Source organism: Seriola dumerili, unplaced genomic scaffold, assembly GCF_002260705.1.
Source record: "Seriola dumerili isolate Sdu_G_001 unplaced genomic scaffold, Sdu_1.0 BDQW01000449.1, whole genome shotgun sequence".
Taxonomy (NCBI): domain Eukaryota; kingdom Metazoa; phylum Chordata; class Actinopteri; order Carangiformes; family Carangidae; genus Seriola; species Seriola dumerili.
The window spans coordinates 6,194,389-6,249,199 of NW_019174704.1; the positions used below are offsets into that span (position 1 = coordinate 6,194,389).

General features: G+C 40.3%; 3 protein-coding genes across 3 annotated transcripts; 2 read left to right on the forward strand and 1 right to left on the reverse strand.

Moving 5' to 3' along the window:
- Positions 1-20,357: 20,357 nt before the first annotated feature.
- taf6 (TATA-box binding protein associated factor 6) lies at positions 20,358-26,288 on the reverse strand. Its single transcript, XM_022762566.1, has 15 exons — positions 26,084-26,288; positions 24,171-24,328; positions 23,936-24,022; positions 23,673-23,826; positions 23,515-23,571; positions 23,307-23,426; positions 23,043-23,164; positions 22,803-22,880; positions 22,607-22,708; positions 22,320-22,502; positions 21,955-22,029; positions 21,746-21,871; positions 21,412-21,585; positions 20,996-21,187; positions 20,358-20,908 (listed from the first exon to the last, which is right to left on the reverse strand). The coding sequence occupies exons 2-15, from the start codon at positions 24,324-24,326 to the stop codon at positions 20,618-20,620; spliced, it is 1,917 nt and encodes a 638-aa protein (XP_022618287.1). The 5' UTR covers positions 24,327-24,328; positions 26,084-26,288; the 3' UTR covers positions 20,358-20,617.
- A 268-nt stretch (positions 26,289-26,556) lies between these two features.
- On the forward strand, positions 26,557-31,903 carry mrps31 (mitochondrial ribosomal protein S31). Its single transcript, XM_022762522.1, has 7 exons — positions 26,557-26,719; positions 27,313-27,798; positions 27,917-28,069; positions 28,236-28,379; positions 28,463-28,536; positions 30,251-30,391; positions 30,492-31,903. Exons 1-7 carry the CDS (start codon positions 26,613-26,615, stop codon positions 30,728-30,730), a joined length of 1,344 nt encoding a protein of 447 aa, XP_022618243.1. The 5' UTR covers positions 26,557-26,612; the 3' UTR covers positions 30,731-31,903.
- A 742-nt stretch (positions 31,904-32,645) lies between these two features.
- On the forward strand, positions 32,646-48,887 carry LOC111234491 (forkhead box protein O1-A-like). The gene is made up of 4 exons (XM_022762613.1): positions 32,646-33,461; positions 45,837-46,028; positions 46,165-47,375; positions 47,465-48,887. Exons 1-3 carry the CDS (start codon positions 32,841-32,843, stop codon positions 47,350-47,352), a joined length of 2,001 nt encoding a protein of 666 aa, XP_022618334.1. The 5' UTR covers positions 32,646-32,840; the 3' UTR covers positions 47,353-47,375; positions 47,465-48,887.
- Positions 48,888-54,811: the final 5,924 nt, after the last annotated feature.

The following is a 54,811-nucleotide window of genomic DNA, read 5'->3' on the forward strand; positions in this document are numbered from 1 at the left end:
GAGAGAGATGTTTTTAATAACTCACCTGCAGCTTATTCCCAGAGAAGACGTTGACAAGGCTGTCGTTCAGAGCTGATCTGTACTGGCTCAGCTCATTTGTGCTGTGATCAGCTCTCCTCTGAATGGCTCTCTGTCATATAGCTGCGTGAAGAAAGTCTTGCAGTGACCGGTCCTGCTCATAATGCTGCTGTTCAGCCTGGATAGTGACTCTGCCCACAAAGCAGATCTTTTATGCTCAGCAGTTCCCAATTCTGCTCAGGAGGCTGGGCCTCCAGGTTCTGTACCCAATATCCTCCTTTGCAGAAAAGAGACTGTACTGCTTTGAACTGTGGTGCAGCAGCAGTATTAACTCCAGAAGTATTTGTGGAGGATATGGAGAAGGAAGACATGGAGGAGGAAGGAGGAGCATCTCTAACCGTCCAGTGAATCCAGTTGGTCCTCGTTCTGTGGTCCAGCAGGAGAAATCTCTCCACTGTGTCTAGGCTCCAGTTAGCCTGCTGCAGCAACTCCTGCGACACTTTGAAGGTTGACCAAAATGGTGCTAAGGCTGCTGATCCACTGTAATTTTGGACAGCTCCATATCTCCCTGTCTATGTCTGCCTCTGGTTCAGATTCCTCCTCAGCACTACCTGAGTAAAACTCTTCAAGCAAAGAGCAATTTCTGTATAAGGCCCACTTGCTGGAGCATGGATTCTACCTCTGTACATTCATTCTCTTTCTCTCTCCAGCTCTGGCTTTGGCTCCACTGTACGACTGTCTGTCCGGCTGTCTGTCCAGCCATTTGTCAGATGTCTGGTCCAGCTGTCTGTCCAGGTGGGTCTGTCTTTCCACCACTGTTTCAAGCCTTGATTTGTAAGTGGCCGGACAGCTTAAAAACAACTGAGACAAAGGAATTTTATAATGAAGACTGTGATGAATTAAGTGCCGAGCACATGCAATAAACAGAACTTTTAATACAGTATTTCCAAATCATAGTTGTACAATTGCTTTTTCAGTACACCTAGGAAACCCTATATGTTTGTGTGTTTGTGCTCAGTACCGCTCTCTACTGGTTCCCCCACAATGTTATGCTGTGTCGTTCTCTGGACGCCAGCCCCTTGATGTTGTTTCTGGAAAGAACACAGCCACCACTCATCCTGCTCGTCAAGGGACAACCTCTGCAGCTCATACATACAAACAAGGGATCATGTAGAGCTCGCTTCTCAGGATCATAGACAACAGGATAGAAAAAGTCATTGAAAACTCATCTTACTTGTTGATGATTGTTGATTTGTTTGCAGTTAAACTATTTCCATGTTATTTCTACCATTAATTATTTGATAAAATAAGAACAAAAACATTACAAGAATGATATTGATTCCACTCAGATTTCCACTCAGATATATATATATATATATATATAATACAACCACACACCACACCACACACACACACACACACACACACACACACACACACCACACACACACCACCACACACACACACCATGTTGATGTTTCATTGTTATAGGAACTTTTATGTGGTCACTGGCCGGACCACATTGGTATACTTGTTTTGCTGTCTCAGTCTGAATTGCACGCTAAAATTACATCCATGGCAAAAACTGGAGTATCAAAAAATAGATAGCTGGTTAACAAACAGAGAAAGTTAAAAAGGAAAAAGAGTCAAGAGATAGATGTTGAATTGACAAGTGATCTCTTCCCTGTCAGACTAATAAAAGACAAAACTGACTTTCCACAGCTTTATAGTTCCATTCTGAAATGTTCGTTTATCATTAAAGTGTTTCCATATTGTAACTGGGTCAGGTTTGGGTTTTTTGAGATTTTCAAAGTTGGAAAAGGTTGGGAACCGCTGTTCTAAACACACAAGTTGCATTCAACCTAAACCTACGACTTTGCAGACACGCCAGCATATAAACTGAGGCAACCTTGAATGTCCTGTTGCAGTATGGAGCACAGGCTCTGCAGGCTGCAGGTGCGGTCCTGTGGGTGTTGCTTCAAGCCTTTCAGGTACATCATAGTACGGCTGTGGAATGCTGCTGTCTGCTGCCAGGGCTTCACCTGCATCATCACCTGTTTTTATCCTGTCCAGGGTTCACAGTGCCCCATGGTTCACTGTCTGAAATAATGTTTAAAACATACTGTTAATAAACTGTCACCCTCTTTATTATCCTCTTTATATGTTGGAATATCATCAGTGAATTATTTATTCATCTTTTAAAAATGCTAAATTTCTGTTCAGTTCCAGTTTTCTAAGCCTCCAGAGTTAAATCAAAAATTCAATTAGGTCAATTTCTATTTCAAAGGAAAATAAAAACATGTAACTCACAAAATGTTAACTGTGAAACCGTCTGAACAATAAGAAAGGCAATGCCTCATCTCCCTGACATGCAATGACAGTACCTGTGTAGAGTTCCTGGATCAGAGCACACAGACTGTAGACATCAGCCTCCTCTGTGCAGGGCTGCTGTTTAATGACCTCTGGAGCAGCCCATCTATAAAGGCTGGGGGGCAGGACTATACTCTTGGGGGTTTGGACACATGCACTTTCACTACTGGATGGACACACACACACACCACACACACCACACACACACACACACACACACAACACACAACACACACACACACACACACACACACACACACACACACAAAAAGAGAACATGATTATTATACTCAAATTACAAAATTTTACTAGGGTTTAAGATTCTCTCCGTACTCGACTAATGGGAAATATTAATCAAGTTTGTCTTGTCTGTCTAGTTTCAAGTTTATTTGTCATATACTTCATAACAATGAAAACAATATTACCAGTTATGAAATTCTGGTCTCGGAGCCAACTCAACTACAAATTGAGTAAAATAAGGACAGAGTAAATGATTAAAAATAGTATAACAGTACAGTATTTATAGTAGATAGACTGGAGTACAAAGAAGTGGTGTAATGTATACGGTGGCCCTGAGTGCTCAACACACTGCAACTGAAGAAAACACATGCAAATAGACAAAACAACAAACAACTTCTCTTTTTTTTCAAAGTTATTTTTTTGCCTTTCTTCCAATAGCGACAGCGAGACAGGGAAGTCAGGATGACATGTAGCAGAGGCCTACAGATTGGACTGGATATTCTTAAATTGCAGTGCGTTAAGCTCTAAGAGCCACCATAAATGTAAATAATATAAAGGTATTTACCTAAAAGAAAATGAAATATAACTAAAAAAGAATAATGATAGTGATAGCAACAAAGTGACTAGTGTAAAAAATGCAAACACTAGTGTTTCTTAAAGGTCCAATCATTAGAAACAGAAAAAACTTTACTGATCCTCGCAGGGAAATCATATTGTTACAATTGTTTCCCCACCAACCAGTTCATCTTTTGAACAGGTTCTCGCCATTCAGCGACAGTCCCATTGAAGAACCAACTCTGTTTATTGGCAGTTCTATTCTGAAAAACGTGAAGTTAGTGACACTGGTGACCATAGTCAAATGTGCTCCTGGTGCAAGAGCGGGCGACATTGAATCCCATTTAAGCTGCTGGCTGCAAATAAACATAAATACAGTAAGACTGTTATTCATGTCAGCAGTAATGACACCCAATTACGCCAATCAGAGATCACTAAGATTAATGTGGAGTTGGTGTGTACATATGCAAAGACAATGTCTGACTCCGTAGTTTTCCTGTAGTTGGAGCTGCTCTCATATCTAGAAGTCTGACTGAGTTTATTCGAAAGCCAAAACCATGACAACCCACAGCTGAGACCTGGACGCAGAGTCACAAGAGCCAGGGATAGAACTACCGACCTGGTTAGTGGACAGCTTGCTCTATTTCCTGAGCCACTGCCCCCCACGCCAGTGCAGCGGTGGTGTCAGAGAACTTGATGATAATGTTAAAGCTGTGTGGCCGTGCAGCTGTAGGTAAACAAGGAGAACAGCAAGGGCCAGCACACATCCCTAGGGGGCATTGGTGCTGAGTGTCAGTGTGGAGGACGTGAAACAGCCAATCTGCACACACCTGAGTCTGTCTGTCTGGAAGTCTAGCTGCACAAGCAGAGCTATAGTCAATGAACAGAATCCACATGTGTTTTTCTGGGGAGGATGCAATAATGAGCCTGTTCAAAGCACTTTGTGACAATGTAGGTAGTCGACAATGCCATCGATTTTACAAACCATTCACTTCATTTCATTTAAAGCAATTTTCAAACTTAGATGGAGGAAAGTTAAATTGTACCTCCTCCATTAAGGCTGCATTGAGCCTGATGTAGGCCTAGGCCTGCCTACCTGGGGACCATGAAGCCTAAACAGGTTAGTTTGGCCACTCTGAACTTTGTGAGGACCACACTGTGGGAAGATAAGGCCCTCATCACCAGACTTCCTCCATGGAGGTACTGCAGACCTTCGCAAACCTGCAACATCACTGACAGCAGCCATCTGTCCTGCAGCACTGGGAACTCAGCACGCTGCAGAGTCAGGGAGAAGAAACACACAACACACACACACACCACACACACACACACACACACAACACACACACACACACACACACACACACACACACACAAAGACACAAGACTGAGTCAGTGGACATTTGAGTTCAAACTATACAGCCTTATCACATTAACACTAAGAACACCAAGACGATCTGAAGGACCATTTGAGTTTTTATTATGTAAATAACTTTGTTTAAATAACTTTGTTTAAATAAAAACTGCAGGTCCCTCACTCCATGACTTTTCCTAAATATATGTTTCTGATGTTTTCTGAAGCCTAAAAGGTATTAAAATAAAAAACAAAAGATTTCTTAGCATTCATTCCTCGGACCGCCAAAGAGGTCATATAGACCGCTGTGGCCAGCTGTGGCCATAGGAATTATTACAATATTTCTATTTCATGGTTTTTGCGCATCTTCACTTATTGTTTTCATTTATCATTAGGCCTACATTTTTATATGTGGATCTGGAGAAAGAGCAAGAGTCACTTTCTCAGGACCTTAGCGAGGGGGAAGCTGATGGTTTAGTGATGAGGAAAGTCACAGTCGGCTGGCACATCTGTCAGCATGTCCACTCATGACGCAGCCACTTCGCAAACTTTATTTTGTGAGTACAAACTAGACCTTGATTTTGTAAATAGTCGGCCTATAGGCTATAAACAGTAAGTAACATCTAAAATCACCCTCATTTATAATGAATAAAGAATTATAATACAGCCTAATAAATCTCCACTGTGCTGCCGGCGGCCGTCTAGTCCAGTACACACGCCACACCGGTCTCTGTGAGAGCTTGTAGGCTAGGTCAGATCCAGGTGGTACGATTGCAAAAAAAAAACCTCTGGCTGTTGATAATAAACAATAACAAAAAATAACAATCCAATAACCCTCAGAGCGAAAAGCGACAGTGGGTCTTGACATGAGAGCACACACACCGTCTCCAGATGCAGGTGTGTGCCACAGGTGCGTCAGGCGGTGCTGCGCAATCACTAGTAGTCAGTCATTCTCTAATGTAATCTATCTCCCCCCACCCAACACGACATTATATGAAGAAGTACTAAAAGCCACTGAGACAACCTTTCACAACGTTTTTGGCTTAAAACTGAGCAATGTCTCCCTGTGACACATATGACAACTGCAGGATGATTATGGTATCGCTAAGGCAAAAATAAGTATTAATTTTCTGGGAACTATGAAAATATCAGTACATAATTAATGGTAATCAATCCATCTTTCCCAATGACTGGCCAACATTGTTATTCCTAAAGCCATAACACTAGTGTGGGTGAAAAGCCAATATAAGAGGTTCCCCAGCAGCATGATGGTAAGGTTCATACCATATAACCACAATGTGCAGCCAGGGCCTATTGTTGCTAGGGACTACACTGTCAGCTATCAAACCAAAAAGGTCTCAACAATCTTAAATAAAACAAAACTACACAAATCACATGTATTCTATATGTCTGAATGGGCTATAAAATTACAGGCGTGTCTTTGTTACCCTGTTGTGTAGCAGGTTGTGCAGTGTGCCAACAGTGACGCACTCAAACACCAGACTGGTCCACTGGAGGTCATCAGACAGACTCACTGCCATCAGCTGCAGCAGCTGTGGGTGGAACAGCTTGCTATGTACGGAACACACACACACACACACAAAGCAAAAGATTCATTAACAACTACCGGGGTCAGTGATCATTCATTGAGCAGACAGTGACAATGTGCAGCACTGCAGCAGCAGCAGCTAGAGATGCTGTTTCCTGTTTGCTAGAGCTTAAAGTAACAGTTCAGGTTAATTGACATGAGGTTGTGTGTAAGGAGCCAGTCGCATTGAATATTTTCACCACTTTATCCGCCATCAAACAGCCCTTTTTTGGAACTACACTTTGTCAACCGCTGAACTACCGTATTCCTACTCACAAGCACACCTATGCTTAGCTCTTTCTGACTCAAACAGCTGATCTGTGGAGTGACACAGTGTGCTTTGTTGATAAATGTTAAAACCAAAACCCTAATTCCAAAAGCCTAAAAATAATTTGTAGACTGTATTGAAAAGAGATGCTTTCATGAGGCACAATCCATACATGTCCTTGGTTAGGTCCGAAAGACATCTTATGTTTCAAAATTCTTCAGTAATCTGGTAGTTTAGTCAGTTGTGTTATATGCATACTGTATGTTTAATATCACATATTTAATGTTTAAAAAAGAGACATTAATGTTATTTCTTTAGGGCCACTAGTACCTTCACACACTTACTTTTGCTGTTTCTCTTAGTTTACTACAGAGTGCAGGAAGGGACATTGAGAAAAAGTATTCATCCATGGGAGACTTTCATAGAGTTTTATTTTAGAGCTTGGCCTAAAATATAAATAAACAAAATCATGGCAGTAGGCATGGTTTTCTGAAGACAATACAAGCGAACTTTCTCATCACAAAGTTTATGATTTCATATAAAACAATAGCACAACATTAACAGCTTATCTTTCATTAGACTCCTTGCTTGGTAAATACCCACATCTTTCAAACTCCATATGTTCAGTTTGTAATGCAGTCTTTCTTTTGAAAATATGTTGTCTCTGATCCCAAGCCGAATTACCCCTGATCACTATGATAACACTATGACAACATAAGAGTATGTTTTTTAGATTTGGTCGAGTTCCTCTAGAGCCACAAAGGACATCAACAACTGTTGTCACAGGCGGCACAGAGAACTAGATATCATATGACCTTTTGTGTAAGATTGGTGGAGTATTCCTTTGAATGATTATAATGAGATGCATAAGTTATGACTAAAATTTCTGTTTGGTGGTAACATTCAGATGCCACTACTTTGTATTCAAGTGCATGGTGTGACTCACAGTGGAGGTAGTGGTTTGTGTGGGTGGCTTTTCTGTACCTGTCATATTTTATTCATTCATTCTCTGTCTGGCTTTGCAATAGTACTACCTCTCCTTTCTATTTCAGACCTGCCACTTCCTCCTGATCAGCAGTAACCCCTGCTTTCCACCTTGCAACCACATAACTGTCCCCCACCCACTTCCTCACCTGATCCTAATCCCCTAATCAGCTCCTAGTATATACACTGGCCCATTTCCCCTTATTCCCTACCATATTGTCTATTGTGACTTCCAGCCTTCTTGCCTGTTTTCACCTGCTTTGTCTACCTGTTTCTGACCTCCTGCCTGTTTTTGCATTTTGCCTGGATTATCTGCCTGCCTGTTACCAACCATTACCTATGCCCTGACTTTTTTCCCTTTTACCCCTACCTGCTTATGCTTGTCAAGCCTTAATAAAGGTGAATAGTCTTGAACTTTTAACAGTGCCTTTGAGTCGTGCTTTTGAGTCCTTTTTTGTGAGTACAATCTGGCCAGTATGGTCTCAGCTGACTCTGTTCCAGTTCACAAAGAGCTTGCAACTAGCGCCATTCAGCAATCAGCATGGGTCCATTAACAAGTGGATCCAGCAACTCATTGTCGAAAACACAGCCTCCGCCTGCAGCATCTTCAGTTCCAGCTCCTGCTCCGCTGGTTTCCACCTCCCAATCCTGCCTTACTCTTTCCCAACAGAGAGAGCCATCATGTCTTTACTCACTGGTCAAGCAAGACTCTGAGGAACTGCTGAGTGGGTCTGGGTTATCTGTTCCTCCATCAAGTTGTTAAGCAAACTTCTCATCGGTTCAGTGGCTTGCACTGTTCTCCTAATCAGGGTTCTGTGTCAAGTCATAAAGTGTAAATTAATCCCTGCTAGGAGCAGTAGTCCTCACAACACTGCTTTCATAGTTGACGTTGGCTAAATTACAAAATTCCCACTAGTTTTTTTAAAATCTAAATCTTAATTAATAGGTGGGGCACTGTTAAGAAATCATTCACTGCTGTACAGGCTGCATCATGACTCCTTCATCTTTCCCTTTTTTAAATTTAAAAAGTCTGTATCTTTATAAATCACCATTCTGATCTATTTCTGCTGCCTTTAATATTGTGAAACAGTAAACCTGCTCTCATACACATTTTTCCTCAGGAAAAGTTAGTTAAAAATCTTGAAATACAGACATATCCACTTAAATACAGTATTTCCATTATTTCTTGGAGCAAAAGGTTGATTTCCAGTTTGGGTAGGTGGGGTGGCAATTATAATTCAAAGAAATGGATACAAGTATAAACTGTTGTTCCTTAAGCAACATCCATGCTGCCAAACATACAGTTAACAAAACCACAACCAAAAATGTTACTTTTCCACACACATGCTGTCCTCTCTCACCTACAGTAGTCTTGTTCTATGAGGAGCAGGTCCAGATGGGCTTTGTGACAATCCCGCATTGTCTTCACTGTAACCCTGGAGCCTCTCCAGTTGTAACTGAAACACACGATGGCACACGTTTGGTGATCAATGTAATAAACTATGGATTAAAGAAAATGCTGGTACTTTCATATGCTCCTTTCCAACTCCTGATCACATCATTTTATACCTGATCCCATTTGGCTTATTTTAATCTTATTTAATGTGCAGGTAATAAATATAATAATTCATCCTTGTTTTGACTTTATGTCTTTCTGCTGCGGAGAATAATAATTCCGTCAACAGGAAAACTAATAATAACTTAAGACTGACTGACATATTTTTCAATTAGGTTTTGATAAAAAAAAGGTTTGTGTAATCGCTACCAAACAGTGGCAGCTTAGCCTAGCATCTTTAACACACACAGATTGACAACACACCTGTCTATCATGGCCAGACTGGCCATCGGGGCACCGGAAGAAATCCCACCAATGTACCATCAAAAAAATCTGTCAGGTTGTTACAGGCCCTGTCTATCACTGTCACGGTCCTCTCTATGTGTCTGTGTGCAGTGAGTGTGCTGTGTGAGCATGTGCTGGGGCTGGGTTCACGAAACACACCCCACCCCACTCCATTGCCACAAATAGAATCTAATTCAGTGGATGGCATGGGAGACAGTCAATGAAAAATTCATACATGAATTACAACAGAATAATGCATGAACAGGCACTTAAACACAAACACAACAACTCTTTGTTTTTGTTTTTTAAACCAGAAATGATTGAAAAATTAAAATTTTGTTTTGAATTTCACACTGGCCATCATGGGGTGCTGCAGCCCCCTCAGCTCCCTCTCCCTGCAGTAATGCTTCTCAGGTCTGTGTGATAATATTGAGAGCAACTAGATACTTTATAGCGTAGTTCTAGTGATGGTTGAGTGACTTAATAACAGCCTTACTTGGTCATGGAGGTCAAAGAGCCACAGGTGAAAGAGAGCAGAGGTCCATCATCAGCCTGGGTCAGATCACTCTTTCTTATCAGTGGAATAGATGCTGGCAAAGCCAATGCCTGGCATGGCTTGTTTACACACACCTAGACAAACACACAAAGGAGAACACTCAAGCCTCTAGTTTTGCAATGCGATGCAGTGGTCTGTGCTGTATATTTCATGAAGGCAGCAGATGTGTGGACTGCATAAACATGAAACCAGTGTGTGATAGGGTGACCCAATAAACTATAGATTAAAGAAAATTTGAGAAAATATCTGAAGTACCAGTTCACTTTTTCAATGTTTTTCAATGAAAGCCCTGTAAACTTTTCATATAATATTATTACAGCTGCTTCAAACATATCTGATACTACATACTAGGAATGTTGTATGTTATGGCAAATATAAAAATGATACTCTAATATTTCAATATCACTACATTATGATATTTAAGACAAAATAAAAAATAATGAACAGTGAATGAAAATCATGGGGGAAACCCAACTAACTCAGGTGTAGGTGTGTGTATTACATGACATGACAGACATCGAGGCTTGGATTTAATAACTGGTTGAACCTCCTTTGGCTCCAAAAACCTGAAACCAGCTCTTCCAGTAGTTGCTGATCAGACCTGCTCATGTTTAAGGTCATTTTCCTGCTGCATCAGCAGCTTCTCCTGAGCTTCAGCAGGTGGACAGCTACTCTGACATTATCCTGGAAGAGACCTTCATAAACTTGGGAAAACATTTTCCCCTCGATGGTGTGGAGCTGTCTAGGACCAGAGGCAGCAAAGCCCCAAATCATGATGCTCCCTCCACCTGCTTCACCTTTGGGAGAATGTTTTCATGTTGTTAAGCAGAGCCCTTTTGACACCACACATAGAGCTGCCTGTTCTTCAAACACTTCAACCTTAGTCTCATCAGTCCATCAAACATTTTTCAAGTAGTGTTGTGGACATTCAAGCTGCTCTTTGACAAACTTCAGGTCAGTGATGTTTTTCTTGAGAGCAGCAACTTCCTCTGTGTTTTCCATAGACTCCATGCGCCATGATCTGTGTGGTCGACTCATCAGCTCCAATGATTCCTTTAAGCCTTTAGCTGGTACTCTGGGCTTCTTTCAAAATCAACAGACACACAAAGTTTCTATTAGGGAGCATTCACCGTATCCAGTGTTCTCAACTTAGTGCATTTGTCGCTAGATTTGGAGACTTTTTTTCAAAAAAGAATATAGCAACAAATGTAGCCACTAATTGGTCAAACTTCAACACTTTCCATAGAAGATTCTCCAGTTCTGCCCCCCTCTCTCTCTCTGTCTGCTCTGGTCAGTGAGTGGCAGAGAGGCAGAGCAGCAGTTTGTTACCCACACTAGGCTGTGCACTTTGTGAAAGACCAAATAAGAAAGATATCGTGTCTCTTCTAACTTTCTCTGTGGGTGATAATTTTACAGTAAATACAGCTGAAACCACAGCAGTCTTTAACTGATGTGTTTGGGGATGTTGTCAGATGACGTTGTGGTTATAAAATCAGGATTTCAGCAGCAGCAGAGCAGTAGCTTGAGAGTGACTGCTGGTTAACAAGTAGTCTTTAATGGGCCACGTTTCAGTCACTGTTTCAAACCTTTTCCGTTGTCCGACAACAGAAACAGAGGCCTTTACTTCGGAGCAAGACTTGAGTTTATCAAGGTAACTTCAGGTTTAACCCTGGGTTTTCAGTCCTCTGATTGTGGTTCCCTTCCTTCCCGGGGTAAATCACCATGGTAATTTAAGAATTCCTAACCTGCTCCAGCGCAGTTTACCTTCAGAGCATCAAATCACTGGAAAATGTGAGTCAACATTTCTACGAGATCCTGACAAGGACAAAAGAGTTCACAATAAATTGATAAATAATAACAAGCAGCAGACATTTTTATAAATCAGTGGAATCATTTTGTTGTTTGAGTCCTTCCATGTGTCGCTGCCAGCGTCTTGTCTACAGTCCCAATCAATTTCATTCAAAACCCCACATGGTATGGCAGCAACAGAAGAGTAGACGGCTCCTTCTTCTAAAAATCCACTCACCATATTCCGCTCTAGCTCTCCCAGCTGCCCGATCACCCACCACCCTAATGTCCTTGATGATCTCGGATTCTGCAGCTACTTACGCTCCCTGGCCTTGATGCACACTGGCATTGTCCGGGTCCATCCGGAAAGTCTAGCAGCCAAGGAAAGTGAGCTGGAGACAGGGGCAGTGACCTACATTGGACCCCGACACTGCGGTCACCCTGACGCCACCCTGATGCCACCGGATGATCCAGTGATTTGCACTGGAACCAGGTGCAAGGCTCTGGTATTTAGCTCCAGACAAAGTCCAGCTGGAGGACTTAGTCTGAATTTGATTGTCTGTTTGGCTCATTTCAGCACTGACTGACCACCAGCATTACAGGTGAGTTTTAACAAGCTACAGTAATAGGCTAAAATCTGTTGCCTGTGGTTGGACTGGCCGTGTGTCACCCAGAAAACAGTCAACCAACCTTTTGTTGCTAGAGCTCCAGAGAGAACAGAGAGACTGACCCACTAACATTGCCATCCATTAAGCCATGCCACTGGCACGCCTAAAAAGAGCTCACTGCTTGAAGCATTAAATGATTTTGAACAACTGTGCTACTTAAACATTACTGGGAAAGTAAAAATTTAACTTCATTCTACATATACTGTCACTACTCCCCAACACTGAATGCACACAGAATCAGAAATGACTGTATCCTGTATTCAGTGATATACCTTTCCAAAGCCCAAACAGTGGGCTGCCATGCAGGAAGACCTGCTGTTTATCCTCTTCTTGAACTGCATGTCCATTCCACTAAGAGTAGTAGAAACACACATAAACATATCAGTTGATAAACACATTAGATAAGACAACAAACAATTTGACTGTGAATTGTTAATTCTAATTCTATTTTTTGTTATTATTTCATATATATTAGCTTATGTGGTAATATTTTAGTAGAATAACAAGTTCTTTTAAAGTACACAATATCTATTAAGTTGACAAAATACAATACCAGCCACACAGAATCATTTGGTCCTCTGTTCTAAAACAAATCCTCTTCATCACCTTTAATGTGTCTCAGTGGTCATAAGGGAGGGCATGACCATCTCTATGGCTCTGACCTGAGGTCATTACTGCATAGGGTGCCAAGGGGGGAGGTGTTTGCTTGGTTTTCATTTACACAGTTTCCTTTGCATTTCATTCATATCTATTCTAAAAAGTAATTTTCAACACAGCTAAGCTGAACACTGCCATTTTATCATGAAAAGTTAATTCTCAAACATATTTTTTAGTTCTAAAGCCCTCTTTTCTTGTCTTGACTTTCCAATGTGGAAGTATACATCTGCTTTCTTCTGTACAACATATTTGTATAGATGTATGATGAATACTGCATCTTGTGCACCATACCGTGATCTAAAGCGATCCAGCAAAGATACAGGGTGCAACAGTGTGGAGGTTGAGATGTGGGGCCGGCCACTGTACAGCTTCTTCATGGCTGAGCTCTGACACAGCTTTTGCATGGAGGACAGGCAGCTCTCCAGGAAATCTTGCATCTAATGAAATAGAATCAGTTTGAGTTTCGGGCCACAACAAAACACTGATTCAAATTAGTAGAACACTGAGCAGTCTAATCTTACCTGGATACTGTACCATAGCCCATTATGGGAAATGCAGAGTCCAATGTTTTTGGAGTTTGACCCATTCTAGGAACTGAAAGTCACTTTATCTCAGCCTCTGCTGCTTCAGTTTTGACCATTTTATAAAAAAGCTGATCACCTACTTTACTTTATAGAAGTGTAATAACAAATCACGGGAATATCCCTTTTAGCAGTCAAACTGTATATTCATTTTAAGTTACAGCTGCATCCACTGTTGCAACTTTGCAAATCACACTCCACCAACATCCAGAGAGAGGTGAGCTTACCCGGGCATTGCCTTCCTGCTTCACAACCCTGAGCCAGTCAAAGGGGGTCCTGCCTTCCCCATCATGGAGTCTTAGATCTCCTCCAGCATCCAGCAAGCCACTCACCACTGAAGTGTTGCAGGAGAATACACCTGCATGAACTGGGGTGCTCCAGTCCTCACAGCGACTAGATTAAAGTTGATAATATTAATATGTTGTCATCTGAAATTTATCATTCTCTGTGTTGTAAGACGGTGAATGTAAATACCAGTGGTGGGACTAAGCCATTTGTTTGAAAGTCACATGTAAGTCTCATGTTTTGGGTAGGATGTCCCCGGTCAAATCCAAGTCCTTAATTGTGCATTTTGTGCCCTAAACATTATGCACCCTTCACCAACAACAGAAACAATAAATACTTTTGCAAATTTGTATTCAAAAACTTTTATAACATTTGGAGGTATATTATTCCTGGGACTAAGGTTGAGGTTTGATATCATTTTAAGCTCTTATTGAATGCATTTCTCTGCAGCTTTCAACATTTGCTACAACAGTTAAAATAAAAAATAGAATAAAGTTTTAATTGAGATCTAAATCTTTTTCTGGCAGAGAGGGCAGACGTACTGCAGTTTTGAGTTGCAAAATGTTAGTCTTAATCCATATAAACATGAAAACTAGAATTACTGCCTCGCCGTTGCCTGCCTCTGCAGTCTAGTTAGTTTATATCTACGTTTGTCCAGTCTCATATATGTAGTGAAAACTTTAATAAATAGGTACTAAGTGTATTTTGTCATAATTAGTGTATGGATTCTTGAGTTATGCTCAAAACATGTTTTATGAGGTCACAGTGACCTTGACATTTGACCTTGACCACCAAATTCTAATCAGTTCATCCTCCAAGTGAACATTTGTGCCAAATCTGTCTGTACGTACAGATGCAAAGATGGAATAAGAGACAGACAGAAAAACCAAACACATAATGCCAGCCATGGCTGTCACAGGTGCAGAGGCATAATGGGATTAGCAGCAGATATGGTGTATTGATTAAATATGTACCTGACACATTGAAATAACAGTAACCTACTATTTTTCATGCATGAACTACTTGCTCTACATCTAAATGACATGATTTGACATTAATGAGACAACAGCCAAATGTTTAATTGTGGTCTTTTGACAAATAACTTAAACCATTAACATGAGATACAGCTGTTATAATTTGCCATGGGAGAAATTTTTCATTTAAACCTGAGAGAGAAAAACTCTAGTTATCAAGATGTTTTAATGTTCAAATGTGCAGATGTCGACATCTCTAGGATACACTGGTTCTTAGTAACAAAGTTGCTTTTAATACAAAATCATTCCATCAATATGAACAAGACTTCAGAAGCAAGCCTTTTCACAATGGGCAAGCTATATACAGTAAGTATCTTTGCAGTGAGTGCCAGGCAGAGACTGTGTGTCAGAGACTTACTGGTTGGGGTCAGCTCCATAATGAAGAAGCAGCTCCGTCACCTTCACTTGGCCCAAGAGAGCAGCACAGAACAGTGGACTCTGACCCAGGTGATTCACACAGTTCACATCAACACCTGGAACACATCAGAAAACACTGAGACCATGTTTTTGTTATTGTTCTTCATTTTGAAGTGCAAGTGTTCCTTCACTTAAGGGAGCTATTTGTATGTTTTGGTATTGCTTCATAGTCAACATCAGCATTAACAGCAGAATAAACATTGTGAGTTCATCATCACACTTCATTCCTACTCACTAAGAGCTGTCTGAAGTGGTGGAAAGCAACCCTTTTGTTTTGCTTCTGTTTTCATCACTTCTCTTCTTCTACTTAAGTTAGCATAATAACCAGCTAGCCCCCAGCCCAGTTGGTCTCATCATTTTTCGATAACAGCTCACTGTAGCGTCCAGTCTGCTCTGAGGAAGTACCTGCTCAGAGGACATATTATAACCTCTTGTAACGTTTCCTGAAGCTCTTAGTAAGCCTGGTAAGTGAACAGCTGTTAATGCTACTGTTGGCTATGCTGCAATAGCAAAACTTACAAAAAGTTATTTTAAGCACTTGGTGTCACATTTAAGAAAAGTATAAAATTCATCTTTATTTGCATGATGCCAAACTAGATGTTTTATAGTACAGTTACACTACAATAGTTTACTGTAACTAGTTGCATACCCTTTTTAAGCAGTTTCTCCAACTTGGTAAGATTTCCCTCCAAAGTGTATTTGTGCAGTTGAGTTTGTAGGCCTCCAGTGACACCCATATGGACAGGACAGGGGAATGGCAACGCAGTCATCTTGTCGAATCTGGTCAACCAGCAGAGGGCACTGTCAGTGCAGTGAGGTCAAACTTGTTACCGTCTGTTTGTCTTTATCGGTGCTTTCATACATAACATGTTTGGTACAGCTTGTATATTTTAGACTCCAAGGGAATGTTTGTGCCAACTTTGAAGGGATTCCCTTGCATTCACAAAGTTAAAACGGTGTCTAAACTTACCTCTACCAGCAGTCAGTCACATCAGCAGCAGAGGGAGGAGAGACAGGACAGAGGACAGAAGGAAGGACTGACAGTGACTGATGTCTGACGACAGAGGACAGGAGGAAGGACTGACAGTGATTGATGTCTGAAGACGGGACAGGAGGAAGGACTGACAGTGACTGATGTCTAAGGACAGAGGACAGGAGAAGGGATTGACACTGACTGATATCTGAGGACAGTGGACAGGATACAACTTACACCATCCGCAATGCATGCCATATACTATGCCAATACTTACAATTTGAATGCGGCTTATGTGCGATTTGAAATCCTACTATTCTTTAGTTTACATGATGTCAGTTGATGTTCTGAGACATATAGCCTTTTATTTATTAGACTATTTGCACTGTTTAGCCTATTGAATGGGCTTAGCTATTTTTTTTTCAGTCTGTTAATAATGGGATGGGACAACAGGGCGAGTGGAGGCAGTGAGAAGGAACAAAGGGAAGGAAGATCACATGGGGTGACATGGTTAAGGAGGCCAGCAGAATACACTTCCTCCTTCACAGCATCTACAACGTCCTTCCGAGCCCCACAAACCTTGTCACATGGGGCCTGACTGCAAGCACATAACTTTAGGACATCTTGTCCTCTTGCAGTACAGCACTGACAGAGGGGAGATACTGCTGGAGGGTACAAGGTACTAACAACACTGCCAGCATTTGTGGAGGAAGCTGCATGGAAATGCAGGAAGACTGACAAGACCCCGGGAACGGAGAAAGGGCCCATCAGTCAAATGGAGAGTGATGTGAGGAAAGCAAATACTTACTAATTATTTTGCAAATTACAATTTTAAATATAAAACATTTGATCAGTTTATGAAAACTAATACATTTTTATAGATTGAATTCCCCAACAGTATATAAGGTAGATAATATTAGCCTTACCCCAACCAGCTAACTGCTGCCACCAGGGCAATTCATTGGTAATAATAATAATAATAATAATAATAATAATATATGATAATATAACACAGAGAGGGGTCAGTGAGCATTTTATTTTCTTTTTGTACTTTTTTTACTGCATTTCTCTAAATTTTGAATGCCTCCATTTTTTCATCTTTCTCATTTCATCTGAACTGTTCTGTGAGTTGTTCTGTGTGTCTAAAGTTGATCCAATAAAATGTTACTTTTGTATCATAGTTTTCTTTATAATGAGTATTTTCAAATAACTATCATTATACTGTAATATTGCTCCTCAGCAAAGGATCAGAATATAAGTTACTTAACATTAATGTTAACTCTGGTTTCTCCAATCATTGCTATCAAAAAGATGCTCTATGTAGGGTCACCTGTTGGTAACAGCAACAGTTAACATTATCAAAATATGTAGTGTATCAAATAATATGGTGTAGTGGCATTATAGTGTTTGCTAAAATTCATACAGTCAAAGATCGAGGAATACATGTGACAAAGATAAATTTGAATCCAAATAATTTGGCAAATTAGCAACACTGCTAATAGGATGCTGGCTAGCTAACATTGTGTAACGTCTGGAAAAACCCCAGTAAAATAATAGTAACTCCCGACAATACTCCAATCATATATGTACCATTTACATGGCTTATAATTAATAGGCCTCCTGACTAGTAAAATCAAAACTTACATACAGGTAGCAGTTGTGTAATCTTTTCTTTTAACAGCAAACTGTTGATATTGAAGGTTTTGCTCTGTGCGTTTTTAGAGTCTGCCCCGCGGCTGTCACCGTCCTCTTCGGTCGCTCCCGCTTCTTTCCACCAAACAGATGCTCAGTATGACCTGTATAAAGATGGACGACAAAACAACGCCAAAGAAGTGAGCAGAGTTATCTCATCTGGGTCAGGATCAGATATGATACTAGCCATTGTGGAAGGAGGGTCAGATAGCGGACAAGCTTACTCAGGGCAGGAGGGCTTACAAACTAAAGCTGAATTTTCTAGAGAGCAGGCTGAAGGATATGGCAAGCCGTTTTAACATTTAATGGCTAAATTTGACTATATCAACAACACAATCAAAATGACATTTAGAGATGTCTGTAATTCAATTTTGACTAGTCAATAATATGATATATAATTGTTATTTCTTCAAGAGTGAATGACGAGTCCATCTGTTGTGTTTGTTCTTCAGGGCTTTCTTTATTATGTAGTAATGTATGCTAACTCCACTATATTCCATTAGTTTGTGTGCAGTGTCTGCAGTGAGAAAGTGTAACCACTAATCTTAAATGGCTCTCTAGATATTGTATGCTTCGATAAGAATATAGTGCTGTTGTAAATGCAGATTATTTATCTCAGAATCAGCGACAGGTATATTTGAACAGTTTTGTGTTTTCACTGTTAGCTGGTGGCATGTCTTCTAATCTTATTGTCCTTTCTCTTCAGGTTTCACTGGTCCAGCCTCATTACACAGTTTATAATGAAAGAAATCCTACCATGGTCTCTGTCTCCTCTCTGGCCTCGGCAGCAGCAAACTAACAAAGTGTCTGAGCTGCAGAGAAGATGCTCTTATCCTGAGAAGATCTCCAGCCTGATGGTTACCTAGCTGGTGAAGGAGAAATCCAAAAAACAAGCAGAGAAGCAGGAGTCCAGCTGTGAAGACATGCAGACCACGCTATACTTTACAACGTCAGTGGAAGGTCACATTTAGGTGCAGGCCATGTCGAAGTTTATGCTTTTTCATTTTTAAGAACTTTTCTTATCCCCTTTGCCAGGATTGTTTAAGTGAAGAATAAGTTGTGCTGTGTAGATTCCTCCCTAAAAGATGAAAACTGTATGATCTCCTGATACACATATAAATGTCAGACTGCACCATCTCTGTGTATTTGTCCACTGAAACTTTGTAATGTCTGTTTCAGCCGAGTGCAAACAGAGGACCTGACTGAACGCTGCATTGAAAGAAGCTGGGGACAAGTTGGCAGAGAACACACAGAGCACTCAATGGAAGATTTGATGACAAACTGTATAAAAGGTTCCTCAAATGAAAAGTTAATACATGAAAAATCATCTCTGTTTATTTGTTGGTGTTTTCTTCAATATTTTATGTGGGTAAATTTACATAAAACTCCAAAGAGACCCTTTCAGAAACACTGGGAAAAGTGTGAATCCTCACTCAGTATTTTTCTAATTATTGAGATAATGTATCACTTTTCAAACACTTTGTGACAGTTAGTGGCAGCTCACAGTCAAATAGTTTCAGAACTTATCATCATAAATCAGTAATTTAACTTCAAAATGATGAGTTGACTCAATGTGCATCTTGCTAGGTTAAACTTCTGCAGAGAATCTTCTATCTTTCTAACTTGAAGAGTTACACGATGGAGGCTTGTTCAAGAGCGACAAACATGAAGTGTCTTAGTAAAGTGTTGGGTGACCATTTGCCACTAGTGCAGCTGCAGTGTGGCTTGGCATCAATTCTACAAGTGTCTGAACTCTGCTGGAGGGATGGACATCAGAGACTGTTTCCAGCTGTGTAGTTAAAATATAAGGACAGAGAAAGTAATATTATATAATCTGTAGTGTTTGTTTTGCGACTAGTGTCCCTACTGAAGCTCAGGTCAACTTTAACTAGTTGAATAAGTAAGTATCTCTTTTTCAGTAGTGACAAAGCTGTGACAAGATAATGTCATCGTGCTAAATATAGCAGCACCCTGCTTTCTTAACTGAACTGGTTTGGTGTTTCATTCCTTAAAAAAAACTTAACAAAAAACATCTGAAGTGACACTGTGTTATGCAAGATTATTTTAACTTCAGTGATGTTGGGTTCACCTAAAATTCATAAAATTTGTAGTGGCTAAATTTGATGCAAGTTTTGAAATATCTAGACATCTTCCCTGTGAAAATATAAAACAGGTAATAAACGAGGTCTGAAATGACCAATTTTAATAACATAGCTATGCTTTTGTGTTTCCTAATGATGTCAGACTTGAGCACAATGGTATCCCTATGGTTCCATCACATTATATCTGTCAACATTACACATCCAGGTCATTTGCTGCACTGACTCAATCACAATGTGGATTGCATTGTATGTTCAAATATTTGTCATGTAATAATTTATGAAAGTTTCTGATGAAAAACATTACTAATAACTATGAATATTATAATAAAAAATTATCTCTTAAAAATAGAAACATAAAACAAATAGATAAAGAAGTTCATACAAAATCAGATTTATTTTAGAGTAAAAAAAGAACATGAAATCAATTAGAATATAAGCTGAAACATTACAGATCTCACAGACTGACCTCAAGTTTTCATTGGGCATTAACATATTTACAACATCTGGTCACATTTGCATCAGTCAAGAGTTCAGATATTCCCCTTCATACCACTCCAGAGTTTAACCCTTTACCTTCAGCCCAAACAAACCTCCTTGTGTGTTCAGCTGCACCAACATGGTAAAAATCTCCACTACCTAAACAAGTCTCAGTGTGGCGACTGTGTGCTCGCTCCGGGAGACTCGGACCGTTCCATCTTCATCCCTGCTTCTAGTGGGGTTGAGGAAATTGAGGTTGGTAGCACAGAACTCTTAGGCTCCAAAGAGGAAGAGGCAGAGGAGGGCAGAGATACCACTATGTACTTCTGCAGAGGTCGTGACCCTGTCAGTCCAGGGCCACTGCCAGACTCCAGTTTTACCAAAGGCTGCAAGGTCGAAGTCGCACTGGGAACAGTGCTTGTTACTGGTGAAGCTGACTGGGAAGAGCTGAGGGTGATTACCTAAAGGGAAGACACAACGGGAGATGTAAATTCAAGTTCTGGGGAGTTGTGGATCTTATAGAGAAGGGTTTCAGTAAAGTAAAGTACCTGTTGAGTTGAGGCTGCTCCTGCACTGGTTGCCATGACAATGTACTTCGTAGCCGGAGGAGATGGCTGTGATGGGGTTCCTGGTCGAGGGGACATCAGAGTAAGGGAGCTTGGAACCTTAATGATGCTGGGAGTGCGAGGCCCTGTCGACCCACTTAACCCACTCTGAGAGACTGAAAGAGTGGGACGAGGCTGCAAGAAGAAGTCATCATTGATTATTGAACAGCTGTTTGCTAGTTTACTCACACATCATACTGCAGAGGTCCACATAAACACTGAGCTGTAAGAGTGATGCCTAAATGATACGTAAAATATCAATTACTTCATGGCATCTTTATTCTTTTATTGCTGATTTTTCTAAAATGTCCTCCCAGCTTTCCACTGTTATTTATAATTTCATCATGTATTTAATGTACCTGTGTGATTGTTAATGTGGTTCTGTTGACTTGCTGAGCTTGCAGTGCTGCTTGAGTCCTGGCTTTCATTACATGGGAGCAAAGCATGGGTCCGAGGTAACCATAGTCTGTCCGGTACTGCTCCACATTGTCAGGCTGAGGTCGTATCTTGGCAATAACACTTGCACAGTGTTTCTTTGAAAACAAAACAAAAACACATTTTTTACATATGAAACATGCGAACTGGTCTGATACAAATTAAGAAACAATTACTGATTAATACTTTGTTTTAGTTTACAAATGTATTGTACTGGCTACTTTTAATGCATAATAATTGCCAAACATCATTCATTACCAGTAAGAGGCTTTGAACATGGTCAGCTCCTATCTTATCAATATTGGAGACCACCGGTCCTTCCATCACTGCTTTGATGCGAGCACCCTCTACAGTAAGCCGAGGAAGGATCAACGTCTTAATCACCTACAGAGGACAAAATCAGGATGTTGGTGCCGAACAAAAACCGTGAAAATGATAAAAGGCTCAAAGAAAACAATCACACTCACATCAGGTCCCAATTCAGCAAGTCCAGCGATGCAGCCGTAACGTGTCGTCCACTGGGTTTTTTCATCCAACCAACTCTGAGGAAAACACGCAAGTCTGGTTTAGTACATGGGGTGTTTTTGAAACAGTGGTGTCAAATTCAAGTGTAAAATTTATGGTCCTTGAATTTAATCACCCTAAACATACAGTATCTGTGGTAAAAAAAAAAAAAATTCTCAAAACTATTGGTGAGTGTTTTGACCAGAGAGATATTTGGTCTTTATTTGGCTCATGTCAAATTGGTTGCTTAAACTATGTTTCTATATGTTTTGCTCTATTAACAAAACTTGTCTTTACCTCAATATTTTTGGCCAACTGAATAACCCACCTTAGTAAAAGTCTTGGTAATACGGGACTGGATGTTGTTGGTCGTAGTACTGAAGGTTTTACAACTTTGGGCCATGAGGCGAGCTGCAAAGTCTCGTAAAGCCCAGTGGTTGTCAACATCTGGTCGCAAACACAGCTGCTTACTCACAATACACGTCACCACAGCTGGGATGAGCTCATGCAGCTACAAATACAGACAGAAAAAAAAAATATTAGAATAAAAGTACTTGTTGAAATTTGAACCATCAAAAAGATAAAACAACATTTTTATCTGTTTTCTTCACTCACATATTTCTCCAAATACAAGGTGGGGTTGTCCATCAGAGCTTTGACCATCCGCATTAGATAAATCAGCAGAGCCAAGTTGTTTTGGACCACATTTACACGAACCTTAGAGGAAAGCATAAAGTCAGTACTCTCAGTAGAGATATGACTGGGTGAGTAGTGTTTCAGAACATTAGAAAACATTGGAAAAGATGCTCACTCCTTCAGAAATAAATGTGCTGAATCTTGGAAGCATCTGATACAGCCCAGGATCTGTGGCAATGCTCTGTAGAGCTTCCTGAATGAAACAAGATCCAAAAAATTTATCAAACAAAATTGACATGACAAACAAGGTTAAAACAATAATTTGAAAATTTGGCACAATTCTGTTAATTACTCGAAACTTCCTTTCCTCCTTCCTTTAATAAACAATATATAAAGACAGACAGGCAGAACTTACAGCTCTCTTAGCTTCGCAGGAGCCAACACACGCCTCTGTGATTTCCTTGTAGTAGAGCTGCTGTTCCACAGACAGTTCATGAGTGCTGCGTGGCTTCAACCTTATTAGACCCTTCTCCTTTCCTGAAAGACAAAGACACAAACATGGGATGAAGTGGACAACCATAGTCATAAATGATTTGGGAGTGAGGTAAGAAACAATGCAGAGGCACAGGAGAAGAAAACAGAAAACATGTTTAGTTTTAATATAACACAAGATACTGACCTTTGCCATCAGCAGTAGTTGCCCCCTGACCCTTGCCTTGAATTGTAGCTTCCTCCTCCTGACCAGGTTTGACAACTTTGAGGGGCTCTGTAGATTCAGCCTTTTGTTGCTCTTTTGGTGCTAAAATATAGTAAATAGAATTTATTGTCTGTCTGTCCTTCAGATTTTTTTGTATTTTTAAAGAAGAAAATTTAAAAACAGGGCTCACCTGGTGGTGGATTTTCTGGAATAGAAGGCTGCACCCCCTCAATGCTTAACCAGTGGGCTATGGATCAACAGAAAAGTGTGATGTATGAGCATACAAAACCATACAATCAAAGCACGACAATACAATATCCCGGCTTGTAATACTGATGATCTGGGTACCTTTGAGAGACACGTCTAGTGGAACTCTGGGGAGCGGTGTGTTAATAATGTCACTGAGGTCGACTTCCCTTTCCTCATAGAAATGAAGCTCTCTTCCACCACCACTTGCAAAGCGGAAAGGGATAAACTCTTGCGACTGGAACCCATACAGGGGCTATAACGAGAAGGGTTCACTTTGAAAGTAAGAAAGAAAGACCCACTTCACGCTTTCCTTCAAATAAGTATGTGCTTTAACAAGGCAATAAAAAACAGTTCTCCCTTACCTCCACATTTTTTAGTTTGAGAGCATTATCTATGTCACTGGTGGTTAATTTACGTCTCTTCCCGTGATGCATGAATTTGAGAGCGTCCTATGTAAAAGGGGGAAAAGAAAGACACTGCATTGAATTCAAATATAAAGCTCATGTATGAGATATTATGTAAACTAAGACATTCAAGGATGTTGTTTCAATTTACAGAAGCAAATACAACATTCTGCTTCAATCATACATGATTTACCTGTGCAATTTCTTTTATTCTGTAGCTGACTTCTTCACTTATGGCTACACAGCTTTCCTCTTGTAACTGCCCCACTCCAACAGACTCTGCCATGGCCTTCATGGACTCCGTGGGCAGGACGACCGAACACTGCTTCTGTCGTCTTTCCTCCGCCATGGCTAACAAAGTACACAGGTCTGTGAATATCACCTCTCACATGTACACACAAACGCATTACACTTATTCAGGAGAATTTTTCACTGCAGCCTTAATCTTTTGGTATAACATTTTCTGTTCTACAAAATTTGAATGGTTCAATGTCAATAATAAACATTCAGTGGGTCTGAAGTCACAATCTCAACATACTGATGTATTACTGACACCCCCGATTTCCTTATGTGGAGCGCTGCAACAATAAGTCAATTAGTCGATCAATAGAAAATTAATCGCCAACTACATTGATAATCAAATAATTGTTTAAGACATTGTTTAAGCAAAAGTTTAGTTTTAATTTGCTGTTTGTATCTTCTTAAATTTTTCAGGATTTGGAACTTTCCTTAGTCACACATAATAGTAAACTGAACATCTTTGGATTTTGAACTGCTGGTCAGACAAAACAAGACACCTGAAGATGTCACTTTGTTGTGTGGGAAATTATAATGGGCACTTTTCACCATGTATGTACTGTCATTTTATAGACGATTAATCGATTAACCATAAAAAATTATTGTCAGATTAATCAATATGAAAATAATCAGCCCTAGTTATGTGATGGTCCAGCTGGTATTATCAGTTTATAGTCTATTTCTATAGACATAATTTTGCTGAATGTAAATTTGCAGTGTGTAAATATGGGAAAGAGTATGTCTAATTGCAGCTCATCATTTGGATATTTTTCAACAATATGACACAACCATACATCTGCCTAAAGCAGGGCATTGAAACTAATGCAGGAACCCCAATAAGGAAGCCAATCACATCATAGGAGGAGCTACTGATTTCCATGGCTGAATGTTAAACTGTAGCTTTGTGGGAGAGTGACAAAAAATAAGTCAGTGGTTAAGCATTATAAGACATCTCAACTAGTGTTTGCCAGAGGGCATGTAGGAAACAAATTTACACTTTCTCCTGATCAGCATCAATCAAAATTTGGCTTTAGCCAAAAAACCGGACGTCACAAAGCAACAGTAACCTCACTATGAAACCTCGTAGTAACAGCATCATGTTGTGGGATGATTCTCTAACATAAATCAAAATGAACATAACAATCCCCAACATAAAGCCAAAGCTATACGGAAATGGATTCAAAACAATAATGTTTATGGCTTGGAGCGGTCAAGTCAAGACCAAATCACAAACGACTTTTTTTAATCGTAACTGTATTTATAGCAGAACCTAATCACTTAATCATGCAATTTGGTAAGGGAGCAATTTTGCGAAAATGATGATGCAAATGTGCAAAGATAAGACGGTCCTATTCGCATAAACTGAAGGATGTGATTTCTGTAGAGGATGTCTCAATTCAATATCGACTTGAGGGGCAAACTTAAAAGTTTTATCTCTGTACTTTATATATATCAGTGTATAGGAACTACAAATCCTAATCACATCTATTCTGGTTCATAGTTGTAAGTCATGAAAAAACGAACACCGAAGAGTTTTTTTATACATACTTCGTGTGTGTAAACAAACAGTGAGTTGCACAGAAAGCGGGTTAATCACTCCGACGGAATGACCAACAAGCTACACGCAACAGAAAGGACACATTAAAAGTATATTCAATCAAACGCAACAACTTAATTGCAAAATCATTTTAAGCGTTAAATTTAAGCCCTTTAATGACCGCATATTTCTTTAATATTAACTTACAGTAGGCTAAATTTGCTGTATGTTAGCTTGCATGCTAGTAACTTAGCTTCCGTTGACGTTTTTACCTGTGCGAAGTTGTTCTCTCCTTTCTGAGTTCAAGCAGGAACTTATGCGAATAAAAACAGTCAATGGTGAGATTTACAGCAGTAACTATTTCGCAAAGCTAATTCATTTCTATGCACATCCATCTCTTGATTTAAATAACTAACTAATTCACGGATTGCAGCTGGGACCTCCGGTCGTGAATTAGCGCTTGTGTTGCGTCGCCATTTTGAGTCACGTTCCGACCGGTTGTGCTATCGCGAGACTACAATAAAGGACTTTACAGATCGAGTAACCGCCTCAAGTTTATTGAAAAGTAACTTACTACAATTCAGGTACGGGAGTGTGTTTTAAGTGGAAAAAATATCCAGTGCCACAAGTAAATAGTTACATATTCCAAATTATTATTAAATGGTTTCCCTACGATAAACACAGTCCCTTTAGAAAAGGGACCCCGGAACCAACATTACCTTCGAGTTTACAGGGGGGACCTTATATTGCAGTAACGGAGACAAATGTCAGGAACGTGGAAGGACATTGCAAGAAGCAACCATGTACAGGTTTTTTTTCAAGACTGTTTACACGGCTCGAAATTCTGCAGTCAGTGTCTATGAGTTGAGTGTGTTGCCAGCTAAATGCGACAAGGCTGCAGTTTTCAGGTGAGTGGAGTGTCTGACCGAACGGGATACATGATCACACACAGTCTGCTAACTCTAACCACTGCTACTACTGTTAAGTGATGTATTTTTATGAGGAAACGGGTGACTTTGTACAGGCGAAAAAGCTTGAGTGTTACTTGTTTCCATAAAAGCAGAGGATGAGACAGTTAGCTATTAGCTTGCTTAACCTGCAGTGGTGGGCGGGACATTTTGATTGACGTTTCTTTGAGCGGCGTAGGTGCATCGCTGTCAGTTCGTTTCCATGGTAACCCCCATATAAAGTTACAGCTATTATGAATCTAGAGAAGATGGACCCATCCATCCCCTCAGTCAGGAGCAATTCACTTCCTAATGACAGACATTCATGTTTTCAATGCTTATCTTATTTGTAGCTGTTCTTTGTCACACATGAGAGTTAATTGACTTGTTGATTGATCTTTGATTTATCTAAAAAATAATGGCAGGTTAATCGTTAATCTAATAATAATTGCCATATTTTGATATTGAATATTGGAATTATATCATTAATAGTTCTGTTACCCATTCTGGTTATTACCCTTATGATAATTAACTGTGTTTTGCTCTTAACATAGGGTTGCTAATGGAGGTGGAGTCAAAGCCATCAGCACAAGTTCAGTCAGGCTCTGTGAAAAGAAACCTGATGTCCTCTCTAATCACGATGAAAAAACACATGCAGATGAAAAGGCTGACCCAACGGAAAGTCCAACTTTGGCAACACAGAAAGCTGAAGATGACGGAAAAGTCATGAAGATGGCCGAACAAAGGGAAGAACCAGTGGTGTTAAAGACAGATGATGGAAGCACTACGCAGCAGCAGATGGATGTTAAAATTGACCAGAGTGTCAAGTCACAACAAGTAAAGACTGATGCAGCTAAGAGTGGGAAGGAGAGTCTCCTTGACCTTCTTGGAGCCATGAAGGTGGAAGTTACTAATAAGAGGAAGCTCAAAATAATGAAAGTGAAACAAAATCATGAGTCTGCCCCCAAATCACATCCAGCCGCTATGGAGAGCACCATCAGTATGTTTCAGAAGGCTACAGGGGAGGCTTCATCGCAGAGGTGAGAGGGAGGGGGTCTGTGCCTGTAAAATGTGTCATTTATTGCCTTAGGAGGATATCCAGAAGCTTTGGTCTCTCTTCATCCACTGATTCCAGCTTCTCTGCACTGTGTTTTTCAGTGTGATCCTGGATCCTGAGCTGGTTGCAGCTGCATCTGCTGCTGCCTCCACTCTGCCCAACTGTAGCCAGGCCGAGTCTGATCTGCTGAAGCAGCTGAGGCAGCACGAGGCCATCACTGAGGTTCAGAAGAAAGGGGACATGAACAACCTTGGGTATGTGTCCTGGAGTCCAGTGTACATGTCTCCAGTATATGAATGTTAATGGAATAACTATTTTAAAAAAGAATGGGACATTTCTTTTCTGGTTTCAGCCTGGATAGTGAAAAATACAAGGCCTCATTCTGAAGTAATGAACATTAATCCAATAATATTTTCTCAGAGAAATTATTGCTGACATGAAAGTAGGAAAGAATCCCAACCGACAGAATGCTCGGTGGATTAATCACATCCAGTTTGATGATGACGGGCGAGGATACAAGCGGGACGGAGGAATCACTGCTGAACTGGACAGTGTTCGAAGAGGGTAAATCTATTCATCACATCTTTATTCAGATCGTTTTTAAGATGGACTGTGTTTAATGCTTGTTTTACTATCTTTTTTTGAAGGAACTTGTTGAGAGCGAAAAGACTCAACATCTTCTCCCCCACTACTGATGCAGATGGAGTTGAATCAGCAGTTGGTAATAATGAATTTAGATTTTTGTGGTCAAAAGTCACTGTGAACTCACAAAACATATTTTTGGCCATAACTCAAAGATTTATACACTTCTGACAAAAATTCACACTAATATCAGTCATCATATATACATCATCATCATCATCATCATCATCATCATCATATATCATATACAAGTCATGACATTTTATATACAAAAGGTCAAAGGTCAACTTCTGCAAAAATACTTTTCTGGCCATTATTCAATGCTGTAAGTCAGGAAGAGAGGGGGACCATAGTGACCATATTTCATATTTGGTTAGATACTGAAATGGTGACACTAATCTTGGGTGCCCACCTTGAAACTTTAGTGATTGTATAGATCTGCTGCGCTGCCGGGTTGAAGATTTGTGTGAAGCAGTAACATCTATATTTGAAGTATTGTCTACTGTCATGGCTAAAGTTATGTTCTATCAGAATCAGCTTTATTGGCCAAGCCTTACACACTACTACAGTAGAAACACAGCAGAACAAATCTTAACAAAGTCAAGGCAAGTTGATTTATATATGCCTAAGGATCTGAGTCTCCTTAGGAAGAACAGTCTGCTCTGTCCCTTCATGAAGAAGGCTTCAGTGTTGTGAGTTCAGTCCCATTTTTCTTTTATTGATTTGACTTGTAGGAGTTTACCAGGACAGGGTACCTCCTGTTCCAACCAGAAGCTCATTGGTTTTTGCTAATATTGAGCTTCAGGTGATTGTTGTTGCACCATGTGACAAAGCTCTCTATCAGTCCTCTGTACTCTGTAAAAATAGTCTCTGAGCAAAGACAGCATGCCTCTCACTGGACATTATTCACTGGAACTTACACATATGAATATAGTGATACCTTCAATTTCACCTAAAAATACACTTAGCACCTTTTGTTAAATTGCTTCAAAGTTTTCACTACATATACTTTGTATTCAGAAGGTGTTCAGACCCCCTCCATTTCTCACATTGTGTTATGTTGCGGCTTTATGTTAAAAGAAAACAAAAAAAACAAATTTTCTCTCATCAGTCTTATATCAATATTCCATAATGAGATAAAGTGAAAATAGAATTTTAGAAATGTTTGCAAATGTATTAAAAATTAAAACGTGAAATATCACATTGGAGTATTCAGACTCTTTGCTATGACACTTAATTTAGCTCAGGTGCTTCCCACTTCTCTTGATCATCTTTGAGATGTTTCTACACCTTGATTGGAGGCAACCTGGGGTGAATTCATTTGATTGGACATGATTAGGAAAGGTCTCACAGCTGATAATGTATATATATCAAAGCAGAAAACAAGCCACTATTGCAATAATAAACTCCTAACGGACTCTCAGGCTGTGAAAAACAAGATTCTCTGGTCTGATGAAACCAAGGTTGAAACTGTTTGGCCTCAATTCTAAGCGTCATGTTTGGAGGAAACCTGACATGACTCTTAGAATTTGTAGTCCTTCTCGAAGTTTCTCCACACAGGATCTCTGGAGCTCAGCAACAGTGAATTTTTCCTCCAGAAGTTAGCCACTCCTGCTCAAATTAAATAAATACATTGCTGTAACACAAACTGTTCTCATGAGCGCACAGCTTCATTAATGCTTATTGTCATGCAGTTTCTCTCTGTTTCTCTTAAATTGAACGTCACCTTGCAAAGTCTTCTGGTTTAAACTTCATTGGCACATTTACTAATAATGCTGGTATCATATTTTCAGAGCGGCCAACTCTATGGGACATGGACTTTGCTAATCAGTTGTCTCTGTTGGTCAACAATATGCCCCGCAATGCGCTTGAGGAAATGATCCAGTGGACCAAAGAGGGGAAAATGTGGCAGTACCCAATCAACAATGAAGCTGGTAAGTAATGAATGCTGTGTTTGTGTTCATTATACAGAGACAGAAAAATTAAAGTTTGGCCAAGGGACATGGTGACAGTGTCTTCTTGTTCTTATGTCAGGCCTGGAGGTGGAGGAGTCCAGTGTTCCGTTCCATGAGCATATCTTCCTAGAGAAACACTTGAATGAGGGCTTCCCCAGTCAAGGACCAGTGCGTCACTTCATGGAGCTTGTGGTGGGTGGTCTGTCCAGGAATCCCTACTTGACTGTCCAGCAGAAGAGGGAACACATTTCCTGGTTCAGAGACTACTTCCACCAAAAAGAGGACGTCCTCAAGGAGGCTGATGTTTACCTGAAGTGAACTTACACTTAAATATATTTTCAATATTCGCTTGACTGTGAACACATAAAAGCAAGAGCCATTTTCTCAGTGGGGCTTTGCAACCATGACTGTCCTTATTCATACAGTTTAACAGGAGCCAGTAGAAACCTGGTTTAGATTTCTGGGCTTTCCAGGAGGCCTGTGAGAGTGGACTGGCATAAAGTCTGTGTCACGGTGTCAAACATTATACTGTATCTACTGTCTCTAAAACATTGATCAGACCATAAAACCACTGTTTAATCACTTCAATATTGTCTTGTCACATGATGAAGAAAACAGTGCAGGAGGAAAGTGAAATGTTGCTTGTATTAATTATACAAACAATATAAAGCAGCAAAGAAACAGTCTTGGCTTTTTGCTGATTTCAGCCACCCACATGTACCACTGATCATTGTTCACACTGTATTTGCATAGTCCAATGCTAATGCAGGCAGTCACTGCGGTAGTGTGGTACACTGGTGTATTAAGTAATGTACAAAAATACTGGTTAACTTGATTAGTTTGCAGATTAGGTTGCACATAAAACAACACTAGACTGTTAAGTTTGATGGATTGATAAAGACCTCCACATTAAAAGAAAATAGGTTTGATCAAAATATTTTTTGTATTTTTTTTAGTGTCGGGTCTGCAAACAGCTGTGATAATGATTAATGGTGTTTTTCCAGGCAGGATAACTTGTGTGCAACATCTAGGACCTAAGATCAGGGTTACAGTAGATGTGTAATTGGACCTTGAACCTTGTGCACTTTGCAAGGGAAGTGCTTTTAAAGTTAAAAAACATGTTAACAATGTACCACACAGATTCCTTCTGGTCTAAAAACACCCATGGCAATCTATTGTCTGAGAAAGTGTGGAAACTGAGAGCTTGACATTTTAAAGTGCCTCATTTCCACATTTTGTTCACTTTTCCTTAAACACAGCCAGGATTGGCATGATAAGAGGTTGGCAACATTTCCTTACTTGTATGCGTGTGGACTGTATAAAGTACAAAAAATGTGTGTGGAAAGACACCTGGTTATGTTCTGAAATTCCTTATATGCTAATAATCCACTAGATGGCACTGCTGTCAGCTATGGTCCTATACAAGGCTGTGATGCACTAATGTGTTGGAGCTGTTGTATTAACTAGTGTTATAAAACTGGATATGAAGGACCAAGCTATAATTTAAGTGGTGTCATAACATTTCGTGAAGTAATAACAGTGTATTGGATATCAAAATCATAGGTAACAGGTCAAAAACACAAACTGATGGCTGGGCTGTTCATGGAATTGAGGTCTTTTATGGAAAATACAGAACTACCTTATAGAAACATGCCACTTTTTTTAAAGGAAGACCACCTGTTAGAGATTTTATTATCAAAACCACAAGGGACAAAGTTTATTTTTCAGAAAAACCTTTCTCTGGTAGTGACATGGGTAAAGTGTGTTTCAAAGCGCAAGGGGAATTCTACATGTCCTACTGCATCTATGGTGCATTTAGGTGCCGTCAAAATGCGTTGGAATTATAAGAATTAATGACATGGGTTTGAGGTGGCGGAAAGAACACACAGCAACAATTAATAATGACTGGTCACTGATTACACGTATATACAGTCTATGTATTAAAGTCATACCATCTATGAAGAGTACAGATATGTCAATAATAGCCGAATTAACTATGTAAGGTCGACTGCAAATTTTAAAGAAATAAATTGCATATATGATGCACATTTGGTTTCAAGCAGGGTCCATTTAGGCATGATTTCCAACCAAAGAATACTGTACTTAAATACTTGAATGCGCCCTCAATTTGTGAAACCCAGAAGACGGAGCCTGTGATTGGGCCGTGAATGCAGCACCAGATTCACTACTACTTGTTAATAGTGATAGAGCGGCAGACTTGAGAGTTGCAACAGTCTGTGCAGGATGGTGTGAACTTCAGAGAAGACCTTGAACGAAACAGTTCTCACTCGTAAATTGTAGACCTCTCCCAACTGGTCTATTTTAGTACTGGAACCTAGTGTGTGAACGCAACTTTTTCTTTGATTTTACCTGGGTGATTATTTTTTGTGAGTGTCTATGTGACAGTTAGCGCCGGTTTGATCCTGACATGGCTGAGGCACCGCCACCACAGACACAGCCGGTCGAAATAGACCCGGACTTTGAGCCTCTCTCTCGCCCGCGATCGTGCACTTGGCCGCTTCCCCGGCCAGAGCTCATCGATCCTGCCGGCTCCAACACATCCTCCCCGGCACCGTCGGTGCAGCAGGAGCAAGGAGGAGGAAACACCGAGTTCATTAGTAACCTCGGCTTGTTGGAGGAGGACTATGAAGAGTATGCAGAGCAGAAACAGCCTGTGGCCTGCAATGATTTTCAGTGTCGGGACGGAAACTGCGTGCATCCACATCACCACCACCACCGCCGCCATCATCATCTTCAGCAGCAGCAGCAGCAGCAGCAGCAGCTCCCGGGGCCGCAGCTGCCGCCTCAGCAACAGGTGCCTCCTCCTGGCGTCGCACCCCTGGGCAGCAGCTCCGGCCAGAGAAAGAGCGGCCACAGCTCGTCCCGCCGTAACGCCTGGGGGAACATGTCGTACGCTGACCTGATTACCAAGGCGATAGACAGCTCACCTGAGAAGAGGCTGACACTGTCTCAGATTTACGACTGGATGGTCAAGAGTGTGCCCTACTTCAAGGATAAAGGAGACAGCAACAGCTCCGCGGGCTGGAAGGTGAGTGTCTGCGTGCAAGTTAGAGCTTATTGTCCGTGTGGATGCGAGCGCAAGTTAAGCATTAGCTTTTTTTTTTAGAATAAACCTGAGATGGTTTATGGTTGTATCTTTAAGCTTCTTTTACTTACAGAACACCAATCAAATCAAAACTAAAGACCCCAACACAAAATTAAGTACAAGAAAGACCAAATCACGTGATTTTTAAAGAAAACGATAAATGCCGATAAATTATAAATATAGACTGTAAGTGCCATTGAATGCAGGTAGCAGAACATCTACACAACATTGTTCAAAAGAGACTCAATTACTGATCCCTGATCTGCTCCTCTTACTGTGCAGAAAGTGGAAAAGTGCAGAAACCAAAAGACAAACATTTTGATGTCAGATCTTCATTAAGTGTCTTTCTGCACTGATTCACCTTTTACACTTAGTGCAGGTTATGGTGAGTGAAGTTCACAAATGCTGGGGATTTTGTCCATCAAGTAGTCTGCATTCACTCTGTCCAACAGCAAACACAGCTAAAACCCAGCTCCATCCTATTCTGCTTGTATTACAGGATATATAGGGATTAAAAGGCCTTTTTTATGTCATGCCACAGTAAGAAAATCTGTAGGTGTAAATAAAAACATCAATGATGGCAGAATTCCAGTTGTTTTGCTATTAGTAGCATCTGTGTTCTCCTACTTCACAGTCAGTGATGTCAGCAATGGTTTTCTATCAACTGCAAACAGCAGATTTGGTGTGATATCACTTGTGATGTGGTCAGTGTGACATTACTGAGACATTTAACTCAAAGAGAGGGGGCAACAGCGCCTCTCCAACCTATGCATATGTTGACTTGATTTTGGGAAAGCGGTAATGCAGTAAGGGCTGAATTATTATTATTATTATTATAATCATTATGTCTACAGGCAGCACAGATAAGTGCTTGGTTTTGTATGGAGATTGATTTTTAAAAAACTTATTGTACTGAAAAAAATCTGTCACCTCCGCCAGAGCAGAACTATCTGCACTTTGCTACAATCAGGGTGCTGCAGATACCATTTTTCATACTGCTTTTAAGTTCTAATCCAATTCTTATTTCAGGTTAATATTGAGTGCACATTCAGTGGTGGTGATGCTCATACATTAGGCATGAATAGCAATAATAAAAATTATTGGAAAATAATTCTATAATTTCTCCCATTTCGACATCTCAGAGAGAGAGAGCAAAATATTTATTCTTGTGTAAAAAGGTTAAAAAAATGAACCATGAATGTGGTTTCAGAAATGCAATGGTTGTTAATTTAGCTGCTGAACTTAATGGCATTTCAGTAACCTTTGAAGTTTTGGAGTGGTTTCCTCTGTCAGTGGTAGCACACGCCTCTCTGCTGTGTCAGTGAGGAAACGTACAGCCCTAAAGCAGCAGAGAACCAGCCAGCATGTGTGAACGTAAACATCCCATGCATCTCCCTGAGAACATTTCTCTCTATACGGCCCAGAAGTTAGCGCCCTGCAGAAATAATGGTAACATGGCGGAAAATAACTGAGGGCATCAGAAGAATGACAGAAGGATGCAGATTTCAGATATGCCTTTTCCAGAACAAATCTTAGTGGGAACAGACTTTCCAGTATTGCCACAAAACATACTGACTCATGGTCTGTGCAGCATTTCCACAGTCATGGAAAACCTGGTACAGTCCTGAAATTCGAAAAGCTGGACATGTATTGGAAATATTTAGTACAAGGGACAAGTTAGAAAAGTATTTAATTCCCCCCACAAGCATGTTAATCCAGATCTTGATAATGTCTCACCAGATGAGGTGAAGTTAGCCATGAAGGACAGAATTGAGGACAAAAGAAAGAGAGAAAGTCATAGATGTGCCCAAAGCAGGCGTTCATTATAACCTACACACAAAACAAAATCTGAGTCAAATTCATACTTCAGCTTGCAGCCCTTCCTGTAACCCCTGCATCCTTGTGAAACGCATTTTTGAAGTTATGTCAGGAAATGCCTTTGTGAACCTCAATCAAATATAGTTTCCATTGTTTAACACCCCCATGTGAAAGCTTGATCACAGCTTGTATCATGACTTATGGCGCTGCTAAACTTCCCTTTGTTTCCTTTTCTTAGTCTTTCTGAGATTCTTGTTTTATACATTCTTAAATATAGGTGCACTGGTTGGTGGGAAAACAGACAGATTTTTTTCCAGGGAGGCAACGAGGCAGGGAGTGAGTAAACCTTTTAACCTGACAATAACAGGAGGCGACACAAACAGCTCAATCAGTGTTGGGGAGTGTGTTGGAGGGGAAGGGGCTGGTTGAAGGGGATGCTGGGAACAACGTCATACATCCTCCATTCCTGAGCTGTGCGCTCATATCTCTGTGTTCCTGTCTTCTAGAGTTTCCTCAGCGGATGCTACAGCTTGGAGAAAGGGATTGCAGCTCTTTATCCTATCACTTCCCTTTGTGCCCTCTCTCAGGCTTTTTGCTGAAGGTGTTTGTGTTTGTTCAAGAGAAATTCAGAGAGTTTGCAGAATTACAAACTTTTCAGTTTTAAGACCAGTGTTGTGTAGCACCACGATCTGTAAACTATGGGACCAATCCCTGCAGCGCTTTGAATAACACACATATTTCATATTGCGTAAGAATTTGCAGTGTTTTTTCAGTTTGAAGCCCTGGTCTACACGTCCTCCGAGGAGGTGATGGTTGTGCAACATAACGCACTGCTAATGACAAGTATAAGATCTGCGTATTTCCAGATTTGCTGAAGTTGCTGGTGACTTAATCTACGTCTAATCGCAATCTACATGACTTAATTTGGATAATTTTCCATGCTATTATCCCCATTTAGCTTGAGAGAGCTTGGGGTCCATGTAATCCTGGCCCCTGTGGCCTTCTGTGAAACTGGGAATTAGAAAACAAAATTTTTAGATAGATTGTTGTAATATTATAAATAAACATCTATATGTAAATTTTTCTTTGCCAAATTTGTTGAATACAGCTTTGGAAAAATAACAGATGACTCCTGGTTTACTGCTAAATTAGTATAGAGCATGTATACGCGATTATGTTAAAAGGGACTGATATAGGCACTACTCTGTACCCTATACTGCAGTCATCCAGGAGCTTTGAAGTGCCATAGTGGAATGGTGTGCTGAGCACATAACATGAACTGACATCACTGTCAATCCAGCTGATCTTTTACTGCTTGTAATTATTTTCTCTCTATTCACTGAATGCAATCCAATACAACTACTAACACCTTTCCATCAAGAACAACAGTTCCAGCTTGTTTATCTTTACCATTAAATCAACACATCTCTGCTTCAGCCCCTGCATTTTTCTAAATGCTGGCATGCTCACCGGGCCTTGGAACCACCGGCTTATAGTTATTTTTACACTTTCCTGTTAAAAAAAACATGGCAGTCCCCCCACAATGAACTATGATGCATTTCCTGCCAAGTGGATGGAAAACAGTGCCATGTGTTAACATCCCCGCCCTGCAAAACACGAGGGTCAGGGCTGGGAAAAAAAAAAGGGAGAGACCATATACGGACCATGTTTGTGCATCTAATTCTACATGAAGTCATTTTCTTCCATTTCAGCATTCCCACCACATGGTAAAAGAAATCATCAGCCTGCTTTATTATGATTTGTCTCATATCCTGCCCTTTGTATTGACTTTAGAATCCACATGCATGAGCATGAACACTGATTGTAATGACAGACAGAGATAAGCCAGAGACCTCTTGGTGGGTGGAGGGCATTGAGTTTGAATGTCAGTGATTACACTGCTCCACCTAGAAAACTGAAGGTGGGTGGAGGACAGGACGGGGGCGATACTAGAGCTGCTAGAGCTTCCTGTCTCCCTCATGTCAATCGAGATTCTTTTTTGTTTTCCCTCCAAAAATTGGGTAGCAGCTTAGCGATCACAATGTCCTTTGCCACAAGCGAGGGCCTCAACCAACTGGGAGGACTGGTTCCCTTGGGATATTGATGGGTACTTGAGTGGAAGTGTGCAGTATGCAAGGTACTTTACCATCTTACGTATACTGCCACTGTTTTTCTCAGTGAACTGTGACCTTAAGTAATGGAACAGGAAGTAGCACCCCCGAGTTTAACTGGCAGTGAGGTTCTGTATTCATTTCAAAACATGTAAATTGCGAGAGAGTATTTTACCTACTGTACCTTCTTGAACATTATGAAGTGTGAGTAAAAGCCAATGGTTTGTAGTGCTACACAGATCTAAAGCAGTCTGGGTATTTATAGAACAGTGCTTTAATGAATGAATAGATAGTTGTTGTTACAGCCTGCAGTAATGTCTGCAATGGCTGCCCATCATCTAGTGATGATGGGCAGCCATGGGTGTCATAGGGCCCTCTACACAACTGTTGCTGTCTGGTACCTAATGTTTTCATATGACCACTGTGGAAATTAGTGGCAAACAACACTGACAGTATTTATTCAGGATGAGTTGGGCTGCGCAGTGGAAAAGCTTACTCTACGTCCATTTGAACAACATCCCCCGGATCGAGTGACAGCTGATGAAAGTGCCCACTAGCGGATCTGCAGAGCTGGCAAAATGCAAACTGTCCTGCAGCCCAGGTTGACTGCAAATTACATGAAAATCTAAGGTGATGCTCATGTACCGTAAGTAATGTTTGTAGATGATAGTGTGAATTAATTGAAATTTGCGGCAGTTGTACCTACTCTGACTTTGATCCAATTTCCTCAAGTGTCTCAAGTAATTTGCTCAATACAAAGTTACTATAGTGTATAAATGTAGGCTATACAAGTTTTGATTAGAATAAGGTAAATATGACCTCTCATTTACTGTGACTCTCCTGTCAGAAACTAGAACTACCTCCACATGAAGCCAGCTATGTTTTTGTGTCCGTTGGTCCTCTACTTTGGTCCAGACTGAAACATCTCAACAACTATTTGTTGAATTGCCAGGCACTCATGGTCTCCAGATGATGAATCCAATTGACTTTGATGACTTTTCTTCTTGCGCCAACATGAGGTTTACATTTGTGATTTTGACCGAAGTGTTCTGATAACTATCGTTTGACATGAAATGGTGCCAAATGGCGGTACTGCAAAGAAAAAAAATTCCCCGGGGCTCAAAAAACATATTCTCAGTAGACCATCATTATAAAACAGACATGTCTGTAAAGTTGATGACAGGACATCGGCAACTGCAAACATGGTCAACAATTATTCTTTGTATTGTACATTTTTAATCCATGAGGGTTGCATATTTTCAAAACTTTCCCAGACTTCAAAACTTTCCCACTTTAAAAGCTATTTTAAAGTGTTTGACTTCATCCCAATGTAAAGTCTATGGGCTGAACAGGAAGTTGGGCCAGCAGCAGAAACACTAATGCACATGTGCAGTAGGCTGCACAACATGGAAGCAAACTTTTTTTTTTGTTTTGGCTTATTTGGCTTTAAAGAAATGAATGGGCACTATCATTGAGTCTGGTATCCAGTTTGTGTAAGACAACCATGCTAAATACTTGACATTCACACCAGTCTCAGATGTACTTTATACATAGAGCTTATTAGCTATTGTTAGCATGCTGATGTGACAAACCCAGGTCTTGAACATGGTAAACCTTATGCCTGCTAAACAGTATGTTAGCATTGCCATTGTGAGCATGTTAGCATGCTGTTGTCTATAAAAAAATTAGTTTCACTTTACATTTTTTTAAATAGAGTAAAGGTTCAATTTTGAAATGAATCATCCTCATAGACATTTTCATGAACTCAGTTTGGGGACACTTGCCTAAAAAAAAAAAACAACAGCTACTGAAAGAGGCAAGAAAAAAAACCTGAATAACTGCCAGCTATTTGTCTTTGGATCACAAGGTTAAAAAGGGAGGTCCGCCCTGAACTTAAGAGGCCCACTGAATGCTTCAAGTAACCCCATGAAGAAAGGGAGGCTTGGGGCAGGGGCTTTCAAAGTGGAGCGATCGTGGCTTGAGGGAAGGAGGAGAGCTGTCAGCTGACTGGCTGGCAGTGGGCTGAGGCCTGTGTACAGTCTGCTGTCTACACATGTGTGAGTCTGTGGAATCTGTGGCATGTGGGTTTCTGCATTGACCTCCAGCCTGTGCAGGATAATAATCCCCCTTCTATGTTATGCTCACAAAAAGAACCTGGCCTCAAAGCCTTTATTCAAAATATAAAGGACATGGGTTGAGGGGAGCAAAGAAATATGGTGCAAAGAAAGAGAAACAGGGTCAAAAGTGACTAAGATTAGTGGCCAAATCTTGTAAAAATGAGTTAGCCTTTTTACCCTGTAAAGTGTGCAAAGAATGTGTGTCAGTCTAAAGATCAGCCTGAGAAAGATTGGAGATTAAGTTTCTAATCACCTTAGTATTACAGAATATTTGCTTATCATTTAAGTAGGATTGTGTGTGGGTTTTTTTTTTTTTAATAATCAACAGCACACCAAGTGAGGATTTTAACTGTGTCTATCACTCTCATTTGCCCCCTCCTTGTTTATCTAAAGCTGAACTCCTAACACAAAGCTCTCCATTCCCTTTCATGGTCCCACTTTGAAGCCATTGCAGAAGTAGGTCACTCAGTTTGATGCTCAGTGTTAATGAAGTAGCCTGCATTGTGCCTGGAGCCATGAAGAGGCGACATGCTCTCCACACTGAGCTGCAGGGTTCTTCTTCTTCTGCAGCCGCGCTTGCCTTTTTTACCACACTGTAACAGAAAACTTAGGTCCCACGCTCATTTTCATTTTCAACTCCTGCTTGCGCTTCTTGGGTCAGAAGAGAAGGGGGGGGGGTTCACAGGAAGACTGTGTCAGGAAGTGGCTCGTACTTTTACTGTAATCTCTGCAAGTGTTGTGCTCTCTTATTCTCTTATTTACACCAGATATCTGACTTCTCTGTAGGGTTAGTAGTATGATAGCAGTTATTAAAGATAGAATTTATTTTTGTACCCTGTGTCCAGACAAATCCATCATTAAAGAAGCAGAGGGTTGACCATAAGCAGTGTTAACTCTTGTCTCACAAGATTACCATGTTATTTTCCTTTTCCATAAATTACCTTGTCAAATTAGAGCAGCTGGTGACATAGCAACGGTGATCACTTGTGCTTATACCGTACAAATTAAATATCTAAGTTTTTGTTTTACAGGAGTTTTGTCTGATGTAATGCATACCAGTGGAACAAACTGATCATACAGTATATATCACTATTGGAAAAATAATCATTAGTATTGTGATACCAGACACATTGTGCAACACTAATAGGGAGTCACTCTTGGCACTGACAGTGTGGGCTACACAATCAGCTAGTTAACAGAAGTATTATTTCCTACATGGCAGAGGACCCAGCCAACACGTACACACAGTCAACAAACCGGTCAAGAAGTTTGCCACTGCCGAACTCTTTGTGGTTACAGGCGAGATTAGCATACTTCCTTAATTCAGTGTTAATGTTTTGATTTATGTACAATTGTTCCATGTTTTTCCTCATTCTTTACAACTTCTGTTTAAAAACCTTTGGTCAGAAGCATTTCAGAAACAATGCTTTGAGAGCAGTTGAACCCATTGCTGAGGTCAATGAAGCTTTGATTAGAAGTAATAAAATGGTCCTAACACTAAATCACTGCGTAAATACATTTAAGCTTAAAGTGAAAACATGTAAATAAAAAAAAAGGAAGAACAAATTAAACATTTGTATTCTTACAAATCAGCAGTTGACCTCATGAGCAATAGATTGCATCTTTATACACTTATGAATTTTGCAGCCACAGCTAATGTTAGATAACTTTAAGACAGACATTGCTGCGTAACTGATATTGCTAAATTAGTTTGCTGACTTCTTTGTTGGTGATACTGTTACATGTTTTAGTATCTCACAGATGAACATTTTAAATAAACTTGTGTGTTTACAAGAAAGACTGTAGCAGCAAAACCTCTGAGTGTATTGAAATGATTAAGTCATTGTCTTATAGCTTTTTAACTTGTAAGAGAAAAAATCATCCTCTCTAAAAAGCGACATAGTCTCACTTTAATATTTTTGTTATAACTGTAGCTGCATGTAGTAAATGCAAATTCAAAGTAAGTCTTTTTTTTTTTCCTCCAGTCTTTCAACACTGACTAAATATCAGACCTCATCAATGAAATAAAACTGAGTTACTGATTTGAGAAGCAGCTGGTCTCCAGCAGTCAGCCTCCTGGGAGATCCTCTGTCCTGTCTGTGGTTTTGTCTAGTGCTGAATGTAAAATGTTTGGACGAATTGCAAGTAAGGCCACTTTCACTGTGGCTGCACCTGTCCCTGCAACTGGGCCTTGTTTATTTACTTATCCTGCGACCGTTACTGCAAGCCTCATGCTTCACTACACAAGAAACAGCAGCTGTGTCGATTCGATTGTTTTGAAGTCCAGTAGGAGGAGTCTTTTAATGCTGCAGCAGTCTGTCTTGATGAAACTGATCACAGATGAATGAGATCATTGGGTACATCGGAAAAGTTGTAAGAGAGTGGAGGATTCTCCGTAATTTAAAACAGTTCTTCTAAGTACAGCCAATTATCTGAGCTAGCAACAGGTTGACTAACAGCAGCTCAGTCTGCAGAGGAACAACTGGTTTCTCCTGCACTGCATCTATAGCATGCTACCCAACATATGGCACTTCTGAGGGCAAACTGAAAATAGATTTTGTCACAAGGAAAAAGACCTTTCCCATGTCAGGAGACCTTGCGCCAGATGACTTAGGATCAGTGTGATCTCACATATTCTTCAGTGTAGAGCCACTTTGTGATGGTGTGATGCATCATTCTGGACAAAAAAATGCAGTGAGAAATGTTGTTCCTTCACAGAGCTTTTTTATGGGAAAGGGAGCAATAAATTTCCTTATCACATAAGATTTATTAAGGGTTAGTGGTACGAATCTAAAGCGATCTTGCTGAAAAGCTAGAAATGATGCCAAATTCTTGTTGAAAATAAATTTTAAGCACAAAAATATCAGTTGACATCTCCACCCCCACACACAAAGACTATTTGCATTTTGTCCTTAAGTTGAGAGCAGCGAAGGACAAATGCAAAGCTGCATTACATTACAACATTTTGAATTACATATATTGTATGTAATGCATCTTAACTCTTGTACAAGCTTGTGTTGCATCACTGCTCTTGCTACTCAACATAGCTTCTCTCCAGCCCTCCATAATCTGTGCATGGGAACTGCCTTGGTTGCTAAAAGAGATCAGTGAAGATCAAATAGATTTCTTCATTCAGATGTGCTGTCATGCAGCTACAGGTGCACATATTTTACTACTTCAAAGATGGTTAAAAGTGAGGGTCATAACAATACGTTTTTAAAGCAGTTTAGCGACAATGAAACATATATGGCACCTTGGGTTGGGCTTTCAGAGAAATAATGTCTGAGTGGGGCACCTCATAAATTAGTGACGCAGGGGATGTCTTTTGTTCTCTTTGGTCTGAGGTGAGGACTGTCTCAGACAAGGATTATCCCAGGCCGAGTAGAGAATGCCCCTTCCCAGGGCCCAGTCATGCAGTCCATGATCTATTGTGGGCTCTGATCAGAGGCTGTAGACATTTGCATATCACCAGTGATCTCAGCCATGTGTGAGCGAGACATTTCATTTGGTTAGTAGAATATAAGTTGGCTTACAGACAGACTCTATGCAGCACACTGCTCAGATCTCGGGTCCTCCACTAATGACTCATATCCTGTCGTCGCTTACAGATTGAGATCATATAAAAAGATAAAAAAGGGAGAGAAAAGGTCATCAGATAGATGAACACAAGTCAGAGTAAGCACTGCATTTTGTGGCCATGCACTGTGTTTTAACTCCAACTCAAGCACCTCAAGTTTCTCCAGCCTGCATGTGCAGGATGTCCTCTGACACAGGAAGCCTTATTTAAACGTCAGTGGAAGAGAAGGGAGGAGTCCGGTTATAGGGGTGGGGGGTTGTTCTGTTGTGGTGAGTCAGAGAGGAGACTGTCCGACCCAGCACGTCACATCTGATGCTTCTCCTCCTCTCTCTGTTCTTGCTCCATGAAACCTGTTTGCATGTCTCTGTCAGCGCCGGCTGAGGAGCTCGTGTTCAGCACACAGTGAACTCATTGACCCGAGCTCTGCCGGCAAAAACATCTCGCTCTGCCACCCTCCCCATTCTCACTTCGAACTCTGTAACCTCCTTTTGCCCACTGCTCCCACTCTTAGCATCAGGCTTCAGAAGGCTACTGTTGATGTATAGCTTGAGGTTGAACTTGCTGTGGTCCAGTGCCTTTGTATGGGAACAGTCATCCAAATATTACTCAAAATACTTTTACGTTTGTTCTGTTTCTGTTATTATTTTCATTGTAATTCTGGTCTTGGTTATACCTAAAAAACTTTTAAATTAAACCTTTTTAGGTACTTTATAGAACTATCCTCAGTAGTTCTTTAATAACTGGAGTTTTTTCTATTGTCAAGTAATACGTATTAATATTCTTGAAATAAACAATTCAGTAATAAATCAAAATCTGATAAGATATAATTCTCTCATTTTAATATGATTGATTATGAGTAATTTTCTGATGATTAATAAAAATTGAATGCATCTGCTGAAAGCCTATTCCTAACCCAAGACCAGTATTTCACAGACACACTCAGACAATCCGTCTGTTGTTTTGAATGAGTGTCTTTATCTCCATGCTTTGTACATCCCTGTTGAATCCTGTGGTTGGGGACATCTGGCTTTACTAACTGCAGGGAGCTGCTTTTGGGTTCACATGGGTATTGAGGGGAAATTCCCTGCTAGTTGGTCTTGTGTTACTCTTTGGTCTTTTATTGTAGCCTCAATCCAGCACAGCCGTGAGTTGCATATGAGGAAGATTTTGTCCAGAGAGACCAAGCAGTACAGTACGTCTGTGTCCTGTGTGACCGCCACACTGTTCCTCAACCATCAATGTTTTTCTTCCTGAGAGAATTACCGGTTGAGGTGCTTCTGCGTCCTTTTTCAGGGTTCATAACATAGCATTAGAGAAAACGGACTGCATGAGGCTTTACGTGTATACATGTTAGCGTAAGGACAAATGTGACCACATACAAAAAACAAGGAGTCAGTTGGGTAAAACCAAAGAAATGCAGTCTGAATTAGCAATTTCAGTAGTGTTATTGTCAAACTAGGACCCTGGGGTTGAGACAAAACACAGACAAGGTGGATCTTTATGCACATATCCAACAGCGGTGATGTTTCTGATCGAATATTTTCTTTAATGTGTCTTCTAAAATCTAATAATACCCTCTTTTCTTGTTTTGTCTGTGTTGTCTTTTCAGTTTTGCTGGAGCAGTGCTGCTGCCAGTGGAAGGGTGGGATAGGGCTGTGCCGATAAAACTGTGGAAATCACAGGAAACATATGAACGTTTCATACTGTGAGGGGGCAATAGGATGACCAACCTAACAAAAGCAACACTTTTATTAAAGGATGACAAAAGATAAACAGCACACATAACCTTAAAAGCTAAAATACTTTACTACCTGAAAATGCATTTTAATGTGATAGGATAAGAGGCTGAGACAAGATACAAGATACAAGTCATGTAAAAACTGTATAGCTTTATTTCTTCAGCCCTCCATTTCCTCTCAGGTATTTCAGAGACTTTCACTTTTCATTAGGTAGGTTAGCTGATGTTGCTGCTAGTACTTTTCATTTTGTTTGACAACTTTTATTTTGTTAGAGGTTCTTGTCTTTGGACAAAATAAAATCTGGTCAGATTTTTTGTTGTGCATTTAGTCTCTTCTTTTGTTTGTCGTCATATTCAATAACTGATACTCTGCTGTTCTAAAATCTGTCTTTCAAGGGTACCGAATATTTATTTAGTGTAAAATAAATGACACCACATATCCCATCTATCTCTCGCTCCCTCATGCCAGAGTGAACTGTTCATTGCCTGGAGAGCATGAGGAGGGAGTGGAAAAAGCTTGGTAGACATAATATTGTTGGCAGAGGATGTGGATGTATGCGTACTTGCTGTTCATCAGTCACCTTTGAAATCACACTCAACTACCCGCCACTGCTCCACTCTGTATGAAAAATGTTGAATAAAATACCTTCTCACTTCTCACTGAGTTCCCATTTAAAAGCAACCAGGGATGACTGACGGTTGCTTTTTTTTGCACCAGACTGTCAGCATTTATTTGCATAACATGACTATCAAACCTTTAAATGATATTTAATAGATGTACTGGAATAGTTGGTCATTCATGTGGAAAATACTGACCAAGTTGTTGCCCAATACCACCAAAAATAATTGTTGGAAAATAAATCTAGATGCTTTGTATGCCTCTAGCTGCATTGTAGCCGACTCAGAACGATGACGTCCACAGACAACTTAGAAATGATTCACTCTTTTCCAATCCAGAACTCCATCAGACACAACCTGTCCCTGCACAGTCGGTTTGTGCGCATACAGAATGAGGGAACAGGAAAAAGCTCCTGGTGGATGCTGAACCCAGAAGGAGGAAAGAACGGAAAGTCACCTCGGCGGCGAGCTGCCTCCATGGACAACAACAGTAAGCTCGCCAAGAGCAGAGGAAGGGCGACCAAGAAAAAGGTACAGTTCCTTTCATTAACCCTATAATTAATGTCCATCATTACAATTCTGTTGATTCTCATTTTAGTGTAAGTTAATAACACACTGGTATGTTTATGACAGCTTATGTGAGATATTTATGTTTTTCTTTTCCCAGATGGCGCTACAAGAAGGGGTTGAGGGAGGTGCCGCCAGTCCTGGTTCCCAGTACTCTAGCTGGCTGGGAAGCCCGAACTCCCACAATAACGAAGACTTCGAAACCTGGAGCTCCTTTAGGACGCGCACCAGCTCTGATGCTAGTACTCTGAGTGGTCACCATTCACCTTTCCCTTCTGAACAGGATGACCTGGGGGAGTCTGACGGCCACATGATGTATCCTGGAGCGACGGGGACCAAGATAACCCCCGTCCTGCCCAGCCTGTCCGAGGTGGCTGGATCCTTGGGCCAACGTGGATCAGAGAACGTCATGGAGAGTCTGCTGGATAACCTGAACCTGCTGTCTCCTAAAAACTCCCCACTGGGTTCTGACTCCTCGCATTCATCAAATGCTGCCATGCTTCAGAGTAGCCCCTACAGCTCAACTGGCTTGGCATCCCACTCACAACAGGACTACCGAAAGTGCATGTATGGCCAGGTGAGGATGAACTCCCTCTCCCCTGCTCCCATGCAGACACTGCCAGAGACCAAGCCAGGCTTTGGGGCATATGAGAACCAGTATATCTGCTCTGCTGGCCTACTCAAAGAGTTACTGACCGCAGATGCAGATGCCAGCAGGGACATGATGCCCTCTAGGGATATAATGGTGTCTCAGGTTGGGAGGGGAGGTTGCCTAATGCCCACTTACAGCAGCCAGAGCCATGTGGGGGGTCATAGTGGAGTAAAAATGATGAATCGTCCTCAGAGTCACCCAGTTCCTCATGTAAATCCCCAAACTATACATAGCCAGGGTCCTTCAACCTCACGAGACTTGAATAGCTGTAACATGATCCCACTGACTAGCCTGAGTAGTCTTTCAGGGGCCCCTCCTCGAATGACCAGCCTGAGGACATGCATGCAGCTGCCCCAGGGACACCCAGCACACACTAATGATGTCTTGGCAAGCTACGGCAGAAGCAATGGCTACAGGGAACTGAACTCAGTTCACCCACATGGTCATCATCAGGAGCGGCTGCCCAGTGACCTGGACAACATGTCCATTGAGCGGTTTGAATGTGACATGGAGTCGGTCCTCCATGACACCCTCATGGATGGTGGGGCGCTGGACTTTAACTTTGACCCCGCAGCTGGGAATCATGGGTTTCCGCAGAGGGTGAAGACCACCACACACAACTGGGTGTCAGGCTAGGATGCATGGTGGATCACAAACAGGTGAGAATTAGTCTGGCAGTAAGTACAATTATTTAAACTTTCAAATAATAAAATGTTCTCTGAATAACATTTCTCATTCTCCCTTACAGGTTTTCATCATCATGCCACTGCTCACTGTCATTCAGAGACAGGAGAACGTAAATCCAAAGAAACCAACACCATCACTCTCACAAAAGTTTTTTTCAAAAAATGAATGTTTTGAGCTGGAGCTCCAGGTATGACAGCGTATGTTCAGAAGTTCATCATTCAGATCTATATATTGAAATAAGACATAACAGCTAAACTGAATGAAAGACAAGCCTGCATTTACAAACTAGTCTTGTTTACAATTGCCTGTCAAAAACTGGAAATATATATATATTTGTCTATTTTTGCTGATTGGTGGCATATCAAAATATACAGTACAGTATATTGTATAAGACAGAACACAGTATCAGTGCCTCTTAAGAACGATTTCAATAAATGTACGGTGTGTGACCATCTGGTGAAAGCAGCCAGTACTGGATTAATATGGAGCCAACACAGCAGTATATAAATATTCAGGGAGCATGGATATATCTTTCTAGAGTTTGACTAAACTCGTTAAGCAGTGTTTTTTTTGGTCCATTGCTTAAAATTTCATATGGTTTGAAAATGGACAACTTTTATTACACAATGTTCTAGTGGATTCAAAAGTAGATCTGATGTTCTGTATGGTCTGATCAGTGACAGGAAGTGACAGGATTTTAAAGGTTAAATTTGAGGAGCATCTTTTAGCATCCAGCCCCCAATAGCAAGTGATTACACAAGTGCTAACCCATTAGGCTTAAATGATAGATAAACCAGTGCATCATCTGCATAGTGAAACATATTAACATTATTAAGATAGTGAATGAAATAACCCAGAAGAAATGTACAATGACAAAAAGGATATGTGCATAGCAGATTATGAAACAAACACCAATAAATTCTGAAAATATTCTGATTGGCCTACACACATCTTAAGTTTTTACAGACACATGTCATAGTACAGTGTTGTCAAAAGGCGCTCAAGTCAAATATCAGCCATATCTGCTCACCATTAGATATAACATCTAATGGCAAGACCATGAGACAAGCTGCATTTCTGACTGAAATTAACTCATCAAACATATATTGTATAATATTTATTTTATTCTAATTGTAGCTGTGGGTTTTTGCTTTGTACTTAGTAAGCTTGTAAAATATATGTGTGCTGATGCTGTGTATAATGTATATACTGTATTTGAGTTCAAACTAATATCGAAGAAGGAAAGTACAGATTCATTAGAAATGTTGCCTTCTGAAAACAGTTTGCTGAAAGTCCATATCAATCTCAATTAATGTAGAAAAGTCCACTTTGTGACAGCTCAGCATCTTATTTTGCCTTAGACTCATTGAGTATGTATGTTACTGACATGAACCTCTGTGGATTTAGGAAATTATATTCTACCCTTGAATTTATGAAAAACATTTTAAACTGCTTTGATTAAACTGAAAAGTCATGGTGATCAAGTTGGAATCAAAGCTGTTTTTTAATCACTTTCTGAAAAAGGGACATTTTGGAAAATTTTCACCTGGCTAATGTTGAGCAATACAGGGGGAGTAGGAGTAGGTGGAGATGATGATTCTAAACTGACCAGTCTTCAAAGTTTAGCTACAGTTTTTATGTACCAAAGAGTTTCCTACTCTGCCAAACACAGTTCAAAGAAAATGTTCCAATTCACTGTGCCTATGTGGTCTCTCAGACTTGCAATTTTGTACATATTATTTTCTTTCGTAGTACATTTTTGTATATGGAGGTTTTAAATGACTTGTAAGGATTGTACTGAAATATTATACTCTTATGTATGATTGTGTTAGAAATGGTTGTTTACATATCTCAGTCCAACCTATATCAATAAACATACAGTGGGGTCCAAAAGGAAAGTGGTCTCCGACTTTTGGATCCCACTGTATGAACACTCATACCTCAAAATATCTTACCTCTGAAGTGTTGAAGGGATTTTTCCTGACATTTTCCTCAGTGAGTAATGTATTGAATCTTCATTTTTGACATACAGAGTTTTGTACATATTTTTGTGTATTCTTTTTTTGTATTTGATTAATGCTGAAACCAGTTATAGTGTATTTGGACCTCATCTTTGCATTTCTAGTGTTTTCTTGTGCTTGAGGATTATAGCCATTAGTTTATAGTAAATGTTATGAGACAGCAGACTAAAAGTTTTAAATTAAACATGAATTTGTGTGAAATCGTACATTTTGGAAGACTTTGTGTGAAAATGTATATTTAATAAATAACTTGGTATCACTAAATGGCATATAAATAACATGTCAATTTGTGTGTTATCACTACGCTTTTTTTTTGCTTTTCGCACATTGTTTCACGCCAATTCATTTCTTTACTAAACCTAACTAAAATAACGTTAAATGAAATGTGAAAAGCTTAAAATGCGTAGACATGACACGTGAAATGTCCTGAAAATTGGCGTGCTACTTGTGCGCCATCCCATGATATCATGTAATCTGTTCAGTCAAAACTCAATGAAAGGAATTCAACAGAATTTATTTTCATGTTGTGGCATAAAAGTACTATGTCTATAATTATTGAAGCCTATTAAAAATAAATATGTGATGAGAGCATTTTAATAATGGGTCAACACAGCTACCTTGCACAAATGAGATTAAACTTTCAAAAGCACTTGTGCATGTAAAATTTCATTATGACGGGGAGTAAAAGGCATTTGTGCATGTAATATTTGACATTACGCAAATGGCAACACTTGCTTACAGTATGTGCAAAAATTATTGTCAGGAAAAGCAGAATGTTTTATTTTGTCTTTGATATTCACATCCAGGTATTTTTGAAAGAATGCAGTTTTTTTATACATAACCCATTCCAGTGCATAAATCACCATGTGAACTTGAAATTAAAGGAAGAAAATCAGAATTGCATTTGTGTGTGTTTATCATAGTAGCATTATAAGGTAAAATATTGCCAGCTATCATCAACTCCTACCTCAGTCCAAGTGTATTGGAAGATCTTTACTGCTTGTTTAGTGGGTTTTGGGAAGACCAAGACTGTAAAAAACTTGACTTTGCATGACTTGAAGTCATTACTGTATGCAGCTCCAGTGCCACAGAGCATCTTAAACAGTGAGGCTGGTGGTGAGGAATGAGGCTTGTGCATGATAAACACCCCTCATTAAGCACATACAGTACGAAGCCACATGCTCTCATCGAGATCCTCAGAGGTCATGCCAGGTCACACAGGTCAGTAGCATTTCAAGGTCGTATGAATGTCATGCATGAAACATCACAGTATGTACTTCTGTTGTTCAGTTGTCCTTGAGCAACCTTTAGAAAACGTATCCTCTAATGTTTGAAACAGTCACTGTATGAGTCACCAGTGCAGATTGCTCACGGTGGGCTACAATAAATTTTATCAGCCAGGAAGTCAGATTTAACTCCATGAACACTACCAGTGACAAGTCCACTACTCTTAACCACAGTTCAGTTCTGGCAGAAAAGAGAAGCTTATTAAGGCTCGTGAATTTATCAGTTGATTCCTTGAACTGGCAAGCATCATTCATTTCTATAGCTTGTATAAATATGTGTGTGTGTGTGTGTGTGTGTGTGTGTGTGTGTGTGTGTGTGTGTGTGTGTGTGTGTGTGTGTGCGTGCGTGTGCGTGTGCGTGTGTGCTCACAAGCATGCAATAAAAGCAAGCCATTGAGTCATTGTTATCGTAAATTACATCTAGGCATTTACTTGTGGGAAGTGCAGTGAATGAATGAAAGGTGTTCTTGTTGATTCACATTCTATTAGCTAAAAAAAACAAATTGTAACTCAAATGCACTGCCCACATATCGTTTCCTGGCTATCAGTCCAGGGCAGACCCCCAATGAAAAGTTCTCCACGACTTTTGATCACTATCAGAACACATTTTCATTCCTTCCTACAGTGACTCACACAGTCTCAAAAGTTTTCTTGGCTAAATGGTGTTGAATGAGCTGCACATGGGTTCCTACAGATGGGGCCTTAACCGAAGGTGTGCAGCAGTGGGGCAGTAAGTCTAAACATTTCCTAATTAATATAAATGGAAACCATTAGCACAGATTATGGGTCTTTTAAGGCTTCAGTATGCTTCAAACAAACAATGTGTCGCTCAACCACATCTTAATGTGTTTGTGCTTGTTCTAAATGGCCACAGTCATTTTTTAATGAATAATAATGATAATAATTATTATAATAATATTATATATAGTCAAATATATGGTCAAATGTCTACAAATCTGCTCTATATTCTCTTCTGTATTAAGAAACAAGCCCAATTACCAGGTTTTACTGAAAATATTCAAGCATATCTTAATGAATTACCAAATGGAATAAGAGAGAAAGCAGGTCATTACAGTATCTCAACATGACACGTTTCTGTCATAAGTGACAAACTTGATGTAACTGATTCAGTTCAGATTCATTTCCTGTAAGGAAATAGGCCACGTTACAGCTACAGAAGGAGCCTCGTGTTTGTAGGAGCACTGTTCCGTGTAGCTGAATCATCTACAAAGATCATTATCATTTAGATGATAGATAATAAATCATCAAGATTCACTTTAATTATTCAAGAATTATTGCACTTTTTTGTCAATGAAAGATATTCTTTATCAGCACTGACAGTCAGTTTCAGTACACACAGCAGCTTATCTTAAAGACCTTCCTGTCACAAATAAACATATTCAAAAACATATATAGTTGCGCTCTTCCTCGATTGCCATTACTCCAAAATATTTTGTTAACAGTAACACAACCAGCCATCTTTACACAAAATGAATCACACAATGAGAGCCCTTCACCAGCAGGGCGGCAGATCACAAATAGACTGCCTAAGTGGTTGTTGTTTTCAGAGCCATCGAGTCACCTCTGCTGCCTGACTGGTCAATAAAGTATGTCGGGAGAGGCGAAACTAGGTGGGTGGCTGAGTGCGAGCTGTCACTTATTTGTTTGACTGGGGCACATCTTCTCAGCCTCAGTGGTTACGAAACGTGCACTTTCACATAGCCCACATATACTGCTCAACCAAAGATCACTGAGATACTTGCAGAAATATAATTTGAAAAAAAAAATAGAAATAGTTTTAGAGAACTTTTTTTCCTTGCCAAGAGTTACCATCTGTCAAGACAGAACGCGAGGCAAATTTATACAGATGGCACAGTTGCATAAAAGGTCAATGGAAAGACACAGTTAGACACAAATTGACACATGATGATCAGTCTCCTGTTCTACCACATCTCAAAGGTGTTCTACTTTATTCATATCAGGTGACTGGGGAGGCCACCAAAGTGAACTGAACTGATTGTCATGTTCATGAAACCAGTTTGAAACGACTTTTCCTTTGTGACACAGCGCATTATCCTGCTGGAAGTAGCCATTAGAAAGTGGAGTCATAAAGACATGGACATGGTCGCAACAATACCTGAATCCTCACCGTAACCCTCAGATTGGCTGTGGCATTCAAACCATGACTGTTTGGTATCAAGGGGCCTATCCTTGTGTACCAAGTGTACCAAGGAAACATTCCCCACACCCTTACAACACCAGCAACCTGGAGTGTTTACCCCATGCAGGTTGGGTCCATGGATTCATGCTGTTGATACCAAATTCTGACCCGACCATCTGCGTGCCTCTCTAGAAATCCAGATTCATCAGACCAGGATACATTTTCCAGTCTTTAACTGTCCAGTTTTGGTGAGCCAGTGTCCAGTGCAGCCTCAGATTTGTCTTCTTGGCTCACAGGAGTGGAACCTGTTCTGGTCTTCTGCTGTTGTAGTACATCCACCTCAAGTTTGGACGTGTTGTGCATTCTGAGATGCTTTTGTGTCCACCACAGTTTTAAGGAGTGGTTATCTGAGGTACCATAGCCTTTCTGTCAGCTCCAACCAGTCTGGCAGAACTGCTGCAGAACTTATCATCCCTCTACCTAAAATAGTAATTTATCACACATTTATCACTAATCATTTATTCAACAAATTACAAAAATGTGTTTTTGTGACTGAATGTAGAGCTTATTCTGCAGCACAGCACATACACGATGAAGGATTTGTTGTTTGTTACTGAGACATTACCTCATGACACAGATTTGGTTTAAAGGTGTCTTGCTGTGCTCTTGATGCTCCTAATTGACTCATAGAAAAAGCAGCAGAACCTCTATTAACATCTGCATGAAGTGGAAGACAAATGTTTGTTTAATGCACCTCAGATCTGAATTAGATCATTCCTGCCATGCTTGCATAAATGAGGTGGACCTTTGTTCAATAGTTTCTCCCAAAGGGGGGCACCGGCCTGGAGGGGCTGCACAGCAAGGAGGGGCCAAGCTAATTTATCCGTGTAGCCCAGGCACAAAGCCAGGAAATTAGGTAGTTTGGGTTGTTGGAGCTTTGCTAATATAAAACACAGTATGCACATGCACACCGAGCATCAGAGCAGCAATGAATCTCTGTATCTCTCAGAGGGAAGCCAGGATAAAGATGAATCCATGATGAGGTTAACCTGGCAGCAGTCTGCTGATCAGTCAGATCACATCATGCTTGAACACGAAATAGAGAAGATGGTTGTATGGGTGCAACCAACTCTGGTTACCTGTGACAGAAACTGCTCCATTAAAATGCTCTTATGTTAGTTAGCTACAGTATGTTTAATTTGGTTTCAAGCCACAAGCAGTAAAAGAGCTTTTGAGATATGTAACTAAAATACAGTATGGATGTGAACTATTACGATCTAACAGAAACTAATAACATGTCTGTCCTTTGTGGTTTTGAATATCATATCCACATTGTTTTTTTTACAACTAAGAATAATTTTATGACAGTTTTAAGGTAAAACTTGAGCTCGTCATCTTGTCTAACACTGGGTCATCAAGCAGTGTAGTCCCTACACTGGATCCCACACTTCCCATAATGCAACCAATCAAACCTTTTCATTAGACCATCCCTGCCAGATTAAGGCTAATGTCTCTTCACTCAAGTCTTAAACCAATCAGATATAACCTTGATATTAAACAGTTATTTTCTCAGCTTTCTCCAGAACCACAGAAGGGTTTTATTTTGGTGATGTAGTTAAGTTAAAGGTTATTTATATTTGTTCCTTTGTAGCGCTCATGTCATTTCCATGTAGAAAATGTTTCCACTGAACTGCAGTATGCTTATTATTAAAGGAAGTGATGTCAGCTTCAGTTTTTGATGCTCTTTTCATCTTTACCGTTAGTGACAATGTTTTGCTTATGCAGCACAGTTTTGACGCAGCTGCCAAAAACAACTAAATGTGACACCTTCCATCTCATATCTCCCTTCACATGTGTGCTGAGTTCTCCATGCCACTGTAACCTACATCTCCTCACTGGACAGTTTCAATGTGGCAGATGTATTAGGTAGCATAAAATGT

Coding starts and splice junctions, on each gene's coding strand:
- taf6 (XM_022762566.1), bottom strand. CDS start 24,326: ATGGCGGAGGAAAGACGACAGAAGCAGTGTTCGGTCGTCCTGCCCACG. Junction 23,165..23,306: donor AACTACTGCTGATGGCAAAG/GTCAGTATCTTG, acceptor TTTGTCTTTCAG/GAAAGGAGAAGGGTCTAATA. Junction 22,030..22,319: donor TTACCAAGACTTTTACTAAG/GTGGGTTATTCA, acceptor TGTTTTCCTCAG/AGTTGGTTGGATGAAAAAAC.
- mrps31 (XM_022762522.1), top strand. CDS start 26,613: ATGTACAGGTTTTTTTTCAAGACTGTTTACACGGCTCGAAATTCTGCA. Junction 27,799..27,916: donor GGGGAGGCTTCATCGCAGAG/GTGAGAGGGAGG, acceptor TGTGTTTTTCAG/TGTGATCCTGGATCCTGAGC. Junction 30,392..30,491: donor CCCAATCAACAATGAAGCTG/GTAAGTAATGAA, acceptor TTCTTATGTCAG/GCCTGGAGGTGGAGGAGTCC.
- LOC111234491 (XM_022762613.1), top strand. CDS start 32,841: ATGGCTGAGGCACCGCCACCACAGACACAGCCGGTCGAAATAGACCCG. Junction 33,462..45,836: donor ACAGCTCCGCGGGCTGGAAG/GTGAGTGTCTGC, acceptor TTTCCAATCCAG/AACTCCATCAGACACAACCT. Junction 46,029..46,164: donor GAAGGGCGACCAAGAAAAAG/GTACAGTTCCTT, acceptor TTCTTTTCCCAG/ATGGCGCTACAAGAAGGGGT.